At 43.0% G+C, this 72089-nt stretch overlaps 1 protein-coding gene across 3 annotated transcripts; it reads right to left on the reverse strand.

Moving 5' to 3' along the window:
- Positions 1 to 13780: 13780 nt before the first annotated feature.
- LOC147427657 (cyclic phosphodiesterase-like) lies at positions 13781 to 54311 on the reverse strand. Of its 3 annotated transcripts, XM_086496435.1 has the most exons (5): positions 53898 to 54311; positions 16660 to 16707; positions 16200 to 16257; positions 15799 to 15879; positions 13979 to 14117 (listed from the first exon to the last, which is right to left on the reverse strand). In XM_086496435.1, exons 1-4 carry the CDS (start codon positions 54198 to 54200, stop codon positions 15809 to 15811), a joined length of 480 nt encoding a protein of 159 aa, XP_086352561.1. In that variant the 5' UTR covers positions 54201 to 54311; the 3' UTR covers positions 13979 to 14117; positions 15799 to 15808. The 3 variants fall into 3 exon arrangements, with proteins under 3 accessions (XP_086352559.1, XP_086352560.1, XP_086352561.1); XM_086496433.1 differs by lacking the exon at positions 15799 to 15879 and having other exon boundaries at positions 13781 to 14117; positions 53898 to 54309; XM_086496434.1 differs by lacking the exons at positions 15799 to 15879; positions 16660 to 16707 and having other exon boundaries at positions 13781 to 14117; positions 53898 to 54302.
- Positions 54312 to 72089: the final 17778 nt, after the last annotated feature.

Below are 72089 nucleotides of genomic sequence, written 5' to 3' on the forward strand. Positions count from 1 at the left end.
TAGTCCAAGAGAGAAATTTAATATAATCCCTAGATTCTCAAAGAGACCCTTCCAAAAATTGGTCATTCTAAGATCTCTATCCGACACTATGAAAATTTGAGATCTAAAGAGGGTTTTCGTTTGATGTGCCTTAATAGTCTTTTTGACAGGCATAGAGTGTGTTTTCTTGCTAAGCCTGTTGAACTGAAACAATCCAAGTTGACTTCCTCGGTAAAATTTTGACTTTTGGCATACCACGCATTTTCTAACATACTCTTGTATATTTACTTTTCATGGTAGCCCAACAGAAATACATTTCTACTCCTCAAAGAGTAGAGTATGGAATCCCTCTTTGCCTCACATAAGGAGAAGCATGGGATTCATACCTGACTTTCTTATGGTATGGGTGAGTAACACATAGCCTATTGTTGTTTAAAAGATAACCATCCTCCAAGGTGAATAGTTCTTCTTTCTTCCCTAATGCAAAGGCTATAATTACTTAAAGTCTCGATCAGTAGCATACTCACCTATCATAAAAGATAGATCATTGTGAGTTGCTATTGACACCACATTTACCCTTGGCCATTGTGAAAGTGCATCGGCCACATTTTCCAATTAAGGGAGTAATTGAGATGTCTTGTTCCTTGGAATCTCCATTGGATTTCAATGCATGTCCCATCTCATGGGCTTGTATGCCTAGCTTGGTGGCCAACTTTGTGGATATGAAGTTGTGATTTGAACCAGGGTCAAACAAAATAAAGGCATCATGCTCTCACACCTTTCCACAAGCATAGGAAAGGACAAATCCTTGGCAATGAGCATCCTCTTTTGGAGCTTCAACCATAGAGGCTATAGGCAGCTCATTGTGCACATTTTTTTGGGGGAAAACACGATGGGCATGTCCTTGCTCCACGCACTTGAAACACCGATTATCTTTACGACAACTCTCTAGCTCCTCAGAAGAAAGTCAATTCTTGCCTTTGTAGACTCCTTCTTGTTAAACATTCATGTCAACCAAAAAAAAATCTTTATTCGCCTAGAAATTGAAAAACTAGACAACACCATAAGAAAACCAAAAAACACTACCATATGTACAATGTCTTACACTTGCTTCCTATTGCCACCAGTCCTCAAGTGGGTTGCTCCACCCTCTGTGTAGTCTATCCTCCTAGATCAAACACTTGGCTTTGTTCTCTTCCATCCATGTTTATCAATCTCGAACAGTACTTCACCCATGCACGTAGCCATCCATGCACACAATAAGCCCATAGCACTTTGCCAGCTCTCCGAGCATCACCTTGCATCTTCAATACATGTGGCTCTACCTGCACACCATTTGATCCAACAAACATGTCGAACCCTCCCTCCCAACCATGTAAAGTGGAGCTCCTCTCAAAGGAACCCCGTATCAGGCGGGTAGCATATTGCACTATTGCACTTACTTTTCAACCATGAATTGCATGCCTCTTTTTGAAATCTTGGACACAACCTAGGAATCTCCCATCCTCTTCCATAGAGCATACTTGCTACATTGGTTCCACCATTGGCTCCATGCTCTCCTTCATCCTTTCCCCGAACTCAATGCCAACAGCATCCAACCCTTCTTCATCGATCAGCCCTTCAAGATCAACCAATACTTCCGGTTTGTCAACTTCATCTGTCCACTCTTTTGCTTCATCCTCTACCAAAGAAGATAGAGAATTATCCTCTACCACAATATCCTAGTCTCCTTCCAATGCCAAACTTGCTTTACCTTTCATAGCAGAACTCCGTACTTGCTGCACCACTGTAGCACACTCCATAGAAACTTTCACAAGCACAACCATCAACATGGCACCACATAGCATTTTTACCTACATATCCACTTTTGTAGGCCAGTCTTCCCCCACTTGGAATTCATCAAGCATATTGGTTTGCACTTTCTCCTGCTCCTCAAACTCTTTCACATCTTCATCCACATGCAGAAGATCAAATTCCTCATACCTTAAGTGGGACACATCGGTTTTCCATGTCGTATCGGCATCCATAGAACTGCTATCATCCATTTCCACCTTCTCTTCTCTTCCATCTCAAGATTGGATATTTCCTCTATCTTCACAACTTCAAACTCATCCGCAAAGCGTACTCTTTGATCTTTAGCACACTTTAATGGATTTTTCTTGACCATATACAAGTGGAAAACCTCGGTTCCTCTTGCAACCGAAACTTCCCTTTGCACCAACCTTGGCTTCATTTCCACCACTTCAACCTGTCTAGGCACCATAGCATTTGACAGATTGTGCTTAGCCTTCTGGTTCTTCAAAATCTTCTTGGTTCGGCCTCTTGCCAAATTTACTGCTTCAACATACGTCACCGGCCCATCCACTTCGACTTTATCTCTAACCTCCACAGACAGGCAATCCAAAAATTTTCTCGATTTCAAAAAATTAACACTTTGTCTAGCAGTTACCTCCACCATTAGTTGTCTCCAAAGGTCTTCGAATTCGCATTTAAAGGCTCAAAAATCTCCATCCAAGCTTTGCTTTACACTATCTAGCTTCCGCTTTATATCATGCAGCTGCACGTCCGATACATAATGTCCTGGAAAAGCGACTTCCAAGGTCATCCAGTCTAGCCTTTTCTTCATCAAGTAAGTCGTGGTACCATCTTTTAGCTTTACAGCGGACCAAGACCGGAACAACTTGAACCGCGCCTTCTTCTCTTGACAATATGCTCTCTAGCACAAATAGACCATAGTCCTGCACCGAGGTTTCCACATCTTCAATCCCATTGAAAATAGAAAAACTTGACCAAGAAATCTTTCATTGCACCTGCTCTTCAAAACTCGCACTTCATCAACTCTGAAACCACAACTCTGCCTTCAAATAAGAGCAATCAGCATACTTCTCAGTAGGGGCACCAGAAGATAGAAATGGGGAAAGGGGAACACACTCAACACATAAAACAATTGCCTCTCTATAACCCAGGGTTTCCACAACACCCCCATCCACTAGAAAACACCACCAAAACATCACACCTCTACATACAGATCACTGTCTCCACCCATACCAACACACAAATACACCTCGCACAATCTACTGACAGCATGCCTCACCAATTTTGTCTCTGCCCTGCAAGTTGGTGCTTAAGGATCCAATTGAAAAGCCATAAAGTCCAGCATGTAGATGCAATTCCCGTCTTCAATCCATATCAATCCCGATGCTTTTCAACTTTGTCGAGCCCACAAATGACGCATCCCAAATTGGTAAAAAATCATATACTACTACATCGCCATTTTCAAACTTCAATATTTTGCTGATCCAGACTCCGTTTGACATGCCATCAATTCCTATGGCCTTTACTCGCCGCATAATTCATATACAAACCCTGGCGAGGCTCCAAAAACCTCAGATGGCACATTGGCTGAGGTGACCAAACCAACACGAAACTGGTCCCCTTTGAAACTTGAACTATCAATATCTTGGCAACCACAGCTCTGATTGACAATCTGAAAAGGCCGACATGCTCCACATGAGATGATCTTCACATCTATCTGTTGAAACCAACTTTAACCACATGTCTCCACTGCCCTACCACTTCAACTTTAAATTGACATATCTCTCATCGTATAGCTCCGTATGATGAGCCGTCTGGACCAGCTTGTAGACCATATTGAGGGCCACCTATGGCACTCCCATTCCTGCACTTTTAAACTTTCAACCATGCACTTGTGAGACAGGCACCATAATAGAGCATTCTAGCCCTGAAGACCACATATATCATACATAACCGCTGCTCCTTGCCTGCTCATGACTTTCTAGCTGCTCAATCACTTTGGCAAGCCCCTGAGAGCTTGTACCAGCTTGCTTTGCACTCTTTGTAGCACGGACCAGCTTTGGCTAAACCTGCGTGTATGATGCACCACTGGGTAATGATAAACATACATCTCTTGCACCCTCTATGTCACACGCTCAACCATCACCAAGTCACATGCAACCAAGTCTCCCACTAGAAAAACTAGTAAACCACTCATGGCATGTTGTCATGTGGAAAGTATCATCTCCATCTAGTAACTAATATGGAGAAAGCGTGCTTTCCATAGACATCTCTACAAGAGGTATACTTGAGGCAATTGTGACATCACTGTCACTAGCATATAACAACACTATAACTCCCTCTCTAACATGTTTCAGAGTTGCATGTGCATCTCGTATACATCTGTGATGTTGTCTCATGCGTCTAAAGCAATGTCGTCAAATGTATCCTATGTGACCACAATGCCAACATCTCAAGTGTTGACATGAACGAGTTTGTTGTCTTTCATAAGTCGTCATTTAGAAATCTCACACATATCAACTACCATAAGTGAAGTTATGGCTCTACAACATGTATAAGGGAAATGTGCATAAACCAATGCCAAAGATAAGTTTACCAATCCTGAATTGAAACGAGCTCCTTGCGGGGAGAAAATGCTCTCAAAAAGCAGCTCACCAACATTCGCAATGCTCAAGCGTGTCAACGCATAAAATCCCCCACAATAGTGTAACCACACTGTGCTCTGCAATTGTCACATTGATGCAAGTCTCAATTTCCAAATGTACCTGGAACTCAACCACTTCCGACTACCTGTAACTTGTAGTGATCACACATATCAAGTACCATAAGTGAAGTTATGGCTCTATAGCTTGTACAAGGGCAATGTGCATAAACCAATGCCGAAGAGAAGTACACCAAACCTGAACTGAAATGAGCTCCCTGCGAGGAGAAAATTCTCTCAAAAAGAGCTCACCAACATTCGCAATGCTCAAGCGCATCAATGCATAAAATCACCGTAACCACATTGTGCTCTCCAATTGTCACATTGATGCAAGTCTCAATTGCCAAATGTACACCTGGAACTCAACCACTACCAAAGCTCAAATCCGGTTACCTGTAACTTGTAGCCAAATAAGCATACATCTCATATGCACTCCTATGAATGTGGGTACATAAATACCTATGTGTGTCCAAAAACCGTATGCTTGCCAATTAAAGTGTATGGAAATCAAGCCAAAACTATGGCAAGAAATCTAGGGAAAATCAGGCAGAGTCTCCCCTGTAAACCAAGGAGCAAAATTTAAACCATAAACTGCATGCAAGATGCCAAAGTGGGAGTAAACCTAGACCACTATAGTCTCCAAAAGAGGACTCAAAACCATAACTACTCAATGCCAATGAGTAGAAATTCCAAAATGGCTCCACAATGTGACATACAATGGCATTTCGCACTCAACGTACATCAACGGAGTGAGCGCTCATAAACGAGCGCCGAAGTAGGTGCAAAATGGAAAATTGATCGATGTGGAAACAATGCTCTCAAGAGAGCTTACCGACACTCAAAAAAGCTCGCTAAAATGCATGTGCAATCGGTATCAACCATGCGCCATAACCATATGCAAATCCATCTATAAAGACCATGAACCAAATCCCTAAATCACTGCCAAAGTGTCCTCTAAAACATGTGAAAGAAGCTCCACTTGTAGTGCCAATGCCGACAACTTCACCTCGCAAAATAGGTGCAAACCGAAAAACTGATCAATGCAAAAACAATCCTCTAAGAGAGCTCACCGGCACTCAAAAGTGCTTGCCAAAATGCATATGCAATGGGCATCAACTATGCGTCATAACCATACGCAAATCCATCCACAAAGACCATAAACCGAAGCATGAAATCACTACCAAAGTAACCTATGAAACCTGTGAAACTTGTGAAAGAAGCTCCACCTATAGTGCCAATGTCAATTACTTCACCTCGATCGAAAATGGGTATACGCCATTAGCTAAATCCACCCGTTTCTTCTTTATCGAAATCTATACAAAAAACCTTAAATTTCAAGCTCAACATGAGCTGCAATTGCATCTTCAGCCTCAAAATTTATGCACCTAACTTCAAGCACCTACTATGCTTCCAAAAGTGCATCAAACTCGCACACTGTGCAAAAACAAAAAACCTGAAATTTCCTACATATAGTCAGTCTGAGCTGAATATCAGCAAAACGGTGAGGAATTTGGAAAAAGTTTCTTATACAAAGTTGTAGACCGCGTCGAAATAGACAGGGAGTGAGAGCAAATTTTTTATATTTTCAATCTATAGGAGAAATGCTTTTTTGGAAATAGTGCTATTGAACACAATTTCTAGAGCAACAACTTCACCTACACACTATCTTCCATATTGTCTTATGAGCTTCCACAATATCATACATCACTCTCAGCTAATCTCACAAGATCCCATTGCGTTCTCACAAAGCTTCCAAGCTTTCTTGATCTCTCCACCGTGGAGAGCGAGCAAGCTATTGCCTCGAAGCTCTCGACACCGCCATGCTCTCCGCGATCACCAAGTTGTAGCTCTGATATCAATTGAAGAGTGTGAAAATACGGTGCATTTGCGAGAGAGAGAGAGAGAGAGAGAGAGAGAGAGAGAGAGAGAACATAGGATGTGTGTGGAGCAACTCATCACAATGTGCAAGAGAGAGCACCTTATTCTTCTATATAGTAAAGAATAAAGTGTATACAAGTAATGGACGATCAGACTCCTCTGACATGTGTGGTCGCGGTAAGAGGCACACAGCCTTTACCCCAACACATCAGGTGATCAGTTCATCACCATGCCAAAAGCATCTACGTACATAAACATGAAGATGACATTCCAATTTGGCTAACGCAAAATTGTCTCGATGTTGAAAGCTACTTTTAGAGAATGGAAAGTTGCTTCACATTCGGACGACCATACAAACTTAACTCCATTTTGGGCCAATTCATATAATGGAATAGTAGTCGTTGAACATGTGAATAAACCTTCGATAAAAATTTACATAACCCAAAAATTAACTAAGTTAAGATACATGTGTTGGTGCTTTGACCTCCTTGCTCACTTTCTCCGATTTGAGTGAGTTTTCGTGAGTGTCAGTAGGTTGACAAATACTTTGGGAAGTCTTGCAAAGCTGGATGTGCTCAGAATTTTGATTCGAGCTCATTTCAATCTCCGTTTCCACCACAATGAGTACTATGTAGGCAATTTTGTCCTTTTGTGAAACAACAAAGGAGTGAAAGACTCAAAAGAATCACTGCTTCAAGTGTGGGGGGCAATTCTTATGAATCCCAAGCATGCAAAGAAGGATACCCAAATCTCCAACAGTATATTCTCTTTTGAAGCTAAGAAGGATTAGTCACTCTTATGTCATGGATGGAAAAAAGTATGTGACCAAGAATCCCTAATTTTTTTAAATCTTGGCTATTCTCACAATTTCATTTCATATGAGGTCACTACAAAGTTGGTAGTCCACACAAGTGAGTGGAATACCTCAACATCTTTAGATGTAAACTATGGTACAATTACAAATTTTAACTACTTTGAGAGCCATAAAAAACAAACCTAAATCCATATACCATGATGCTCAAGGTCCATCATGGAAAGTTGAGTCCATAAGCTCCAATGGGTTTTGCAAATTGTACTATTAGCCAGAAAATCAATTCCGTATGCTCCGCCAACAAAACTCAGCCATATTTGTGGAAACATACATGCTAGACACAAAAGAACTCAACATACGCTGCCATGTCGTGGCACAAACATAATGTCAAATTAAAAGTTCCACTCATTTTTTATGTGTCTTGATGTACAAGAGCAAATACTACAATGTACATGGTGTGATATGTGTGAAGGCGGCTTTCATGGTTCTTATCGTGTACATATCTTACTAGGGAGTCATGGCCTTTGATATGGAACCATTGGGTACTTTATCACTTTGGCCAATGCCTACGTTGGTTTTAGAATGTGAACATGTCAATTGTATCATGGTTGTCATAATCCGTCTTGCCTAGAAAGTCTGATGTAGACGATCACGATCGATGTAGCTCACATGTGCAACTGTCAATGTGTCCACTAATAATGACAATTGAAAAAATGACGTTTGGCATACAATTTGAGCTGAAGGGAGTTTTCCATAAATTTAGGGAATTTTCTTAGCTCATTGGGCCTTTTTGGGTGAAAAATGGACAAAAAAGGTCATAATCTAGCCAAACATTACCCATTTAGGGTAAAATATGGCTCAAAATGCCACATTAGTGACAATGCCGTCATTCTGAGAAAGGGGGGCACTTTCACCCCCTTTCAGAGGGGATACTCAGGGTTTTTCTATGGTGCCCTAGTCCGATCACGCTCTACTTCTACCTTGTTTTTGAGTGTGAAGGTACCAATTACAGATTTCTCTCTTCAAATAAATATGTGGGCTTATCTATGGAGGTGCTTCAATTTCCATGAGATTATTTTGACGAAGAACTGAGAGATGAAGCTAGGGTTTCCCATAAGGCAACCTTGTGCATGAGATGGTCTACCAAGAGATAAATTTCTCGCTTTCTTTGTCGAGGGACATTGTGAATGATATACTTGGGCCTACAATAACTATTTGCCTCCACCTCTATCACATTGCCAAACCTCTTGTGACGTTTGGCTAATGTTACAGTGTCCCCCCTCAATTTAAGCATCCTTGGGAGGCAATAGTAGGCGGTATGCGTAATCGTCAAAGATGTGTCCAAAGGTCATGACAAGTGAAGCACATGTAAGAGCAAATGTGCCAAATGCAAAAAGATCAAGCCAAAAGTGTGCTCATCATAGTTGTTGAGAATCCAAGCCAACTGCAACCGCCATTCCCTATGGGAGTTGTAAATAAGAAAAACAAGGTTAAAAGAGTTGGCACTTCTGATTGCACAAGTGTATCCTAATGAGGAGAGGCCTATTAATAGTGCTAACACAAGCAAGAACCCAACTAGAGAGCTAGCCTTTAATCTACAATCTAAAATTGTTTTATGTTCAAGGTGTTATGGTCCACGTGTGTAAGAAAGTCGTACACTAAACTTTGACAAAAGATCTAGAAAGACTTAAAGCTAGTTGGACAAAAACTTTGACATTTTGCACGTTGTGCTGTGGTATACCATCTAGCTAGGATTTTTTCAGAGAAGCCTAGAGACTTGCAAATAGATGAAACGAAGAAGATGAAAAAGATTTCATTGTACTATCTCAAAGTGATTCCCTTTCTAAATCTATTAGAGACTTAATGTGAATTAATTTTTTTGAGAATCATGACAAGAGCCCCATTTATGATAGTTACAAATCCCTTTAGTGCCCCTAGCTAAGGAGTCAGTGTCATAGTGCTATAACTTAAGTCACAAAAGACAAAAAGATAAAAAGTACACAAAAGTGCAAGATCCAAATTTTAAAAAAGGGTTAAAGAAAACCATGATTGCATTAACACCTCAAAACTACGAAGTCTAGAGTCGAAAATGTCAAATTGCATATTAATTATCAAATTTTCCACAAGCAGCTCTAGCTTCAGCAAGGACCCAAATCCTCAAGTATGAAATGAGGAGCAAACTAGTATTGCTTGGTAGCATTGCTATGGAAATTGTTGGGAACATTAAAATGGGATGTAGTGTAGAGAGATGGACACTTTAACAAAAATTGAGGTAAGGTTAAATAGACATGAAATTGAAGGCATAATAATGACCAATTAGAAATTTAAGAATAATGCACAATTTAGAAGCAAACGACCACATCAGCAATTTTTGAGAGGACACTAATTTAAGTGAGGCATGTGAAAAAGATCATAGTTTTGATTTGTTTTAAAGAATTGGCTAATTCAAAAAAGAGAAAGCATTGACAAAGTGTAAATTGAAATGCACTGGAGACTTGGAAATTATGGGTTTCGTCCAAGTGGGTAACGCGGAGGATATTGTTTATGCTAAGCATCATGAGAACAATGTGAATCCTTAAATTTTTCATCATGCAATCAGGCAAAGAGTGAAAATGCAAAGCATATAGTGCCCCTCTCACAAAAGTGCCATGCATAAGTATGGTTGAGATTTGGCACTATGCCTTCCCAAAAATTAGAAGTAACAGCATCCATGCCTTGCCTCGTAGTCTTGTTGTGATGTCCGAGCAAACACATACACATGGAGGTCTAGACACACATTAGCAACCTTGCAGTCTTGTCAAATCTTCATGTGGCACACATTCTAGGGTCCCAAACCCCCCTTTAAGGGGCCCCTCTCTATTGCTAGAGAGGTATTTGCTTTAGATTGCACAAATGTTGATACAATGGATATAGATGCTAAGATGCTCATGGGATCTTGCGGAATGCTTGGATCTACAAGGCTAAGGGCTGACAATTGGAGATGCTAGAGCTGATTTGACTTGGTTTTGAAATCTAACGATGAGGCTATGATTGAAATCTACAATTGATGACGATAAAAGGCTGAATGCTGAAAACGCTAAGCTGATTTGATCCAATGGGGTAGATGTGCTAGTGCCAGGGCTACTAATGCAAAAAACGTTGATGCTAATAGTGAAAGACATTGAAGGCTGAAGGTGTTTGTGCAATAAGCCAAGGCTAAATGGGTCCTGCAAAAACGCCAAGACACTTGGGAGCTACTAGGGCACTTTGTGCCCCGAGGTGATCGGCACTAGACTTGCAATTGGGACCCAAGGGCTACTTATATAGCGTTGGAAAGCTAGGTCGAGCAGAAATAAGGCCAAAGGCCACCCCGACTTAATAAGAGATAGCTAAATGTCACTTATTACTAAGAAAGTTATTAATATGAGGTGCTTTGTATGCGGTACTACCTAGGTCAGATACTCTAATACTAGATGGGAACACTCTCCAGTGCCTACACCTAGCAGACACCGGCGATGCTCTTGTGCAAACATAGGGTATGCAACTAAGGTAAAGTGTATGGACATACACATCCTACGTACAGGTTCACAATTCCTAGGTTGTCCTAAACCCTAGAAGTAGGAGTTATAGCTTGTGCATGTTGGATGTGCACGCAACATCCCCTCCTTTTTATGGTGAGATATTAGTATGGCTTCCTTGCAGTCTGCGAACAACTCAAGATAATCTGTGAAGAAATCTTCCTCGGCCCACATTGCCTTATGGGTTCCTCAATCTCCTTGAACTTCAAAAAATACCGTCGTGTTTATTTCTGAGTTGTGGCAAAAATGATGCAGTAAAATCTGCTCCGGCTCCATCACTTCAGCTCCATCTATAATCTCTCTTTACTAAAATCTCCTTTGGTGAATACCCCTAAAACAACTTATCAAGAAACATGGAAAACATTGTGAATTGACTATTAGACAACCGCAATTTCATAGACATATCATTGATCTTTTTAATACTAGTTTGGTACCACAACAGGGCACTTAAGTGTCCTTTTTTTACAAATTTAGATTAAATGCTACTTGTATTAGACGGTGTATTTAAGAAAACCCTCTTGATATGCTTAAATATGTTAGCTAGAGGGTCTTTGAAAAATATAACCTTGCATTTTAGAAGCTATCATGATCAAGAAATATACTCATCGAGTGGACCCCCATAAGACTGTGATTGATGCTTTAAAGAAATCGACTTTATAAGCTCAAGAAAAAATGAAGCGACCTTGTAGAAAATTGTACACAAGTTTCTACAATTGTGCTATAGATAATTGCAAGTTTTATGTGCAAAAAGATTTACTTGAGAGTATATAAATTGATGGGAAGTTCTACGTGTTTGATATGGCCATTTCAAGCATATCGTTGTATGCATAGAAAAAATATGTTTTTATGTGTTTTTGAGTTTTAGAAAGTGATACATTGCTTACCCTCTACAATGAGGACTCAATGTGGCAAGTAGAAGTGCTTTGGTAAGAAACAATGTTTGGATCATTTCAAATATTCAAAATTGCGCATGCAAAAATTTTGATATTTTAATTCTTGAGACATAAGTAATCAAAACCTCAAATAATTTCAAACTTTCCACACATATCAACTAAAGGTATCAAAGTGCATGGTATGAATAAAATGGGATACCTAAAACCTTAAGTTTCAATGTTATTGTGAAGGACTCGAGATTTTCAAGAGTTTTTGCACAATCAAAATTTCAAGATAAGGTGTAAGCGACAAGATTTAAGTAAGTTAGGGAGCCGAAAAAATACCTAATTTCTTGGTTGTAACATATAAAGTCATTTGATGTTGTCAAATTGCACTAGAATAGTCCCAATTTCATGAGAGGACCTTCGAAAGGCCAAAGTTATAGTCTTAGTCAGCACGTGCTAAAGTATGAAATTATGTTTATAGCTTGCAATTAAATTTGAAATTCCTAGCACGTGCTAAAGTATGAAATTATGTTTTTAGCTTGCAATTAAATTTGAAACTATTCCTTGAAGCTCATTCCATTATTTTGTAACACCAAGTACTAGCACTCGGCTTTTAAAAACAATAAAAACCTCACCTCTACAAAAAGATATAAGAATTTTATTATTATTTTGGCAAAACAACTTGAAATTTTATAGAAAATTACAACTTAGAAATTATCACAATTCTCTCCATAGGGCTTATATTTTGACATGGAGAAAAATCCAATGTTTTCTTTCCCTCATAAACCAACCTATGGTCTAGAAGCAAGGTGTAAAAAACTTATTTCTAGCTTGACAACTAAATAACCAAAACTTCGTAGGAAAACAGGACATTGTAGTGTCCAATTACAGAACTAGTGTTAATAACTAGAAATGGACCATACAACCTAAAAGACAACTTTGGACACTTCTTTCCTACTTGCTTAAGACGATGCTACATCATTCTAAGATACACTCAATCCCCTTCCTTGATAGTAACATCTTGACGATGCTTGTTAGCTTGTCGTGACTACGATTCTTGAGCCTTGCTTAGCCAAAGCTTCATACTCTCTGTAATCCCATCCAACGACGACTGGCTCTCAACATTGGCATCGGCATTTTTTGCATCAATAGCCTTGGTGCTAGCAAATCTACCCCTCCAGATTAGATTTGTTGAGCATTCCCAACGTTCACACTTCCATCGTCATCGATTGCAAATTTCAGCCATAGACTCGCCGTCAAATTGCAGAGCCAAGTCAATCAACCCTATTGTTTCTAGTTTTCAGCCCTTAGCTTCGCAAATCCAAGCATCCCACAAGATCCAATCAACATCTTAGCATCTAGATCCATTATATCAACATTTGTGCATATTAAAGCAAATACCTCTCTTGCAATAGATAGGGGGGCCTTGGAAGGGAGTTTGGGACCCCATGTGGTGTTAGGCTTCTTCCTCTCTCTATCGCTCATAGAACCTTCACTCACACTATCTCTCTCTTCTCCCTCTAGTCTATCGCGCATCTCTCCATGAAATAAAAGGAACTAGAGCAGACACTCAACACTTATCTAGAGTTATCACCTTAAATCACTTCCGTTGCACATTACAACCTAGGATGTCAAAATTGAAATGCCCAAATGGCATCTTTGCAACAGATGAAGCTTGAACTTTGGCCTCCCACCCTTGAGCCTTGGGTCTTGGCCCATGGGCCATGTGACAATAGTGGCCCAAACTCGCCCAAATTAACAGCCGGCCAATCAATTATGAAGATGGGACGCCTAATGGACATTCGTACAGGATTGGGCGGGTCGAATGCTACCCACCCGTTGGACGTGGGCAGCCCCGCTCTTTAGTACTTAAACTACTTTGGTTCCACTATAGGCAGTACTATGCATGCAATTTTGTCCTGTGTGTAGGTTTTCGAGATTTGGACATTTCATGTTTGCCATATGGTGAAAAGTAATAGTAATCACACACAAGCCTTGGAACAATCAAGAAAAATATATCGGCCCAACACATCCACTTGTAGAAATGATAAATGACACACAAAGTTGCCTCAGAACGAGGGAAAATGAGATAAAAGATTACAATGCGACGAAGAGCAAACATCGACATATCCAAAGTTCCAATGCTAGCTTAAGTAAAGAGTTTAGCCAGGTGCAAAATTATTTTCTTGTTACTACTGACCAGTAATTACATCCATACCTCAACTCTTCATCAGATCGAAGCAAGTTAGGCATGTATTATTTGATACACTTAAGACGAGTAGTCTTCAAAGCTTATCCTTCCAATGGAAACTCAGCAACCTTCTTCCATGAAGTCAAAGCCTTATCATTAATATCAGTACTATACAAAGATAAGGATGAGACAAGGAACTCTGTCTCACAGAGTTGAGATCCATAATTCTCTTCAACTAGAAGCCTAGCTTTCTCTTTGTCGTCCGCAGTTAGATCAGCATACAGCAGGCTCATATGTGGCATGTACACTGCAAAACACAGCAGAATAAAGGTCTCAACTAGCTTTGCCCCATAAATTGACAGAAAGACACTCAAAAGCAACTAACTAGAACTAAGAACTCTGATTTTTCAGCATTTTCTTGCACTTTCAAGTTGCCATAGCCATAATGAGCCTTAAGGGGTCTCTTCTCATTATTCCACACCACTTTTCTCTCTATGTATGGCTGGCTTTCATTAAAACAGTTCATCTTGCTGAATTCTGTGCCTTAAGTTTAACGTGTCGATTGTTATGTTATGACACTCCCAGCCCGTCGTGTTTGGGTTTAACCACGATGTGTTTGGGGTCTACAGACATAGGCGAACTCATTTCGGATCTCACCCCTTCAATCATCCTACCAAAATATCTTAGAAACTGGAAAGTATTTTGAAGCACGAAGACACGCACGTGTGCTGTTTGAATACAGCACGTATGAGCATACCCCATGCATTATAGGGAAGGAGAGAGCACAGAAATTTGTGTGCTTCCAGCATGAGAGAAATTATGTTCTTAAGTTGTTAAGAGCTTTTACTTAGAAGCCATCAGTTAAAAAGACATAAGTACAACTTCCAATTGAAACTCTAATGCAAGTGTGTCTTTGATGCTTGAAACTGCAGGACCTTGTCTATCTAAAGCATATGTTTGTACTTGCATCTTGAGTACTGTATAGATGTGAATTGGAACTCTGCTATGTGGACAAACATGAGTGAGTACCGTACAAATGTGGAAGAGCTTTATGTATTCATGTTTATGTGAATGCATCTGTGGTATTGGCATGGCATTCTATAGCATCTGTGACGCATTTATTTGACTTTAGAGCATCAAAATTTCCGGCTTGGATAAGATAGACTGGATACGTAGCATCTAAACATCTACGAGAAATCGATGAGATCTAGATGTGATGACTGAGAAGATCACTGTTCTGGAATATCGACAAGCTTACTAGATAGAATTTGATTGTGGAATTCAATTTTGTGTGGATGCATGCTGGAGAATGTCTAAAGTCTAGTGGGGATGGTCATTGGCATGTATGCATGAAGTCGGTGTTTGCTCATGAAACGGATTGGTATTTGCAAGTGTAATTGAGGGCAATTACCTTTTTCTCAAACGGGCGCGGGGCTGTTTTGGGGGGGGGGGGGGGGGGGGGGGGGGGGGGGGGGGCAGGGTACACACACACACAACCATAAATGCTACTCACTAGCCCACCCTAAACCCAACAAAACTTGGCATCAAGGGATGCATTTCTAAACCTGAGTGTATGGTATAATGATTAAGGTGAAGACCGACTTGCGTCGCTAAATAGTACATGTTTGATACATGGTTGAATAATCTTTTACGTCATTGAGATCCGGTACGATTGTTGAGATAAAGACTCATAGTCACTCACTAAATGCTTAAATACCTATCTGACATATGGTTACATATTCTTTTGGATGTTTGAGTATCTGCTTTGATTAACCGGCTGAAATCTTGTCTGAACATGTTTGATCCTGTTTAAACTTGCTTGGACTTATCAAGATCTGTTTAACATATTTAAGGCCCACTTGCATTATTAAGTGGTTTAATTTAATCTATAGCAGTCCAGACCGACTTTGTCCCGTTACGTCCCGTATCACACAATTGATGACCCGCACTCGACGATTTTAAGACCTAGAATGTATGATAGCCCTCACCATCGTTAATCTATACACACGAGAGCAGCCCCCCGCTTTGGCAATTTGTACTGGCAGAAACCAGCAAATCTCTTTCATGTTCTGTTTAGCAAAGGATAGGATGCATAAGCAGAGAGCTAGACTAAGTTCATGAATCAATACAAGTCACACCAAACTTTGAGAGACATGGACATCTTTCATTTACTCCCCTCCCCCCCCCCCCCCCCCCCCCCCCCCCCCGGGCCCCCTTTTGACAGATGCACACGCATAATCCATTTCTTTGCATAGTAGATGGTCATTTGGTCGGTTTATGTTTGAAAATTTCCTTTCAACACTTGCAACAAGCAAGGGATTCTCTTCAAACCCATTACACAATTTGCAAGAACTTAAAATGCGCACAAAAATATAGCATTAGAAATTACCTTGATTCGACTGTTGAGTTTCAAAAACGCCTTGCACCAACTTATTTGCCTGAAGTACCTATGAAATTCAAACATATGCGCAGTAAATACAATGAAAAGAAGGGGAAGAAAACAGGAAAAGTAAGGCATCAGTAACATAAGAATGCTTAATGCCATGAGGGCTAGCACTGTGATCTTCAATCCTTCTTGCGGCACAAAATTGAGGCCCACATTTGACATGGAAATCATAACTTTAACAAAAGAACCGGCTGTCATCAATGAAGAGGCCTAGTGTCGATGCTTGCTGTTTCCAATTATGACACGCACGTGAATTTTCATGGACAAGAGGAGGCTTGACAAGCTGACTAAACTTATATCTTGTGCTTCTGTACTGAATTCGCTCCACAAATACCGATTTTTTTCATGTTTTCAAAACTTGCATCAAAATGCTGTGTCCTTTAATAAATGGCCTAAAAGTCACCTTGCCGGACACAATGTGTGCACTGCCAAGATCCACGCATAGGAGAACCTGATGAGGCAAGGCTCAGACACAAGGAAGCCCTTTCTCAGTATCACACGTTACAAATTTCTCTTCAGGCATAGTCCTGAAGATTATAATCCTCTTCAAGAAGCTGTGCATCAAGAGAAAATTAGAATCAACAGTTTTTTCAGATGCCAATCAAACGTCAAACGCAAATGGGTTTGATAGTATGAAACGAGTTTAATTCGGACCCATAGGACATTTCAAACATGACCCTAATTTTACGGCCTTTCAGAAACATGAATTCAAATCAGCACTGAAATAGAGCATTTGCAAGCAAGTTGCATTTTCATGATATTGCAACAACATGCACTAGAATGAATAGTGAATGAATGATCAATGCAAAAGACCCAACTTTTTAAATCCAATTAGGGAGAAATTTGAAACCCTATTTCAAAGTCCAAACTTTTCAAACCTTTTCAAACATCGGACGACAGTTTGCATGCAACTATTATTTCATTCCAATCATCCTTAACGTAGCGTATTTTATGTGACGTCTGTCTATTTTGAGCCCATATACTTCAGTCATTTTCACGAATTTTGCTTATTGATGTGGTTATTTTAACATGTAAGGCAACCCCATGTGACAAGTGCTATGGCTACGCTTTGTATCCAGCCAATAATTGGTGAAATCTCAAGCTTTGTATCCTAGCCACATGGACAAACTACAGCGGAATTGAAATGATGAAGATCTAATTTTACACTTCCACAATCCTTCACTTCTTTCCTTGCGTTAGTGATTCCTTTTAGCTTGAATGATGGTTCCTTTTACCTTTCCCTGGGGGAGGGAATGAGAGAGTGCGGTAGAGATGGGAAGAGGGAGAGAGCAAGATAGTGGAGGAGAATGACACCCAATAGGGTCCCAACCAACCCTCTCAAGGGGTCCCCCACACCGTTGCCAATGTGGTATTTGCTTTAGATTGCGTAGATGGAATGTACACAATGGAATACCTCAAGTGCCGACTCTACTGACTCGAATGATGACTGTCACCGCGGTAACTCCTCAAGATGAGGCACCTTCGGGCCTGATTTGATGCACCTTTGGATCCTCCTCGATGTGGACTTGCAGATGGTCACCAAGGGGCTGATTTGCACTCCCGACGTGAGAGGAATGAAGGGCTCAAAAACGCAGATCTCGAGGAGGCCGACGATGGACAGCAATGGAGCACTCAATGCCGGCGAGGGAATGGCCGAGGGGAGGCTCAATGGGCTGCCGAAGTATCGGACCGCAACGAGAAACATGCGCACGCAATTCCAAGCCCTGTTCCGGCAACGGAACAGGCTGAAAGCTGAAAACGCTTGCTGATTCTGCTGGACTTTGCTAGTGCTAGCACTAGATCTGCAAACGCCAGCCTGCTTGCTCCTAAAACACTGGCTGGACTACAGGCTGAAAACGCTAGCAATAGAGTTTGCACTAGAGTTTGCAAAACGCTGGCTGAACTTAGCACTAGCTCAATCTGAGAGAAAGCGCTGGCTGGATGGGTCCCTTTATAAAGCTGAAAATTGGCTTATTAATTTCCTTAGGCTTAGGTAGGGCAATGATCAATCCGTACACCCAACAAATAAATCATAAAAATGATTTATTAAAAAGTTAGGCCCGGGGGGGGGGGGGGGGGGGGGCAGTTTGGGTGAAACTTTCACCCAGGAATTAGATCGACGCGGGGAATGGCTCATTGGATTCCTCTTACCTGTAACTACAACGCATTTACAAACCATTTATGCAAGAGGGTTCCAAAATTGGAAAACCTAATCTAATGGACTTGTCCGAACATGCATGTCTTGTGAACACGCTCACAAAATTGCCGGTACTAATCCTCCTAGTATTCTAGACACTCCTATCTAGGAAGAAGGGGAAAACTGGCTCTAGAAGTCGATGAAGCATGTCCACATGGCACACAAAGCCATATGCACGTGACAAGTCGGTTCCAGTTTCTCCCCAGAGACAAATGTTAGGGAATGAGGGCTATTTTGAGGCTGTGCTTGCCAAAGTGAGGTCGTTTTCTCATGTCAGGATGTGTTTAGCTTAGGGTTTTGGCTTTGTTCCATAGCTATTAGGCTCCTGCAAACTCGGAGAATTTTTCCCGGCCTTGCCTGATTTTTTTCCAAAGCACTGCAGGCCATCCGGTGCCTGTCTTGCTATTTTTCCCATTTATGAGATCATGGGGGCTGGTGGACAGTTGGCCAACCAACACCTCTAGGGCTATATATGCACGGCACGGACAGTTCCGACAGTTCGTCGTCCTCTAGTTCTAGTGAGGATGAGAAAAGGCGAAAGAAGAGGAGAAAAAGCGAGAAAGCAAGGAAAGAAGAATTCTGAAAAAGTCTAGAAGGCATGGGAGGCCATCTAGCTGTCTAGAGGAGGAAAGCTCGTCCTCTTCTAAGAGTGACCAAATGAGCAAGAAAACCAAGAAGTTCAACGAAAGGGGTCAAGCCGTCATGTTTGAGACGTTTTCGGGTTACTAGGACACCCATCGAGCCCTTGAGTTTATACAACAGTTGACGTCGCCTTCTCTGGAGGTCGGTTGTCGGAGCACTCCAAGGTGCGAAGGGTAGCATCTTACTTGAAAGAAAATGCACAGACATGGTGGTCTACTCTATTGCTACGCAAAGAAGCACTTGCGACGTGGGTAGATTCAAGAAAATTTTCACGTCAAACGAATATGAAAGAGATGTCATCACGGCTTGGCATCAACTGAGAATGACTAAGAAAGATACATTGAATGACTATTGCCAGAGGTTTTGGGATACTTATTTGCCAGTCTCTTCGTTTCGAAAGATTACTTTGAGGGACCAAATTGAGCGGTTTTGCTGTGGTTTGCCAAAAGAGATATGAGAGTATTGTCTACAACAGAAGTCTGACTTATGGGACATGCTAAGCAAGGATTCGGAATGCATGCCGGCTCATTGACTTATCCTACGGACAGGATGGTATCCACCTCACCAGGACAAGAGTCTTCTAGTGAAAAAAATGAATCAAGGAAACTAGATGACAGCTCATCACAATATTCCGAAGCAGTAAGAGAATCGGATGGTAGCGCATCCGAGGGTTCCGACGCACTGGATTAGATGATAGTGCGTCTTAAGATTTTGATGATTGAGACTAACGTGCCAATGGAAAGAGGAGGCTAGTGAGGCTACCCATAGATCCCATGGCACAAGGAAAGAAAGTAGAGGAAATTAACTGGTAGATCAGAGAATTTCCCAAATCCAGATTGAGGTGCTAAGGACAAGAGGCCAGAAGGGCTACCAATATGTCAAAGGGCACAAGGAAAGAATTGAAAGGTAGGCTAGGTCCACCGGAGAATTCGGTCAAGGGTACCTTCTGGCCCTCGATGATGCAAAGTGGATGGAGGAGGAGAACCTCGCAATTTCTCTTCAGAGAGAGCTCTACCTTGAATCTTTTGGGCTATTAGCAATGTCTATGCCAAAAGTTACCGATGAATAAGCAGGTAGAATCTCGTGTGGTGTGGACTACACAAGAGGGGAGCCACTCGACTCCTTTGTCACAGATTGCCTAGATTGAATAAAGTCACTGATCTCTCTTTGAGATTTTAGAATGCTGACGAGCTGACAATATTTTGCGGAATGACTTTATGAATTGTGTCCACTGAATTGGAAATTACCTTGATTGAACTGAAAACATGTGCTCTTTCATGTGTGTATTGTTAGAGACATTTAGAGAAAGATGAAATGTCTACAGCATTTTGTCTGATAAATAATTAGAACTTAGTACATCTACACATCCGTCAAAGATAAGTAAGATATGAATGTGATGGCCAAGTGAATGAAGAATGAATGTGACTTGAACTTAGTGCATATAAACATCTGTTAGAGATCAGTGAGATCTAGATGTGATGCCTAAGTGTATGTGAAGTGGATGAGATTCTAGTACATCAAGATGTCTATCTGGATGAGATGACCGGATATTGTTGTGAGTGCATCAAGAGTTTTGGAAGGATAAGAAGGATGCGCAGTGATCTAAGTGCATCAAGAGTTCTAGACGGAATGAGATGGCTAGATTGAATGATTGAAACACGATGTCCACTATGAACTAAGTGCGTGATTTTGTGAATTGCATGCTATGTGGATGTATTGTCTTGTGGGGATGGTCATGGGCATGGTTTGCTTGGTTGAAATGTAAAATGAAAGGATATGAATCTGATATAACGAGATTTAGTAGATCAGAACATCCGTGAAAGGTCAACATGGTCTCGATGTGATTGCTAAATGGTTACAATGATCAAGATTTGTATTTGAGACCCTTGACAGAAATGTGATTGATCAATGACTGATGTCTTTGTAGAAGTGTTAGATTGGTGGAGTGTAACAAACTGGGACACTCCAAGTCAAGAATCAATCGCGACAGCACTAAATAACCACTTCAAAACAATTAACAGATCACAATAGATTTACGCTCGCCCGGCGGAGTTCCGTGCCTAGAGATATTGGCCCCAAAGACTGGCGCCCCTTTCGGTATTTCTTTATTTATTAAAATCAATGTAAGAGTACAAAGAGTGGTTAGGGTTTCACTTTCAGACTCTACGTCTAGATGCTCTGAGAAGTGAAGGCCCAAGCCACTTATTTAAAGGTTTACAAGGGATGCCAAAAGCAAAGCCCCAAAAGCTTGAAAGCAAAAGCTCTTTTCCCTCTCTCATAGAGAAGTTCTGAAAGCAAAAGCAACTGCTCTCTCTCTCTCTCTCACACAGAGTCAATGACTGAAAGCAAAAGCATCTCCTCTCTCTCTCTTTCTCATTGCGTAGAGAAAGCATCAGAAACTTGCGTCGCCTAGAAAAGCAGCCCGCAAATCCTGCCGCAAATCACAGAAATCCGTACCAACTGCTGCCACGTGGCATCCCGGCAGAAATTAGGGTTTGCTGCAAATTAGGGTTTGCTACAAATTAGGGTTTTTGGCAGATTTTAGGGTTTGCAGGAATTTTAGGGTTTCAGCCAGAAATTAGGGTTTCTGTCGTCGCCACGTCATCACTGTGACATACCCCCCTCTTGAAAGCATTGTAATCGACCGCGATTATGCCTGCAAAACCGACAAAAGCCATAAACCGTCTTAGCAGACACTGACTGTTAGTACCTACGTACTAGGAATACACATCTAGCACATGTACCAAATTGACACTCACATCACAGGACATCACATGACATTCAACATTCATTCGGATCTTAGAGCATGATTTATCGGCAATGTAGCTAGCAATCATATCTAGGTCCAATCGGGACCTCATCGATGTCCGATTGACTAACCCCTATTGCAACCATGTCTATTCGAGATCAATCGGACCAAAATGATGCAGTCATTTCGTCTATCAGTTCCTGCACTTAAAAGAAGTCAAGAACAAATCAGTATCATAATCAAGAATTCCATTTCATAAAGTCATCCAGCAGAACACTGTCAGCTCTCAATATCCCTGAAGCTCAAAGAGACATCAGTGACTTTAGTATCAAAATCAAGGCATCTGTTGACAAAGCAACGGAGCGACTCCCCTCTTGTGCATCCCACTGCACCAGATCTTCGGCCAAGCTGAATTCTGGGTTCCGTTTGGAATAGACTATGCTAAACCAAAAGCATCGAGGTAAAGTTTCACAATCTGAGGAGTATCTGCTAGGTCCTCCTCCTCCATCCACTTCGCATCTAGTGCGGGATAATTCTTGAACTTAACCAAGAATCGCCTTCGGACTTTACCTTTAGTCTTCGTATCTTTATGTGCCAAAATCTGTTCAGGAACAAGGATCTCCTCGTTTTCTTCCACTTCGGGTTGCTCATCAGGCTCCCCATCATCAGGCACATCACCTTTAAAAGGTTTCAAGACACTCACATGAAATGCATTGTGAATCCTCCATGTATCTGGCAGTTTCAATCAGAAGGAGACATCATTTATCTTTTCAGTAATCTGGAAAGGTCCGTAGTATAGCATACTAAGCTTTGGAAAAAGCCTCTTCTTTCCCTTTTTCTTTCGTAGGCGTGCCTTCTCAAAACGTAAGAGCACCCAATCATCCTCCTTCAATTTCATGTCGCGACGATGGCGATCCGCTGCCTTTTTCTGTCGTTCTTGAGACTTCTGCAAAGTCTCGCGAACCTTGGCAAAAGCCGTATCCAAATCTCGCATATATTCATCCGCTTCAAAGATCTTATCTTTCGTGCTCAGGAAGGGTGGAACCTTCGCAGCACCTTCAACAATCTCAAATGGCGCCTTCCCCGTCGAAGAGTGTATCGTGTTATTGTAGGCAAATTCCACCAAAGGTAAGTATCTTTCCCATTGAGTCTTCTGATCTGAGATATAAGACTTCAATAAATCTAGAACCAATGAATTGGCAATCTCAGACTGCCCGTCAGTCTGCGGGTGGAACGATGACAAGAACTGCAACCGCGTGCCAATGTTCTCCCAAATTGCCTTCCAAAACAAACTCGTAAATCTGGGGTCTCTGTTGGAGACAATCGTCTCCGGCATGCCATGTAATCTGAAGATCTGGGCCACAAACAGTCTCGCTAAGTGATCCAGCTTGACTGTTTTCTTCACTGGAATGAAATGAGCCTGTTTGCTAAATCTGTCAATAACAGTCCAGATACCATCGTGACCACTCTGTGTCCTCGGGAGATCAAAAATGAAATCCATCGCAATACTTTCCCAGGGGCGGGTGGGTATGGGTAAAGGCTGTAACAATCCCTGTGCCTTATGCCTGTCAAACTTGACCTTCTGGCATACTAAGCAACTGCGCACAAACTCTTCCACATCCTTTTTGAGTCTCGGCCAAAAGAAGTATCTCTCTACCCCTTTCATGGTGGTAGCAATGCCGCGTTGACCCGTAAAAGGTGGACAATGGCATTCAGTCATAACCTTTTCCCTCAACGGCTGTGTAACGCACAACATAGTCTTTTTCATCAAGTAGCCTTCCCGAAGGGAGCATCCAACTATTGTCTCCCCATCCCGTATCCGTGTGAAAATATCTGCAAAATCTGTATCTATGGCATACTGATCGACCATATCCTCGAAGCTCCTATGATGTATCGCGGAAATAGCCAGAACCAACGGCTTCCGAGACAAAGCATCTGCCACCACATTCTTTTGTCCCTGCACATGGACAATCTGGAAGTGAAACTGTGAGAAGATGTTCGCCCACCGCATCTGCTTTTCCGAAAGCTGCTTCTGTGACAAGAAGTAGCGCAAACTCTGATGGTCTTTAAAGACAGTAAAATCCGCTCCGAGTAGGTAATGCCGCCACTGAGTAAGAGCATGGACAACCGCCAAAAGCTCTTTCTCATATATCTGTGCTGTCAACTCCGGCCTAGAGAACAATCGGCTCTCGTAAGCAATGACATGGCCTTCTTGCATGAAGACCGCACCCAGACTACGACCACAAGCATCACAATATACTTCAAATGAATTCTGCAAGTCCGGCAAAGTCAAAACCGGTCCCGTAGTCAATTTCGCTTTCAATGTCTGAAAGGCAGTCACGTATGTGGATTCCCAGGAGAAAGGGACTCCTTTCTGTATCAAGATATGCAAAGGGGAAGCAACCTCTGCAAGCTTTCGAATGAACTGTAGTACGAACAGTCCAAAGAAGCTTCCAACTTCATGGACATTCTTTAAATCGGGCCAATCACGGATAGTGTCTATCTTGGCCGGATCCATTTGCACTCCTGCTGCTGAGACAAAGTGTCCCAAAAAGTGTATCTCTGAAGCAGATGATCTCTGTGTTCTGCCTCATTCTTGGAGAAAACAATGATATCATCAAAGAAAGTGCCAACAAATAGCCTATACTCTCGAAAAATCCTTTCCATCATCCGGTTTAAATGTCGCAGGAGCATTGGTTAAGCCAAAAGGCATCACCAAAAAAACTCAAATAACCCAAAAGTCGTCCGAAAGACTGTCCAGTAGACGTCTCCCGGCGCGATTCGGATCTGATGATATCCACTCTTCAAGTCAATCCTGCTAAAGCACGAGGATCCCTGTAACCTATCGAGTATATCATCGATCCTAGGAATCGGAAATCTATTCTTGATGGTGATTTTGTTGAGAGCGCTATAATCGATGCTCATTCTCCAAGATCCGTCTTTCTTCAAATCCAGCAACAGTGGAGAGCAATACGGTGAAGTACTATGCTAGACAATACCCTGTTTCAAGAGGTCTTTCACTGGGTTCATAATCTTTTCATTCTGTACTCGGCTCACACGGTTCGGTGGCCGGTTCGATGGCATGCTTCCAGGTATCAGGTCAATGGTCTGATCTTCAGGCCCTCTGAAAAACAATCGGCATGAGAGTGGAGAAAAAATCTTGGCGTTCTTTGGGTCAGGTCAAAACATATTCAACCTTTATCCATCATTCAGTTCTCTCCCAAAAGAATGAGTAAAGAAACTGAAGTTCATCAAGTACAATCTCTAAGCCCTTCATTTATCAAAGTCGCTTTCTCAGCCCGATAGTCAACCACGGCGTAGTTCTTGTGGTACCAAGGGATCCTGAGTAGAACGTCACTCGCGTGCCCTGAACACCTCTGTCATTGCAAACGAAGTTTGCCAATGCTCGGTGTAATGGCAACATCCCATCCGGGTGCCAGTCGAACTACCTCCGCCCGTGGCGTCAGTCTGTCGGGCGTAATTCCAAATCGAGCCGCCAATTCCAAGTGAAAAGAAGTTGGCCTTGGCTCCTTCAAAAGAGCTTCTTGATCCTTCACTTTGCCCCAAAAGCGGCAAAGTTTGTACTTTCATTCATTAGATTCGGTGCAGGTCCCACGCCATGTCGTACCAGTTCTGCTTTTCTATCTGCCTTTTCTGCCACGTTCCTCAGCTGCTCTCGAACTCTCAAGCTTGTTGTCGTCTTTATCATTCTGTTCTTTCTGTGCCTTTTTAGGGCACTTCGCGGAGATATGTCCATGTTCCCCGCATCCAAAGCACTTCCCCTCTCTGATGAAGCGAGCTCTCTCCTCAGGAGTAAGCTTGGGTCGTGCATCCTTTTTTCTCTGGGTTGCTCTTTTTCTTTCTACTTTCATTCCCAGAAGTCTGTTCGGCTCGTTGTGTTATGGCCTCATCTGTGGGGTAAGTCAGACTACCAGAGTGAATGGCAAAGCCCCGCTTCGCATGACTCATCACCTCCTGAATAGAAGCTGACTTCTGCTCCAAGCAATGATCTCGGATTTCTGTAGGTAGACCCAAGGTGAACCGCTCAATCTGTTCTCTAAACGTGATCTTCTTGAATGAAGAGGTGCGTAAAAAAGAGCTCCAGAATCTTTCACAATAAGCACTGATTGTATCTTTCTTGGTCATCCGAAGATGGTTCCAAGCAGCTCGTATATCTCGTTCATATTCTTGCGTCAACCAAGAAGAAATAAAAAGCTTTTTGAATTTCAGTCATTTAACCGGCGCAGTCTTGTTTAAAAGAAGCGTGGACCACCAAGTACGAGCATTCGCCTTTCGGTAAGAGGTAGCTCTCCGAATCTTGGAGTGCTTTGAATAGCGTCCTCCCGCGAAAGCAATGTCAAACTATTGTATAAACGACAAAGCCTTTGAAGCATTTGAGTATTCTGAAAAGGTATCAAACTTGATCGAGTGGCCACCTTCCTTAAACTCTCTGACGTTGTTGCTTTTATCTTCGAGAAAGTCATACTGGTTGGCTTTGTAAAAGTTCTTCTTGTTCGCATAGAAGTTTCCATCATCAGAATCTGAGCTGTCTGTAGACGAGTGAGTCCTCAATAGAACTGTCACGCTCTGGGCGAGATTTAGCCTTCTTTGCCTTTTTCTTACCCTTTCCGAAGCTTTGTTTCTTGCTTCGCTTTTTACCTTTTCTGTCTTCTTCGCTCCAATCTGAAGAGCTAGAAGAACTGTCAGAAGAAGAAGAAGAAGAAGAACTGGATACTCCTTCAAATTGAACACGCTTCTTCTGTTTCTTTGCCTTAGCAAAAGTTGACTGACGACCCAAATATCCCGGGAAGTCAGTACTTTTCTTCTGCTTTTTGCTGTGCTTTTTGGCTTTCATTTGCGCGTCAAAAAGCTGGGCAATCCGTGCATCAACCACCTCTTCTAATTCCTTCTTTGAATATTTCTTGTGAGCAGAAGGTTTCTTGAGAGTGGGTGTAGTGGTTTTCTGCCACTGCTCATACACTTCTTGAAAAGAAGTCTCGCTCATATATTTTGCAAATTTTGGGTCCTTCGCAAAATTGAGCATCATCTTCGTTGCATCGCCGATCAACTGGCAACGCTCCATCTCTCGCCGCTCCGCCTGCGTAGGCCGAGGCGGGCCATACTCTCTGCCTGAATCTTCGTTGTGATCCTTGCCCGCATCTCCAGATGCGGAGGGAGTCGATTGATCCTTGCGTGAAGCCATAGGTGCTGCCAAAAAAATATGGGGATCGGATTTCCCGTAGAAGAGAAATCGGCCGTGCTCTGATCACCATTGTAACAAACTTGGACACTCCAAGTCAAGAATCAATCGCGACAGCATCAAATAACCACTTCAAAACAATTCACAGATCACAATAATTACACTGGCCCGACGGAGTTCCGTGCCTAGAGATATTGGCCCCAAAGACTGGCGTCCCTTTCGGTATTTCTTTATTTATTAAAATCAATGTTAAGAGTACAAAGAGTGGTTAGGGTTTCACTCTCAGACTCTGCGTCCAGATGCTCTGAGAAGTGAAGGCCCAAGCCACTTATTTAAAGGTTTATAAGGGATACCAAAAGCAGAGCCCCAAAAGCTTGAAAGCAAAAGCTCTTTTCCCTCTCTCACAGAGAGCTTCTAAAAGCAAAAGCAACTGCTCCCTCTCTCTCACAGAGAGTCAATGACTGAAAGCAAAAGCATCTCCTCTCTCTCTCTTTCTCATTGTGTAGAGAAAGCATCAGAAACTTGCATCGCCCAGAAAAGCAACCCACAAATCCCACCACAAATCACGGAAATCCGTACCAACTGCTGCCACGTGGCATCTCAGTAGAAATTAGGGTTTGCTGCAAATTAGGGTTTCAGCAAGAAATTAGGGTTTCTGGCAGATTTTAGGGTTTGCAGCAATTTTAGGGTTTCAGCCAGAAATTAGGGTTTTTGCTGTCCGCCACGTCATCACTTTGTGACATGGAGTCTGGTGCATGAGTACATAGAGTCAGTGTCTCCTAAAGAAAGTTTCTGTCGTTTGACTGTTTTTGCAGGCGTGATCGAGGGCGATTACAATTCTTTCAAGAGGGGGGAATGTCACAAAGTGATGACATGGCATGACCGACTGGAAGAGAAATGGCCACCTAGACCATAGAAACTCAAAAACTAAGCCTGAAAAACTTTCGAGCACCGGACAAGGGGCCTAACCCTAAAAATCCCAAAGCTTGAACTTTGAGGTGGATTTCCATAAAATGCGCTGACGTGCTAACGTGGCCTACTGTACAAACGATGATGTGGCATGACAGAACGGAATTTTCACGTTTTGCATTGTTGGTGCCACGTGGCAGGCTGTACAAATTTTCGCAAATTACGATGGTTAGCTTTTGAGAGCCGATACTTTTAGAAAGAAGTGCTTTTGGACAAATTGCTTTTGGGGCTCTACTTTTAGGCAACCCTTGTATTGTTAATAAAGAACCCTTGGGGCCTCACTCTACAGAGCATCTGGACGTAGAATCTGAGAGCAGAGGACCCTCCGGAGTTGTACTTTGTTGTGAGCAATAATAAAGAAATACCAAAAGGAAGCCAATCTTTGGGGCCATTGCATTTGGGAACTCCCCCATGCCGTGTCGACTCTCCCTCCCTCCCCCCCCCCCCCCCCCCCCAAAGTTCAGTGATTTTGCAGTTTTTGTTTGAGTATTGCTATTGATTTCTCGCTTGGAGTGTCCAAGCTTGTAACACCATCTCATGTTAGTCTTCCTTCTCTCTCTCCTTCACTCACAGAACCTTCACTCAAAGTATCATTCTCTTCTCTCTCTAGTCTATTGCATATTTCTATCGTGAAGTACAAGAAACCTTGAATATGCACTGAGTATTGCTATTGATTTCTCGCTTGGAGTGTCCAAGCTTGTAACACCATCTCATGTTAGTCTTCCTTCTCTCTCTCCTTCACTCACAGAACCTTCACTCAAAGTATCATTCTCCTCTCTCTAGTCTATTGCATATTTCTATCATGGAGTAAAAGAAACCTTGAATATGCACTGAGAACTCATCCCGAGTTATCACCATAAATCACTTCCGTTGCACGTTACATTGGTATCAGAGCTTTGTAGCAGTGTCCGATATCATCACTCAAGAAAAGAACCTAAAGAACCCCGAACTTATTAGCTACACCGACCCTTAGTCCATCGTACATTAGGCGCGCTCCCGTCTTCATCTCTCTGTCTTAAGGGCCATTAAGCCATAGAGAACCACAGGAAACCTTTTGCTTGTTTGAGATTACATGTAACCCAAGAGCACTTGGGCGTGTCGATCTCTCTCAACGCAAGGCCGCTAAGGGGTGCACCTGTAACAAACTTGGACACCCCAAGTCTGGAATCTTGCACGATACACAAGAGAGAATCACTTTATAACACTTCACACTTAATTTACAGTTCAATTGAGTCGACATGGCCCGACGTAGTTCCGTGCCCAGAGAGATTGGCCCCAAAGATTGGCGCCCCTTTCGGTATTTCTTTTTGTATTAATGCTTGAGCAAAGTACAATTGCCCGCAGGTCTTCTCTGCTCACCGGCTCGTCTGCTCTTGTGAGCCAAAGAGAGCCCAGGGGACTTATTTGAAGGCCCTTGGCCATGAAGAGCCTTCAAACTCAAAAGCTTATAGCTCCCAAAAGCACCAGCGCTAAAGCAGCCAGTGCATTATGCAGAATTTCGTACGGCTTGCCACATCAACATAGCCGGCGTGTTTTGTGAAAATCCGTACGGCCAACCACGTCAGCACTTCAACGCGAATTGTGGATTTTCATACAACCAGCAGTCTTTCGTTTTCTTTTTAAGTTCACTAGTTGTACCTAGGGCCCTGTCGGCAGGTGCCCTATAAGTTGGGACATTTTATGGACATGCCACGTCATCAGTTTGTGACATATCCCCCTCTTGAAAGAGTTGTAATCGCCCTCGATTACGCCTACGGAACAGACAGAGGCCATAAACCAGTTCAGTAGACATTGATTCTAAGTACTGACGCACTAGACAAACACAAATCTAGCACTTGCACAAAGGCGACTCGATCTCATATCAATCATATAAAAATTGATTCCAGATCTAAGACCATGATTCCTGGCAACGTATTTAGCAATCGCATCTAGATCCATCCCGGACCTCACCGATGTCGGATTAGCTAATTCTTATTGCGATCATGTCTATTGATTCTCAAGACCAAAATGATGCAGCCATTTTGTCTTTCAATCCTACACTCAAACCAAATCACATTAGACAGTACACATCAATCAGATTCAAGTTCGGGAATTCCCATTTTCAATTTCCTTATTCATAAAGTCGTACAACAGAATACCGTCAACATTGCAATATCCCTGAAATCCAAAGGGAAATCTGTGACAAAGGAGCAAAGTGACTCCCCTCTCGTGCAGTCTCGTTTGCACCAAATTCAACTGTGCTAATCTGCGGGATCTTTTGGAATAGTGGCAGCTAAGCCGAAAGCCTCAAGGTAAAATTCCAAAATATGAGGAGTATCTTCTAGGTCCTCCTCCTCAATCCACTTCCCTTCCAATGCCAAACAGTTCTTTTCACTAAAAACCGCCAAATCACTTTACCTTTTTCTTGTATCTAGAAAGGGCCATAATACCTCATGCTAAGCTTTGGAAAAAGCCACTCCTTTCCCTTCCGTTTCCTTAGGCGTGCCTTCTCAAACGGTAAAAGCACCTAATCATCTTCCTTTAACTTCAAGTCGCGTCTATGACGATCTATTGCTTTCTTGTGCCGTGCTTGAGACTTCTTAGAGCCTCGGGAACCTTGGCAAAAGCAATATATATACCTAGATGAATAAGGATAAGCCTAGATTCACCCTTAAAGGAAAGTGCAAGGTATAGCCCCATGGTAGTCACCCACAAGACAATATAACCATCAGCTCCATCATGCATAGTATTGACTAAATACCACGACATCCCCACTAACGTCGTCAGTGCCCAATAGTGGGTGTAGAACTAGGTACTAACATATGCTCCCAAACACAACACACCCCACACGCACACACACATGAGCATACATCAATACAAAGTTCAACATACTGAGTTTCTGTCATGACTCCGGAGATCAAGGGCAGACTCAACCATAATGAAGCCTAGCACTAAAAGAAGCATTAAATCGAAAAAATTAGCACAAAAATGAGGTAGTTGATAGGGCATACACACCACAAAAGATAGAAAGAATTAGCACAAAATCAAATGGTCGTAACTCGGACGAAAACTTCACAATGTGAAGTCTGCATGTCCGCTATACGACTAAAAAATATACCTAGATGAATCCAGGATAAGCCTAGATTCACCCTTAAAGAATGTCCAAATCCCTTGTATACTAATCGGCTTCAAAGATCTTATCCTTGGTGCTAAAAAATGGAGGTACCTTAGCACCTTCGATTCCTACAAATGGCGCCTTCCTCGTCGTAGATATTTAAACGTGCACGTGCATGCTCACACACAATGGAGAAGAAGAGAAGAGGATAAGAGACATGAGAAGGAGCACCTTGAAGTTGGGTGTTATACCTTCCTGATGTACACAAAAAATCATGTTCAAAGACACAAGCAATTAATCAAATTATGAGGCCTAGACTATATTGTAGGCAAATTCCACCAAAGGCAAATATTTTTCCCATTGAGTCTTCTGATCAGAGATGTTAAGACTTCAATAAATCCAAAACCACTGAATTGGCTATCTCAAATTTCCCATCTGTTTGCGGGTGGAATGATGATAAGAACTGCAACCGCGTGCCAATGTTCTCCCAAATTGCCTTCCAAAACAAACTCTTAAATTGGGGATCTCTATCTGAGACTATCCCCACTTTGAGTCTTGGGGAGATCAAAGATAAAATCCATAGCAATGCTTTCCCAAGGGCGGGTGGGAATGGGTAAAGGCTGTAGAAGTCCCTGTGTCTTATGCCTAGCAAACTTGACCTTTTGGCATACTAAACAACTGCGAACAATCCTTTTTAAGACTCGGCCATTAGAAGTAACATTCCACACACTTCAAGGTGGTATCTATGCTGCAATGGCCTGTAAAAGGTGGACAATGGCACTCTGTCAAGACCTTTTTCCTCAAAGGTTGTGTAGCACACAACATCGTTTTCCACATCAAATAGCCGTCCCGTATGGAATAGCATGAAATTGTCTCCCCATTCTGTATCCGGGTAAAAATGTCACCAAAGTCCGGATCTGTGGCGTACTGGTCAACCATATCCTCGAAGCTTCTGTGATGAGCCGCGGAAATAGCCAGAACCAAGGGTTTTCAAGACAATGCATTCGCCACTAAATTCATCTGTCCTTGACCATGGACAATCTGGAAGTAAAACTGTGACAGGATGTTAGCCCATCGCATCTGCTTTTCCGAAAGCTGCTTCTGTGACAAGAAGTAGCATAAACTCTGGTGATTTGTAAAGACTGTGAAATCGGCTCCGAGTAAATAGTGCCGCCACTGTGTAAGAGCATGGGTCACTCGCAATAGCTCTTTCTCATATATCTGTGCTACCAACTCTCGCCGTGAAAACATCCTGCTTTCGTAAGCAATGACATGGCCTTCTTGCATCATAATTGCTCCCACACTATGACCACAAGCATCACAATAAACTTCGAATAGCTTTTGCAAGTCGGGCAAAGCCAACACTGGTCCAGTAGTCAATTTCTCTTTGAGCGTCTGAAAAGCAGTCACCTATGTCGGTCCCCACGTGAAAGGAACTCCTTTTTGAGTCAGTAAATGCAAAGGTGAAGTTATCTCTGCAAACTTCCGAATAAACCGCCGATACTAAGAGCACAAGCCCAAAAAGCTTCGAACTTTATGAACATTCTTTAGTTCAGGCCAATCGCGGATAGTCTCAATTTTGGCTAGGTCCATCTGCACTCAAACGATGTGCCCCAAGAAATGTATCTTCGGTAAGAAAAACTCGCTCTTTTTGGCATTGATAACCAATCTATGCTTCTGCAATGCCTGAAAAACCTGTAGCAGATGATGTACGTGCTTTGCTTCATTCTTGGAGAAAACTATAATGTCATCAAAGAAGTGCCCACAAAAGATCGATACTCTCGAAAAATCCTATCCATCATTCGATTAAATATTGTTGGAGCATTTGTAAGTCCAAAAGGCATCACTAGATATTCGAATAAACCAAAAGTTGTCCAAAAAGCTGTCTTGTAGACATCCCCCGGAGCAATTCGGATCTAATGATATCCACTTTTCAAATCAATTGTGTTGAAACAAGAGGATCCCTGAAGTCTATCGAGAATATCATCGATCCTTGGGATAGGGAATCGGTTTTTGACGGTGATTTTATTGAGAGCTCTTTCTTCAATGCACATTCTCCAAGATCCATCTTTCTTTAGTACTAGCCAAACCGGAGAATAGTAAGGTGATGTGCTAGGTTGGATGAGACCCTTTTCGAGAAGTTCTTTTACTTGGTTCATTATTTCTTCATTTTGTGCTCGCCTCACTCGATGGGGTGGCTGGGTCGCTGGTGTACTTCCACGAATCAAATCAATCGTATGGTTCTCTGGACGAGGTGGAGATAACTCGCCTGATAGACCTTCAGAGAAGCAATCATCTTGTGTGTGCAGAAATTCTTGTCGTTCCTTATCCAATTCAAACATATTGGTTGTTGTTCATCATTCAATTCTTTCAAGTAGATCGAGTAAACGAAAAGACTAGATTTCATTAATTTGGAAATGGCCCAAGCCAATACAATAGGGACGGATTCGCCCTCCAATTTTACATCGAGCACGATTTTCTTGCCCTTCTCATTCGTCAAAGTCGCTTTCTTAGCCCGATAGTCAACCACGGCGTTGTTCTTGTGGTACCAAGGGATTCCTAGGAGAACCCTTCCAAAGGCATGATGTAAAAGTCCTCGTGCCCTAAATACCCTTGGCAATGCAAACGAAGTTTGCCAATGACAAGTGTAATGGCAACATCCCGTCCAAGATCTCGTACTTTGCCCCATGCGTGGCAAAGTTTTGTGCTTTCATCCACCTGCTTTGGGTCGGTCCCCATACAATCTAGTACCAGTCTTGCTTTCATCTTTCCTTTTCTGCCACGTTCTTCAGCCGCTCTAGAACTCTTTGGCCTATCTTTTGATTGTCCTCGTCGTGCCTTTTTAGGGGACCTTGCAAAGATGTGTCCTTGTTCTCTGCAATCAAAACACTTCCCCTCTTTGAGGTATGATCTCTGTTCCTCGATCAATCGAGATCGTGCCTCCTTTTTCTGAAACTTCCTTTTTCTTCTATTATCGTTTATCGAATTCTGTTCGGTCCTTGGTGTCGAAACTTGATCAGTGGGGTAAGTCATGTTACCCGAATGCATAGCAAATCCCCGCTTAGCATGTCCCATCAATTGTTGTATGGACTCGGACTTCTGCTCAAGGCAGTAATCTCGAATCTCTTTGGTAAGTCCACAGCAAAACCGCTCGATTTGCTACTTATAAGTGACCTTCTTAAAAGAAGAGGCCGATAGAAAAGCATCCCAAAATCTCTCACAATAAGCATCCAAAGTGTCAACCTTGGTCATCCGAAAATGGTTCCAAGCGGTCATCACATCTCATTCCTACTCTTAAGTCAGCCAAGAGGAAATAAAGAGCCATTTGAACTTTAACCACTTAGTCGGAGCTTATTTCCTTAAAAGAAGAGTGGATCACCACATTCGTGCATTTCCTTTCAAGAATGATGCAGCCCTCTTGATTTTTGAAGTGCTCTGAATAGCGTCCTCCAGAGAATGCTATATCAAACTGTTGAATAAAGGCTAAAGCCTTGGGAGCATCTCGAAATCCTGAAAAGAATTCAAACTTTTCTGACTATCCGCCCTTGTTAAATTTCTTGGTCTTTTTGCCCTTGTCCTTGAGAAAATCATATTGGTTGGCTCCGTATAAATGTTTCTTCTTTAAATAGAACATGTGGTCATCGGAGTCCGAACCCTCAGAGGAGGATGAATCCTCATCAAAACTGTCAGAAATATGTCAAGATTTGAGGTGTAACAGACTTGGACACTCCAAGTCAAGAATCAACCGCGACAGCACCAAATAACCACTTCAAAACAATTCACAGATCACAATAGATTTGCACTGGCCCGGCGGAGTTCCGTGCCTAGAGATATTGGCCCCAAAGACTGGCTCCCCTTTCGGTATTTCTTTTTGTATTAATCAATCATCAAAGTACAAGAGAGCGGTTAGGGTTTCACTCTCAGACTCTGCATCCAGATGCTCTGAGAAGTGAGGTCCTCACCACTAATTTAAAGGTTACAAGGGATGCCCAAAAGCTTGAAAGCAAAAGCAGATTCTCTCTCTCTCTCAATGAGAGTCAGTAAAAAGCAAGTTCTCTTTTTCTCTTTCTTTCTCCCAAATCAAAGCGAAAAGCTGAGACTTGCATCGCTCAAAATTTCCCAAAAAATAATAATAATAATAATTAATATTCCGCCTCCGCGATTTCCGGAAATTAGGGTTTCTGGCAAAAATTAGGGTTTCTGCTGTCCGCCACGTCATCACTTTGTGACATAGCCCCCTCTTGAAAGCATTGTAATCGACCGCGATTACGCCTGCAAAACCGACAAAAGCCATAAACCGTCTTAGCAGACACTGACTGTTAGTACTTACGTACTAGGACACACATCTAGCACATGTACAAAATCGACAATCACATCACACGACATCACAGGACATCACATGACATTCAACATTCATTCGGATCTTAGACCATGATTTATCGGCAATGTAGCTAGCAATCACATCTAGGTCCAATCGGGACCTCATCGATGTCCGATTGACTAACCCCTATTGCAACAATGTCTATTCGAGATCAATCAGACCAAAATGCTGCAGTCACTTCGTCTGTCAGTTCCTGCACTCAAAAGAAGTCAAGAACAAATCAGTATCATTATGAGGAATTCCATTTCATAAAGTCATCCAGTAGAATACTGTCAGCTCTCAGTATCCCTGAAGCTCAAAGAGACATCAGTGACTTTAGTATCAAAATCGAGGCATCTGTTGACAAAGGAGCGGAGTAACTCCCCTCTTGTGCATCCCACTGCACCAGATCTTCGGCCAAGCTGAGTTTCTGGGTTCCGTTTGGAGTAGACTATGCTAAACCAAAGCATCGAGGTAAAGTTTCACAATCCGAGGAGTATCTGCTAGGTCCTCCTCCTCCATCCACTTCGCATCCAACCAACCAAGAACCGCCTTCGGACTTTACCTTTCTTCGTATCCGTATGTGCCAAAATCTGTTCAAGAACAAGGGTCTCCTCGTTTTCTTCCACTGCGGGTTGCTCATCAAGCTCCCCATCATCAGGCACATCACCCTCAACAGGTTTCAAGAGACTCACATGCAATGCATTATGAATCCTCCAAGTATCTGGCAGTTTCAATCGGAAGGAGACATCATTTATCTTTTCAGTAATCTGGAAAGGTCCGTAGTATCGCATACTAAGCTTTGGAAAAAGCCTCTCCTTTCCCTTTTTCTTTCGTATTTCGTAGGTGTGCCTTCTCAAAAGTAAGAGCACCCAATCATCCTCCTTCAATTTCAAGTCGCGACGATGGCGATCCGCTGCCTTTTTCTGTCGTTCTTGAGACTCCTGCAAAGTCTCGCGAACCTTGGCAAAAGCCGTATCCAAATCTCGCGAATATTCATCCGCTTCCAATATCTAATCTTTCGTGCTCAGGAAGGATGGAACCTTCACAGCACTTTCAACAATCTCACATGGCATCTTCCCCGTCAAAGAGTGTATCGTGTTACTGTAGGCAAATTCCACCAAAGATAGGTTCTTTTTCCATTGAGTCTTCTGATCCGAGATACAAGACTTCAATAAATCTAAAATCACTGAATTGGCAATCTCAAATTGCCCGTCAGGCTGCAAGTGGAACGATGACGAGAACTGCAACTGCCTGCCAATGTTCTCCCAAATTGCCTTCCAAAACAAACTCCTAAATCTGGGGTCTCTGTCGGAGACAATCGTCTCAGACGTGCCATGTAATCGGAAAATCATCGTGATCTTTCTATGTTCTCGGGACATCAAAAATGAAATCCATTGCAATACTTTCCCAGGGGTGGGTAGGTATGGGTAAAGGCTGTAACAATCCCTGTGCCTTATGCCTGCCAAACTTGACCTTCTGGCATACGAAGCAACTGCGCACAAACTCTTCCACATCCTTTTTGAGTCTCGGCCCAAAGAAGTATCTCTCTACCCCCTTCATGGTGGTAGCAATGCCGCGGTGACCCATAAAAGGTGGACAGTGGCATTCAGTCATAACCTTATCCCTCAACGGCTGTGTAACGCACAACATAGTCTTTTTCATCAAGTAGCCTTCCCGAAGGGAGTATCCAGCTACTGTCTCCCCATTTCGTATCCGTGTGAAAATATCTGCAAAATCTGTACCTGTGGCATACTGATCGACCATATCCTCGAAGCTCCTATGATGTATCGCGGGTTTCCGAGACAAAGCATCTACCACCACATTCTTCTGTCCCTGCACATGGACAATCTGGAAGTGGAACTGTGACAAGATGTTCGCCCACCGTATCTGCTTTTCCGAAAGCTGCTTTTGTGACAAGAAGTAGCGCAAACTCTGATAGTCTGTAAAGACAATAAAATCCGCTCCGAGTAGGTAATGCCGCCACTGAGTAAGAGCATGGATAACCGCCAAAAGCTCTTTCTCATAGATCTGTGTTGTCATCTCCGGCCTAGAGAACAAACGGTTCTCGTAAGCTATGACATGGCCTTCTTGCATCAAGACCGCACCCAAACTACGACCACAGCATCACAATATACTTCAAATGACTTCTGCAAGTCCGGCAAAGTCAAAATAGGTCCCGTAGTCAATTTCTCTTTCAATGTCCGAAAGGCAATCACCTATGTGGGTCCCTACGAAAAAGGTACTCCTTTCTGTGTCAAGGTATGCAAAGGGGAAGCAACCTCTGCAAACTTTCGTATGAACCGCTTGTAGTACGAACACAGTCCCAAGAAGCTTCTAACTTCATGGACATTCCTCAAATCGGGCCAATCACGGATAGTCTCTATCTTGGCCGGGTCCATTTGCACTCCTGCTGCTGACACAATGTGTCCCAAAAAGTGTATCTCTGGTAGGAAAAAATCACTTTTCTTTGCATTAATCACTAACGTGTGATCTCGTAATGCCTGAAAGACTTGAAGCAGATGATCTCTGTGTTCTGCCTCATTCTTGGAGAAAACAATGATGTCGTCAAAAAAAGTGCCAACAAATAGCCTGTACTCTCGAAAAATCCTGTCCATCATCCGGTTAAATGTCGCAGGAGCATTGGTTAAGCCAAAAGGCATCACCAAAAACTCAAATAACCCAAAAGTCATCCGAAAAGCTGTCTTGTAGACATCTCCTGGTGCTATCCTGATCTGATGATATCCACTCTTCAAGTCAATCCTGCTAAAGCACGATGATCCCTGTAACCTGTCAAGTATATCATCCATCCTAGGAATCGAAAATCTGTTCTTGATGGTGATTTGTTGAGAGCTCTATAATCGATGCACATTCTCCAAGATCCGTCTTTCTGTCAAAACCAACAACACAGGAGAGCAATACGGTGAAGTACTAGGCTGGACAAGACTCTTTTCCAAGAGGTCTTTCACTGGGCTCATAATCTTTTCATTCTGTACTCGGCTCACACGGTAAGGTGGCCGATTCGGTGGCGTGCTTCCAGATATCAGATCAATGGTTTGATCATTGATCTTCACGCCCTCTGAAAAGCAATCGGCATGAGTGTGGAGAAAAATCTTGGCGTTCTTTTGATCAGGTCAAAACACATTCAACCTTTATCCATCGATCAGTTCTCTCCCAAAAGAATGAGTAAGAAACTGAAGTTTATCAAGTACAATCTCTAAGCCCTTCATTTATCAAAGTCGCTTTCTCGGCCCGGTAGTCAACCACGGCGTAATTCTTGTGGTACCAAGGGATCCTGAGTAGAACGTCACTCACGTGCCCTAAACACCTCTGTCATTGCAAACAAAGTTTGCCAATGCTCGGTGTAATGGCAACATCCCATCCGAGTGCCAGTCGAACCACCACCGCCTGTGGCGTCAATCTGTCGGGCGTATTTCCAAATCGAGTTGCCAATTCCAAGTGAGAAGAAGTTGGCCTTGGCTCCTTCAAAAGAGCTTCTTGATCCTTCACTTTGCCCCAAAAGCGGCAAAGTTTGTACTTTCATTCATTAGATTCGGTACAGGTCCCACGCCATGTGGCACCAGTTCTGCTTTTCTATCTGCCTTTTCTGCCACATTCCTCAGCTACTCTCGAACTCTCAGGCCCGTCGTCGTTCTTATCATTCTGTTCTTTCTGTGCCTTTTTAGGGCACTTCGCGGAGATATGTCCATGTTCCCCGCATCCAAAGCACTTCCCCTCTCTGATGAAGCGAGCTCTCTCCTCAAGAGTAAGCTTGGGTCGTGCATCATTTTTCTCTTGGTTGCTCTTTTTTCTTTCTACTTTCATTCCCAGAAGTCTGTTCGGCTCGTTGTGTCATGGCCTCATGTGTGGGGTAGGTCAGACTGCCAGAGTGAATGGCAAAGCCCCGCTTCGCATGACTCATCAACTCCTGAATAGAAGCTGACTTCTGTTCCAAGCAGTGATCTCGGATCTCTGTAGGTAGACCCAAGCTAAACCGTACAATCTGTTCTCTGAACAAGATCTTCTTGAATGAAGTGGCGGGTAGAAAGAGCTCCAGAATCTTTCACAACAAGCATTGATTGTATCTTTCTTGGTCATCCGAAGATGGTTCCAAGCAGCTCGTACATCTCGTTCATATTCTTGCGTCAACCAAGAAGAAATAAAAAGCTTCTTAAATTTCAACCATTTAACTGGCGCAGTCTTGTTTAAAAGAAGCGTGGACCACCAAGTACGAGCATTCCCCTTAAAGTAAGAGGCAGCTCTCCGAATCTTGGAGTGCTCTGAATAGCATCCTCCCGCGAAAGCAATGTCAAACTGCTGTATAAAAGACAAAGCCTTCGAAGCATCTGAGTATCCTGAAACTTGATCGAGTGGCCACCTTCCTTAAACTCTCGGACTTTCTTGCTTTTATCTTTGAGAAAGTCATACTGGTTGGCTTTGTAAAAATTCTTCTTGTTCGCATAAAACTTTCCGTCATCGGAATCTGAGCTATCTGTAGACGAGTCCTCAATAGAACTGTCAGTCTCTGGGCGAGATGTAGCCTTCTTTGCCTTTTTCTTGCCTTTCCGAAGCTTTGTTTCTTGCTTCTCTTTTTTACCTTTTCTGTCTTCTTCGCTCGAATCTAAAGAGCTAGAAGAACTGTCAGAAGAAGAAGAAGAACTGGGTACTCCTTCAAATCGAACACGCTTCTTCTGTTTCTTTGCCTTGTCAAAAGTCGACTGACAACCCAAATAACCCTGGAAAGTCAGTGCTTTTCTTCTGCTTTTTGCCGTACTTTTTGGCTTTCTTTTGCGCGTCAAAAAGCTGAGCAATCCGTGCATCAACCACGTTCTCCAGTTCCTTCTCCGTATATTTTCTTGGAGGCAGAAGGTTTATTGAGAGCGGGTTTCGGGAGTGGTGTTGTGGTTCTTTGCCACTCCATCTGTACCTCTTCCAAAGAGGTCTGGTTCATATATTTTGCCATCTTCGGGTCCTTGGCAAAATTGAGCATCATCTTTGTTGCATCGTCGATCAACTGGCGACGCTCCATCTCTCGCCGCTCCGCCTGAGTAGGCCAAGGCGGGCCATACTCTGTCTGAATCTTCGTTGTGATCCCAACCCGCATCTCCAGATGCAGAGGGAGTCGACTGATCATTGCCTGAAGCCATAGGTGCCGCGGAAAAAAATTCTTTGGCTTCATGCGGTTGTTCAGCATCCGGTGCTAAGAGGGGGTGTTAGATTTACACCACTCTGCTGCTTCACACAAGTCTAGAGCACTTCCTTGTACGGCTAGTGCCTCCGGGCTGGCCACCCTAGCATAGGTTGTACCTTGTCCGGAGGCCCAAGTTTGGGGCCGCCGGCCGCCCACTAAGGTTGGGCTCCCACCTTGGGCACTCATATAAATAGGGCCGGGGGGTACACATTTCATTATCATCTGGCACTGTACAGGTCTTGTAGTTGATGGTAGTCATGGGGGGCTTGTAACAAACTGCTGACGTGTCAAAGCCTAAAGAATGGAGCCAACTTACAGATGTGGCCGAGGGGCCTAAACCCTAATTTCTATTGGAAACCCTAACTGCTGAAACCCTAATCCTAAAACCTGCAAACCCTAATTTTGGAAACCAACCCTAAAACCTACAAATCCTAATTCTAGAAACGCTAACCCTAAAACTGCAGAAACCCTAACCCTAAGGGCACCAAGCGGATTTCCGTGATTTACGTTGGCTCATGACGTGGCAGGCTGTACGGATTTCCGTGATTTACGCCGACAGCTTTTGGCATTGCGTTTTGGACCAGATGCTTTTAAGTTTCAAGGCTTTTCACTGTAATTGCTTTTTAGGCCAAGGGCCTTTGAATATGAGGTTAGGGCTCATTCTCTGGCATGCTTCCTGGCGAAGGTGCAGAGTCTCGAGTACCGGCTTGTACTGTGTTGATGCAATATAAAGAAATACCGAAAGGGACGCCAAGGTTTGGGGCCAATAATCTCTGGGGTGGAATTCCGCCACTCCGTGACGCTTGTCGCCTCTCTCTATTTCAGTTCAGTTGTTATTTGAAGTGCTTAAAGTTGTTTAGTCTGTTCTTTTCTATTGGCACATGGTGCCCGTCTTGTGACAGGGCTGACCGCCCCCTCCTCTCACACCTTGTGTTTGTGCCTCTCTTTCTCTCTCTCTTCTCCTCACGCTTCCGCACACGCGCACTCACATGGTATCTGTCGCCAACACATGGTATCGGCAGCTTCAGGCTCTCGATGATCCAAGGGCGCATCTCCGCATCAGGCTTTCTACCCAAGGGATCAAAAACAGCCAGCGTTTTTGTAAAAGGAAAACAGATCTGCCAACGTTTTTGCATGCACCAAGCAAGCGATAGAAATCTGCGTTTTTCTGTCGCGAGAGAACCTCCTCAACTTGCGTTTTTGCATTTACACCTAGCGTTTTTGCAACAGGCTGCTAGCGCTACCTTTCTGGACAATTATGTCGCCCGGAAACCCTCAGATCCACTTGCGTTTTTGGACAGTAGCGTTTTTACACCTTGGTGTGTTTTTGGACAGCTGCTGCGTTTTTGTAGCAGAGGGGGCAGAGCTCAACTTTGCTCCACCAAATCTTGCCTACAACACACGGCCTTGCATCCGGTACATTGCCAGTCAAAATCCTCTTCAGATTTACTGTTTTCAGCCATAAACACCTGCTGTTTTTTCTCTGTTTTCAGCCCACCCAGGGTTGCTACATTGATTCCCCACCCTCCCTACACCCTCTGCACCGCTCCGGACCCTACCGAGAGCGTACGAGCACGCTGAAAATAGCTGGATAGCAGCGTTTTCATCAACTCGCAGTTGCGTTTTTGGGTGGACAGCAGCCACATGGTTTGCATATTTTACAGAGAATGAAGTTACCTCCTACCACGACACCATTGGGTGGTCCATGCAGTCTCTCAATGACTGCTGCAATACACGGTATCTTCGACATCGGCTTGATCATCAACGGGCATATGATCGTTGGGAGATCCATTCATTCCAACCTTTCTTCGGCCGTTGCACACTCCAGAGGGGGTGGTGATTTGTGGTTTGCTATGGACACATCTATGCACTCATCAGAGGAGTTCACACAAGATATTGGCCATGCGCATGGCATAAGTGTCACGTGACACATCCAACTGTCACAAAGTGATGACGTGGCGGACAGCAGAAACCCTAATTTCTGCCAGAAACCCTAAAATTCCTGCAAACCCTAATTTTTGCCAAAAACCCTAAATTCCGGAAATCGCGGAGGCGGATCATTAAAAATTTTATTTTATTTTTTTTTCGGAAAATGATGAGCGACGCGAATTTTGCTTTTGCTTTTTTTTTATAAAAAAAAAAGAGAAAAGACTCTCTAAGAGAGAGAGAGAACTGATGCTTTTGATTTTAAAAGCTTTTGGGGCTCTGCTTTTGGGCATCCCTTGTAACCTTTAAATTAGTGGTGAGGGCCTCACTTCTCAGGGCATCTGGACGCAGAGTCTGAGAGTGAAACCCTAACCGCTCTCTTGTACTTTGACGATTGATTAATACAAAAAGAAATACCGAAAGGGGCGCCAGTCTTTGGGGCCAATATCTCTAGGCACGGAACTCCGCCGGGCCAGTGCAAATCTATTGTGATCTGTGAATTGTTTTGAAGTGGTTATTTGGTGCTGTCGTGGTTGATTCTTGACTTGGAGTGTCCAAGTTTGTTACAGTGGTATCAGAGCACGGCCGATTTCTCTTCTACGGGAAATCCGATCCCCGAATTTTTTTTTCCGCGGCACCTATGGCTTCAAGCAATGATCAGTCGACTCCCTCTGCATCTGGAGATGCGGGCTGGGATCACAACGAAGATTCAGACAAAGAGTATGGCCCGCCTTGGCCTACTTAGGCGGAGCGGCGAGAGATAGAGCGTCGCCAGTTGATCGGCGATGCAACAAAGATGATGCTCAATTTTGCCAAGGACCCGAAGATGGCAAAATATATGAACCAGACCTCTTTGGAAGAGGTACAGATGAAGTGGCAGAGAACCACAACACCACTCCCGAAACCCGCTCTCAAGAAACCTTCTACCTCCAAGAAATATACGGAGAAGGAACTGGAGAACGTGGTTGATGCACGGATTGCTCAGCTTTTCGACGTGCAAAAGAAAGGCAAAAAGCACGGCAAAAAGCACGGCAAAAAGCAGAACAAAGGTACTGACTTCCCGGGATATTTGGGTCGTCAGTCGACATTCGACAAAGCAAAGAAACGGAAGAAGCGTGTTCGATTTGAAGGAGTACCCAGTTCTTCTTCTTCTTCTTCTGACAGTTCTTCTAGCTCCTCGGATTAGAGCGAAGAAGACAGAAAAAAAGCAAAAAGCGAAGCAAGACACAAAGCTTCGGAACGGGCAAGAAAAAGGCAAAGAAGGCTACATATCGCCCAGAGACTGACAGTTCTACTGAGGACTCGTCTACAGACAGCTCAGATTCCGATGACGGAAAGTTTTATGCGAACAAGAAGAATTTTTACAAAGCCAACCAGTATGACTTTCTCGAAGATAACAGCAAGAAAGTCCGAGAGTTTAAGGAAGGTGGCCACTCGATCAAGTTTGATACTTTTCAGGATACTCAGATGCTTCGAAGGCTTTGTCTCTTATACAGCAGTTTGACATCGCTTTCGCGGGAGGACGCTATTCAGAGCACTCCAAGATTCGGAGAGCTGCCTCTTACTCTGAGGGGAATGCTCGTACTTGATGGTCCACGCTTCTATTAAGCAAGACTGTGCCAGTTACATGGCTGAAATTCAAGAGGCTTTTTATTTCTTCTTGGTTGACTCAAGAGTTTGAGCGAGATATACGAGCTGCTTGGAACCATCTCCGGATGACCAAGAGCGATACTGTGAATTCTTATTGTGAAAGATTCTGGAGCTCTTTTCTACCCGCCTCTTCATTCAAGAAGATCTCATTCAGAGAACAGATTGAGCAGTTTACCTTGGGTCTACCTACAGAGATCCGAGATCACTGCTTGGAACAGAAGTCAGCTTCTATTCAGGAGTTGATGAGTCATGCGAATCGGGGCTTTGCCATTCACTCTGGCAGTCTGACCTACCCCACAGATGAGGCCATGACACAACGAGCCGAACAGACTTCTGGGAATGAAAGTAGAATGAAAAAGAGCAACCCAGAGAAAAAAAAAAGGATGCACGACCCAAGCTTACTCCTGAGGAGAGAGCTCGCTTCATCAGAGAGGGAAAGTGCTTTGGATGCGGGAAACATGGACATATTTCCGCAAAGTGCCCTGATAAGGCACAGAAAGAACAGAATGATAAAGACGACGACAGGTCTGAGAGTTCGAGAGCAGCTGAGGAATGTGGCAGAAAAGGCAGATAGAAAAGCAGAACTGGTACCACATGGCGTGGGACTTGCACCGAATCAAATGAATGAAAGTACAAACTTTGCCGTTTTTTTTTGGGGCAAAGTGAAGGATCAAGAAGCTCTTTTGAAGGAGCCAAGGCCAACTTCTTTTCACTTGGAATTGGCGGCTCGATTTGGAACTGCGCCCGACAGACTGACGCCACTGGCGGAGGTAGTTCGACTGGCACCCGGATGGGATGTTGCCATTACACCGAGCATTGGCAAACTTCGTTTGCAATGACAGGGGTGTTCAGGGCACGTGAGTGACGTTCTACTCGGGATCCCTTGGTACCACAAGAACTACGCCGTGGTTGACTACCGGGCCGAGAAAGCGACTTTGATAAATGAAGGGCTTAGAGATTGTACTTGATGAACTTCAGTTTTCTTACTCATTCTTTTGGGAGAACTGAACCATGGATAAAAGTTGAATATGTTTTGACCTGAAGAAAAGAACGCCAAGATTTTTTTTCTCCACGCTCATGCCGATTGCTTTTGAGAGGGCCTGAAGACCATACCATTGATCTGATATCTGGAAGCACACCACCGAATCGGCCACCTTATCGTGTGAGCCGAGTACAGAATGAAAAGATTATGAACTCAGTGAAAGACCTCTTGGAAAAGAGTCTTGTCCAGCCTAGTACTTCACCGTATTGCTCTCCAGTGTTGTTGGTTTTGAAGAAAGACGGATCTTGGAGAATGTGCATCGATTATAGCACTCTCAACGAAATCACCATCAAGAACAGATTTCCGATTCCTAGGATCGATGATATACTCGACAGGTTACAGGGATCCTCGTGCTTTAGCAGGATTGACTTGAAGAGTGGATATCATCAGATCAGGATAGCGCCAGGAGATGTCTACAAGACAGCTTTTCGGACGACTTTTGGGTTATTTGAGTTTTTGGTGATGCCTTTTGGCTTAACCAATGCTCCTACGACATTTAACCGGATGATGGACAGGATTTTTCGAGAGTACAGGCTATTTGTTGGCACTTTCTTTGACGACATCATTGTTTTCTAGAAGAATGAGGCAGAACACAGAGATCATCTGCTTCAAGTCTTTTAGGCATTACGAGATCACACGCTAGTGATTAATGCAAAGAAAAGTGAATTTTTTCCTACCATGGATACACTTTTTGGGACACATTGTGTCAGCAACACAACAGGAGTGCAAATGGACCCGGCCAAGATAGAGACTATCCGTGATTGGCCCGATTTGAGGAATGTCCATGAAGTTAGAAGCTTCTTGGGACTATGTTCATACTACAGGCGGTTCATACGAAAGTTTGCAGAGGTTGCTTCCCCTTTGCATATCTTGACACAGAAAGGAGTACCTTTTTCGTGGGGACCCACAGAGGTGACTGCCTTTCAGACATTGAAAGAGAAATTGACTACGGGACCTATTTTGACTTTGTCGGACTTGCAGAAGTCATTCGAAGTATATTGTGATGCTTGTGGTCGTAGTCTGGGTGCGGTCTTGATGCAAGAAGGCCATGTCATAGCTTACGAGAGCCGTTTGTTCTCTAGGCCGGAGATGACAGCACAGATTTATGAGAAAGAGCTTTTGGCGGTTATCCATGCTCTTACTCAGTGGCGGCATTACCTACTCGGAGCGGATTTTATTGTCTTTACAGACCATCAGAGTTTGCGCTACTTCTTGTCACAGAAGCAGCTTTCGGAAAAGCAGATGCGGTGGGCGAACATCTTGTCACAGTTTCACTTCCAGATTGTCCATGTGCAGGGACAGAAGAATGTGGTGGCAGATGCTTTGTCTCGGAAACCGTTGGTGCTGGCTATTTCCGCGATACATCATAGGAGCTTCGAGGATATGGTCGATCAGTGTGCCGCAGATACAGATTTTGCAGATATTTTCACACGGATACGAGATGGGGAGACAGTAGCTGGATACTCCCTTCGGGAAGGCTACTTGATGAAAAAGACTATGTTGTGCGTTACACAGCCGTTGAGGGAAAAGGTTATGACTGATTGCCACTGTCCACCTTTTACGGGTCACCGCAGCATTGCTACCACCATGAAAGGGGTAGAGAGAGATTTCTTTTGGCGGAGACTGAAGAAGGATGTGGAAGAGTTTGTGCGCAGTTGCTTGGTATGCTAGAAGGTCAAGTTTGACAGGCATAAGGCACAGGGATTGTTACAGCCTTTACCCATACCCACCCACCCGCCCCTGGCAAAATATTGAAATGGATTTCATTTTTTTTTATCTCCCGAGAATACAGAATGATCACGATGATTTTCCGATTACATGGCACGTCTGAGACGATTCTCTTCGACATAGACCCCAGATTTATGAGTTGGTTTTGGAAGGCAATTTGGGAGAACATTGGCACGTAGTTGCAGTTCTCATCATCGTTCCACTTGCAGACTGACGGGCAATTTGAGATTGCCAATTCAGTGATTTTAGATTTATTGAAGTCTTGTATCTCGCATCAGAAGACTCAATGGGAAAAGAACTTACCTTTGGTGGAATTTGCCTACAATAACACGATACACTCTTCGACGGGGAAGACGCCATGAGAGATTGTTGAAACTGCTGCGAAGGTTCCATCCTTCCTGAGCACGAAAGATTAGAAATTTGAAGCGGATGAATATTCGCGAGATTTGGATACGGCTTTTGCCAAGGTTCACGAGACTTTACAGAAGTCTCAAGAACGACAGAAAAAGGCAGCGGATCGCCATCGTCGCGACTGGAAACTGAAGGAGGATGATTGGGTGCTCTTACTTTTGAGAAGGCACGCCTAAGAAAGAAACAGGGAAAGGAGAGGCTTTTTCCAAAGCTTAGTATGTGATACTACGGACCTTTCCAGATTACTGACAAGATAAATGATGTCTCCTTCCGATTGAAACTGCCAGATACTTGGAGGATTCACAGTGCATTGCATGTGAGTCTCTTGAAACCTGTTAAGGGTGATGTGCCTGATGATGGGGAGCCTGATGAGCAACCCGAAGTGGAAGAAAACGAGGAGATCCTTGTTCCTGAACAGATTTTGGCACATAATGATACGAAGAAAGGTAAAGTCCGAAGGCGGTTCTTGGTTAAGTTCAAGAACTTTCCTGCATTTGATGCGAAGTGGATGGAGGAGGAGGACCTAGCAGATACTCCTCGGATTGTGAAACTTTACCTCGATGTTTTGGTTTAGCATAGTCTACTCCAAACGGAACCCAGAAACTCAGCTTGGCCGAAGATCTGGTGCAGTGGGATGCACAAGAGGGGAGTCGCTCCACTCCTTTGTCAACAGATGCCTCGATTTTGATACTAAAGTCACTGATGTCTCTTTGAGCTTCAGGGATACTGAGAGCTGACAGTATTCTGCTGGATGACTTTATGAAATGGAATTCCTGATAATGATACTGATTTGTTCTTGACTTCTTGTGAGTGCAGGAACTGATGCCGAAATGACTGCAGCATTTTGGTCTGATTGATCTCGAATAGACATGGTTGCAATAGGGGTTAGTCAATCGGACATCGATGAGGTCCCGATTGGACCTAGATGTGATTGCTAGCTACATTGCCGATAAATCATGGTCTAAGATCCGAATGAATGTTGAATGTCATGTGATGTCCTGTGATGTCTGGTGATGTCCTGTGATGTCGTGTGATGTGACTGTCGATTTTGTACATGTGCTAGATGTGTGTTCCTAGTACGTAGGTACTAACAGTCAGTGTCTGCTAAGACGGTTTATGGCTTTTGTCGGTTTTGCAAGCGTAATCGCGGTCGATTACAATGCTTTCAAGAGGGGGGTATGTCACAAAGTGATGACGTGGCGGACAGCAGAAACCCTAATTTCTGCCAAAAACCCTAAAATTCCTGCAAACCCTAATTTTTGCCAAAAACCCTAAATTCCGGAAATCGCGGAGGCGGATCATTAAAAAATTTTTTTTTTTTTTTTTTTTTTTTTTGGAAAATGATGAGCGACGCGAATTTTGCTTTTGCTTTTTTTTATAAAAAAAAAAGAGAAAAGACTCTCTAAGAGAGAGAGAGAACTGATGCTTTTGATTTTAAAAGCTTTTGGGGCTCTGCTTTTGGGCATCCCTTGTAACCTTTAAATTAGTGGTGAGGGCCTCACTTCTCAGGGCATCTGGACGCAGAGTCTGAGAGTGAAACCCTAACCGCTCTCTTGTACTTTGACGATTGATTAATACAAAAAGAAATACCGAAAGGGGCGCCAGTCTTTGGGGCCAATATCTCTAGGCACGGAACTCCGCCGGGCCAGTGCAAATCTATTGTGATCTGTGAATTGTTTTGAAGTGGTTATTTGGTGCTGTCGCGGTTGATTCTTGACTTGGAGTGTCCAAGTTTGTTACACCAACCCTATGTCTCCGTGGACAAGCTACACCATAATAGGGTTTCCATCAAGTCCAGTCAGTCTAGATTAGAAGTGATCTGGCACTTTTGTGAGTCTATTCGTAGACCGTGCATGCCCAGTCACTTAGCATAGATGCATATCGTCTGGTTGCACACAGCATGATCATCAGTATTCCCATCAGAATCCATTAGAATCAGTTAGGGGATTTTTCCAGTGCATTTAGCCTATTTTTCCTATTTTTGACATTTTTCACTTATTAATTTAAGTGACTTCCCAACAAAAGTAGGTAGGGCAATTTTGCTAAGAAAATATTAAGCAACCCAAAGTTGGCACTATTTGGCAGAAGAGGCAGCAAGAGCACCTTGCTCAACAGGAAACTTCTCAGCAGAACCCAAGGACTTCTAGCGTTTTTGCTTCACAACAGCTTGGCTGGCGTTTTTGGACAAGACCACCGCAAATCAGCCAGCGTTTTGCTCTTGCAGATCCTTGGCGACAAGACCACAGCAGATCAGCCTAGCGTTTTTGCATTTGCAGAACCATGGCGACAAAAAGACCAATTTCAGCCCCTAGCGTTTTTGGTTGCAGATCAGCCCCGGCGTTTTGCACCTTCATCGCGACGGAAAGTCAAGTACCATTAGCGTTTTCAGTTTTCAGCACTTAGAGATCGCAGATCAAGTCCCAAACCTCGCAGATCTCACCTTCCCGCAGCAATTTCTTGCCGCACGGTCAGTTTCCGCAAGGTTTACAGTTTTCCTCTTTCTCTCGAATCCTTTGATGAACTTGCATCTGGTCTCCTTAGTTCGTCGGAACCCTCTAATTCGCTAGAATCCTGTGATGAGCTATCACCTTGTCCCGTTGATTCATTCTCTTCAATGGAAGACTCTTGCCTTTTTGATACTATTCTGCCCGTCGCATAAGTCAATAAGCAAGCATGCATTCCAATTCGTTGATTAGTCATGTCCCATGGAGTCCGACTTCTGGTTTAAAGCATAGTCTTGAATCTCTTTAGCAAATCATAGCAAAACCGCTCAATCTGGTCTTTCAAAAATATCTTCGACAAGTATCCCAAATTCTCTGGCAGTGGTCAGAGAATGTATCTTTCTCATTCATTTTCAAGTGATGACAAGGCACGATGACATCTCTTGCATATTCATCGTTCTTTTCAAGTAAGATGCCGCCTTTCGCTCCCGGGAATGTTCTGAGAACCACACTCTAGAGAAGGCGACGCCAAACTGTTGTTCAACTCAAGGGCTCGATGGGTGTCCTGGCCTGACTCCCTTCCTTGAACTCCTTGGTTTTCTTGTTGATATGGTCATTGTCAAAAGAGGACGACCTCTCCTCCTCTAAACAGCTAGATAGCCTTACATGCCTTCTAGACTTTGTTTCAAAAATCTTATTCAAAAGAATCTTGTTTTAGGTGCTTAGAAATTGAAGAAGCTTCTTAGCACCCTCGAACACTTCAAATGGCATCTGTTCCGTGTGTCGTTGTAGGCAAACTCCACCAAGGGCAAATACTTTTCCCGTGTAGTCTTTTGATCCAAAGAAGAAGACTTCAACAAATTCAAAACCATTGAATTGGCTATTTCCAAATTGCCCATCTGTCTGCGGGTGGAACGAGGATGAGAACTGCAACCACGTGCCAATGTTCTCCCAGATTGCCGTCCAAAGTAGATCGGGGATCTTTGTCCGAAACAATGGACTCAGAGATGCCATATATTCGAACAGTTTTGCCAAAGGATCGGGCTTAACAGTCTTCTTTACTGCAGAGCAATGAGCCTGCTTACTGAATCTGTTGATGACCGTCGAAAGGCCATCATGCCCACTCTGTGTCTTTGGGAGATCAAAGATGAAATCCATTACAATACTTTCCGAGGGGCGGGTGGGAATGGGTAAAGGCTGTAGTAATCCCTGTGCCTTATGCCTGTCAAATTTGACCTTCTGGCATACTAAACAATTGCGAACAAAGTCGTCCACACCCTTCTTGAGTCCCGGCCAAAAGAAGTAACGCTCCACACCTTTCAAGGTGGTGTCGATGCCGCAGTGACCCAAAAAAGGTGGACAATGGCACTCAGATCAGAACCTTTTCCCTCAACGGCTGTGAACATCGTTTTCTTCATCAAGTAGCCAACTCATATGGAATATCCCGCTACTACCTCCCCATTCTGTATTCAAGTGAATACATTCCAAAAATCCGGATTCTGTGGCGTACTGATCAACCATATCCTCGAAGCTTCTATGATGAATCGCGAAAATAGCCAAGACTAGGGGCTTCCGAGACAAAGCATCTGCCACCAAGTTTTTATGTCCCTGAACATGGACAAGAAATTGTGACAAGATGTTAGCCCACCGCATCTTCTTTTCCGAAAGCTACTTCTCTGACAAGAAGTAGCGTCAAATCCGATAATCAGTTAAGACCGTAAAATCGGGTCCAAGTAGGTAATATCGCCAATGAGTAAAAGAATGGATCGCTGCCAAAAGCTCTTTCTCATAAATCTGTGTTGTCAATTCTGGCCTTGAAAACGATCTGCTTTCATAGGCAATCACATGGCCTTCTTGAATTAAGACTGCACCTAGACTACGACCACAAGCATCACAATACACTTCGAATGGCTTTTGCCGGCAAAGTCAATATTGGTCCAGTAGTCAATTTTTTCTTTTAAGTGTCTGAAAGGTAGTCACCTCTGTCGATCCCCATGAGAAAGGGACTCCTTTCTGAGTCAAAATGTGCAAAGGGGAAGCCACCTCTGCAAACTTTCAAATGAACCACCGGTAGTAAGAACACAAGCCCAAGAAGCTTCTAACTTCATGAACATTCTTCAAGTCAAGACAGTGTCATTTTGATCTATCTGATGAGACGATGTGTCCCAAGAAATGTATCTCAAGCAGGAAAAACTCGCTCTTTTTCACATGTATAAGCAATTTATGCTTCCTCAGTATCGGAAAAGCCACAAATGATTGGTATTCTCTAAAAATCCATAAAAGTCGTCCTAAAAGCTGTCTTGTAGACGTCTCGAGGAGCAATTCACATCTGATGATAATCACTTCTTCATATCAATTCGGCAAGTAGAATTCTAAAGTCTGTCGTTCTCTTATCGGCGTAAAATGCAAAAAAATGTGTATTAAGTATGTCACACAATGTTGCCCTTCCAAACCCAAAAGGGCAATAAGCTCAATTGAAGGATTATGATGGCGTCTGGATGCACCCCAAAAGGCGCCCCTGTATGTACTGCCCCAAGTAGACCTGCCTATATATTGCAAGAGGATTGACCGCCATGCCTCACGTCTGCCAGCTTGCTTCGCCACAAATTCGATGACTTGAGCCCACGACCTCTGGGTTCAACACTCCAAATTTAGTGGGCTATACCACTAGGCTATCGTGGGTTTCTTGTGGGGAAGAGCAAGAGGTAAAGCTTTAAGCTCGGCTTCGCAAAGATTCCCCCCTTCACACACCTAAATATAGAGATATGATTCTCTTTTAGTCAAGTGAGCTAATTGGATCCATATTAAGGGCTTCACGGTTTGTTAGATAGCTTGTGCAAAAGGCTTTGAGCTCATAGAAACAATGAAAATCAATTGTTTTGGAGGGGAGATAAATTATTGATGCGAGATATAGAAAATTGTGTAAAAAAACAAGCAAATGGGAGTGCTAAAGGATTCTGAATGTAATCCTATTGATTATCTTACATAATCTCAAACAATAAGCTAATAGAGACTGGAAAAATCCAACTCAATGGAATAATTTGTATTGACATAAAGAATTAATCAAATATTACTTATTTATAGGGAGGGATGCTTCAATCCCTAATCATCCAAAGAAGGGTGTGCCTCATAGGTCTTCCTTAGAACTTGCCCAAGCAATGGCGACTCAGGAATTGATTAGAAGAGTAATTAACTTATTATGCTTAATAACTGAGAAGCAAGAGCCTCTTCAACCTTTGATACCACTTATTCGCTATGGTGGATAGACCTAGGTGGCATTCATCACTTAAATGGAGATTAGAGACTTATTACATATTTAATCAACACATGTTTGGAGATCTTCTATACGAAGAGCGCTATTGCCATATTCTAGCAAGATTCACGAATGCCCCTTATACATCATGCCTAAGATGACGTGGGAAAAAATTTCAACTGCAGCGAGAGATTTTTAAATTAGTAAAACATGTGAGCCCTTTTAAATACCAAATAGGTTGATAGATTTTCCTTGATGCACGTAAGTATTTCACATGTGACCCTTTTAAAGGGCCAAACAGATTCTAAAAAGGTTCACAGATTTACTTGGGAAAGTGATACCCGTAAATATTTGCTAACAAGTTTGATTTCATATCGTGGAATGTGAATAATGGGTTTCAATCATGATTGTCGTTATCGGACTAAGGAGACTACTCTTAGGGCCTAAGTATACCCCTGATGATTGATAAAGTGCCACAAGTACCTTGAGGGAAAGGTGAAGAGAGAAAGTGGATCACACCATTCCACATGGTACCGGAGGCATGGACAGCTTGAATGACCTAAGGCAATTGCTTGTTGTATCATAATGATCAAAAGAGAGCATAGAGCTCGTACTCCAAAACCATTCCTTGATGGGATGTACAAAAGTATTGAAGAATGGAAACATGAAAAATAACGGCATAACACTGAAACATGGAGATATGTGAAAAGCAATGCACCACGTATATGTTCCCTAAATGGGAGCTCTATCAAAAATGAGATGTGCAAGAGGACACATGAATATCTTACCTCATGAGAGGGATCAACCAGCATATAGACACACTGGTAAAATGTGTTGCCACAGGAAGGGCGTGTGAGCCGGCAGGTAAACGGCGGAAGGCTTCGACAAGCGGCACGGAGGGAGAGGGAGGCCTGTTCAAGAGAGAGTTTCTGGGTGCCGACCCCAAGCACAGTGACGTGAGGCTCGAAAGCGGGAGCTTGGAAAAGGGTTCGAAGGTGCAACATAGCGGGACGCAGCCCGGGAGGCTCCTCTACAGAAGAGGGCTGCGCCCACACGGAGCACCATCCAAGCTCGTCACCTTTTCCTTCCATCGTCGACCTGCTGCGACTATGCGATTGAGATATTTGATCGGGAGGTTAGACGAGATTCGAGTTACCAGTGCGCCGAAACGTCACTCACTCGCAGTGCTCGAAAGAAACTTTTTTGCAAAAACTTACATTAGAGAAGATAAAGAATAATCCATGTTTTGGTGTGATGGTGGATGAGTCTTCCATTTTTTATTTTATTTTTTTGCAATACTCACATTATATTTAGAGTATTCAGACCAAAAAATTTACATGCCCAACCATGCTCATACTAAGGCAAGGTATCTACATCTGCGGAGGAGTCCATAAACCATACATTACATCATTTTACATTGAAGCCTGAGAAACCAATACAAGCATAACATAAGGCCAAGCATAAACATGACAGGAGTCACCACTGTCACTCCTCTCACATCAAACCAAAAGTGCCCAAAATGTGCAGCAGAACATAAAACATATAAAAACATAAAGACCAACAAGTACTTTGGAACTCCTCACCCATGAGACCATGACATAGACAAAGATCCTCCCCTCCACAAGACATAAAACAATATCTCTCTTGCTTGGAAGAAGGATGTATGCCTTGTAATGCGTTTTATGGAATTATTTGCACCAATGAAAGCACCACCAAAGGTAATTTTGACATTGTTTGAGTTGAAACGTGTTAACTTGTGGTGTATCTTGGTTCTATTAGATGACATCTATCTCATGTTATTTTTGGTGGGATGGCTCCCATGTTCGCTAGTGGATTCTCTTTTCGATTATGGTGGTTCGGCTCGTCTTGTGGAGCTTGTTATTTTTTGAGTTGTATGATGGTGATGGTCTTGTGATCTTTGTGATGCCATGGCTTGGTTAGAGCATGGCTTCTGCAGTATTTTTTTGGATTTGATAATATATCTACCACTCACATTTGTGAGTTCTTCAAAAAAAAAAATTGCATCATTTTATGGTAATGTAAAAATTGTTGGTGATGTGTGCTTTCCTACTATTATTGTTAGGGAAGCTTTCAAGGTCGAATTTAGAAAAATCAAATGCCAAGCCGGCATTGATCTTTCAAAAATGACTCTTGTTGAAGTGGCTAGTTTGCTTGCAAACAATGTGACTTGGAGAGATATCTATCCTATCTATAATAGAGGAGGAGATTTAGGTGGCCATGTGGAACTCTTGGATGAGTCCGGTGAGTGTGTGTGTGTGTGTGTGTGTGTGTGTGTGTGTGTGTGTGTGTGTGTGTGTGAGAGAGAGAGAGAGAGACAGAGAGAGAGAGAGAAATATTCCCTCCGATTGACAGAGGAGGGAGCGAGGGGGAGAGTGGAGTCGTATTTCGTAATAAAGTGGGATAGGCTTTCGAATTTATGTGAAGACCGCCTTCGTTAGTTTGCACAAGAACTGCTTAATCAAGTTGAACAGACCTTTTCCAATCGAATAGAGCTTTGCGAGTTGCACACAGGCAGAGAACTCCTACGATTTGCATCACAGGAAGGAAAAAAGGGGGGAGAGAGAGAGAGAGAGAGAGGGCTGAAGCTTCGTGGACAGAGATGAAGCTTCGTGAACTGTCAACCTCCGCCACAACTGGCCCACTACGCAGGTAAGCTACGTGCTCTCTACACGCCCGCCACTTCATGCCAGGAGAGAGAGGGAGAAAGATTGACTCTGCTTGCCAGCCTGCGGCAACAAGAGTGGCAGTGGGCTTCCATGCTTTACACTGAATGGCCATGATGCAGTCTATTCTCGAGGGATGGTGCCATGCTCTTCATGCCAAGCTCTCCACACTGCCCATGCTCTTCATGCGCTCACCTCCGCTCTCACCTTTCCATCATTTGGACCTCATTGCGGTTCATGCCAATTTTTTATACTGCTTCACATTGAGAGAGAGAGAGAGAGAGAGAGAGAGAGAGAGAGAGAGAGAAAGAGAGAGAGAGACTTCGGCGCTACTGCATGTTGTTGTGGTTGTTTCATACACGCACGCGCACGCGCGCACACACACACACACACACACACAGGGGGGGGGGAGAGAGAGAGAGAGAGAGAGAGAGAGAGAGAGAGAGAGAGAGAGAGAGAGAGAGAGAGAGAGAGAGAGAGAGAGAGAACTTGCTGGGCTCGCATAACTAACGTGCATATTTGTGAATGCATGGCACAAAACCAAGCTTTGTCAAACTTAGAGACAATGCTTCAACACTATGGAAGGAGTCTGTCAGATTATTCTGGAATGCCCCAAGTGGATTGCACATTGCAAATCGTGAGTGAGCATGGAGTTCTTGCTGAAGAGTTAATGTATAACATAGAGGAACAAAGAGGATTGTCTACTCATATGGAATCATCTTTGAATGTTGGACAGAGGGAAGCTTACAATCAGGTTTTACAAGCCATTGACATGGACAGTGGGACTGTGTTCTTCTTAATTGGGCCAGGTGGAACAGGAAAGACTTATCTTTATAATGCCTTGCTCTCTCGGATACGTGGAGAGTCCAAAGTTTCTTTGGCATGTGCATCATCTGGTATTGCAGCACAACTTCTCAGCAATGGAAGGACCGAACAATCTAGATTCAAGATTCCTATTGATATAACTTATGAGTCAACATGCAACGTTAAAGTAAATTGCCAACTTGTTGAGCTATTGCAAATGACTTCATTGATCATATGGGATGAAGCTCCCATGACTCACAACACGCCTTTGAGGCTCTTGATAAGACACTAAGAGATGTCATGCAAAATAGCATGTTGTTTGGCGGAAAGGTTTTCCTCCTTGGTGGTGATTTTAGACAGATCTTACATTTTGTGCGCAAAGGAGGGAGGGCAGACATTGTTGATGCATCTTTGTGCCACTCATACATTTGGAGAAGTATAAAAATGTTGCATCTAACAGAGAACATGCGAGTGGTCAATTGTTTCAATAATGTTATTGAAAGATAATTTGTGCAATGGACACTTGATATTGTCAACGACGATGTTTGTGATGGGGGCCTAAATGATAATGTGGCTTTGCCGGCCTACATGATGCTACCACAAAATAGTTTGCAAAAACTTATTGCTTGAATATATGGAGATCTTGAAACACTCTCTTGCCATGCAACCTTTTTCAAAGATAGAGCAATTTTGGCACCACGCAACAAGGAGGTGGATGCCATAAACAATTTGCCATTGCAGCAATTTCTTGGTACTTATAAAGAATATGTCAGCGCAGACTTAGTGTGTGAATCACACTGTGATAGCATTTTATTCACAAGTGAGTTTGTAAATAGTTTAGATATTGGGGGAGGTTTTCCACCACATGTTTTTCGATTGAAACAAAATATTCCATTTATGTTGCTTTGCAATTTGGATCCACAAAGTGATCTTTGTAATGGGACAGGCTTGATTTGTAAGCAATTTCACAACAAAGTGGTTGAAGCAGAAATCATTATAGGGTCACATGTAGGGAATGCAGTGTTCATTCCAAGGATTGATTTTCTCATAGGAGCTAGAGAAGGCCTCCCTTTTGAGTTGAAAAGTCAGCCAATTTTCCCTAAGATGTGCTTTTGGGATGACAATCAACAAGGCGCAAGGCCAAACGTTGGGAGTGCTTGGATTGTATCTTCCAACAATGGTCAATTGTATGCACAATGTCTCGCGTGTGAGATCCTCTTCTTCCATCAAGGTTGTGGTCAGTGATGGTCACTCAACAAGTGTTAGCATACATAGTACTGGTGTGAATATAAGCATAGTGTCCAACACAACACCCCACTTACTCCATGCATTGGTTGTATCCACGTTCCCATGGTGTAAACCAAAAGCGTCTTGTGAGTAACTAGGGTGCTTGGCTATAGCCCAAATTTACTTGATGGCTTAGATATGTCGATCAAGAGTAAGGTCTAGGAGGAGGACCTTACATAGATTAACAAATATCCCTTTTCTAGCCATTTTTTGCCCTAATGTAAAGAGCATAGGCAAGCACAATGACCACTCGTAACCTGTAGGTTACATAAGCAATGTAACTTGTCAAAGAAAAGAAAACAACATGTTACACAATCTGCTCACTTTAAGAGAAATAAAATATCCATAATGACGTCAAAATTTAAAAGTGAGATGATAGCGAAAAGAAATGATAGAAGATTTGAAGTCCATAGGCGTCACTAGTTAGTAGTTCGTCAGTTGTTGTCATTATTAGCATGCTTTAAGAACCCAACCATGGTGTCACGAAAGCTAGCGAACAAATCCAAGCGCTTGTTTTCTAGCGCCACTTGTCGGCTGGAGTTATCTTTCAAGTGGTTAAGCAAAGCTCGACCAATGTCCGCCATTTGTGCCAATGACTCCTCAACCTTTGGAGTAGACCGCTTGCAGCTGGTGTTGTTGTGGCTTGACTTTTGATTTGGGAGGTTTTAGAGTCTTCTTCCCCTAACAACTCACTCTTGTTAGTATTTTGTTGAGTGGTAGAGGAGGCATGGCTAACACACTTCATAGAGGCTCTATCATAGTAGTATTCATCTACCACATCATACCATTTACATGTGTGTTTTCTATTGTCGCCAAATGTGGCATTGTGCGCTTTATCCGGCCTATATTGGCCAAGTACAGAGCCCCACTTCTTCTGGCATGCTTTGCTATCTTTTATCAAACTCATGGTATGTGGAGACCAACGTGCAACCAATTTTGCCCATAGATTGACCCCTTGCTTTTGAGGATTGTTAAATTCCTCGTACATACCCCCCCTCACATGGATAAGCTAGTCGACCCAAAAGTCCCTCCATTTGTCCTTGGATTTTTGGATGTTCTCCTCATCATCTTCGAGCTCCAGATCACCCTTGTTCTCAGACATTCTTGAATTTTCCATGGTTAATTAAGGCTTCATGTGGGCCAAGAAGAATAAAACCTCTAGGAACTTCGAAAATCTATCGAGCGACTCTTAAACTCAAGACTTGGTATGGGGAGGGAGTGAGATCAGTGTGCACATGGAACAAATAGCTTCAACACATAAGGCAGGTCAAGAAATTCCAGTCATCTTGGGCTCAACCTCTGCTTCACCAGCAATCTTGAGCACATAACGATAGTCGCTCATATTTCTAGCCTCTTTTCACCTGTTTGTTTGAGCACATCAAGCTGTTGCTGCTGCTTTTCATGTTATAAAGCTCGCCAGAGTATTTGTTGGCCGACTGGCTGTGAAAACCAGGTCTTGATTTTTCTGGCTTGCTCGCCAGCCCTTGTGAACCAAACATGGGTGTCCACCTTAGCACACGTCCCTGAAATTGTCTGGCTAACTGGCCGACTCCTCTTATGTGCTCGCAGTAAGAGTCGGTCCAATCGTTCTTTTGGAGTGACCATCCATTAGCGAACGGGACTACGCACACATGCTATCCGTTCAAGCTTGTGAAGGTATTGACATCGTCAACTTGCTGCAACCTATAAGGTCCTGTCCCGCCAATTGAATCAGAGGCGTTCTCATTGAAAGAAGTTTGGGAGGCTGAGAGAATTGGAACGAACGAAGAACGTTTTGCTAGGGTAAAGGAGCCAATACAGTACAATCTAAGGAGTGCAAAGCCACGCGAGCTCAACCCTGGGTGGATTCGACACCTAAGAGGAGCAAAAGGTGCGTAGAGGTGAGCACTCAACAATAGAATCAGTGCCTCCTCCAGTAGTTCAAGATAGCGTTCGTCTGATAAAGAAGCTTGCAATTCCATGCAAAAAAGAAGTTCTGAAGCATTTGAGACAACCGAGCCCCAATAATGGGATGATTTTTAGCAAATCACAAGCGGACACGTCAATGAGATTCCTAGCATATTCCAATTTTTCTCCTCTGCATTGGGGGGTGGGTCCGGAGGGAGAGAGAGAGAGAGAGAGAGAGAGAGAGAGAAGGGGACACACACACACACTACCCTAGCTACCATGGACCATTTTTTTGATCGAAGAAAGGGAAAATTTGCTTTTGAGGGTTGAAAATGCTACCTAGACTATTTATAAACTGGACGCGCAAGGTCGAGGTCGAGGTCGAGAGAAAGGCTTTGCTGTTGCACAGCTATGTGGTGGAAAGATGTGGTAAGCGAAGAACAGGAGGCAATCATCGCAAGCGGGAAAAAAAGGTCATCGAAAAGAGCACATCTGATGAGTAAGCTGGAGCATATCGGAATCTACGAAGCGCATTGGGACTCAAACTATGACCTCTACTACCAACAAGCCCGCAACTCCTTATTGTCAGCTAGGTATCCATCTACACACAACTCCTTGCACCCATCATTGATTCGGCCTGTTGTCCATAATCCTCCTATGCATCATGTTTGCAATACATCTACAGCTTGCTTCTTTCCAGACGACCTTCTCTTGATGATCTTTGCCAAACTACCCTTGGTAGCCATAGTCAAGCTCTGCATGCTCAATCATTCTTGGCGTAGGACTCGCTCGAGCAAAGAGTTTCTCTGAACATGGGATCAATGCAACAAGCAAAAAGAAGTGGAAGAACGTTGGCTTGTGATGGGAATGCATGCATCTGGTAGCTCCAACACTTTTTCCAAGAAATTTGTGGTTTATAGTACATCGAACCTTCGAGATCATCCATTCACCTTGCCCCTCTCTCCCCACCTCTGTCTGCTTCTTGGGTGTGATGGCGAGAATGTGCGCTTTTTGTCAACAATTGGAACTTTGTTTCCCCTTCCGGTTTCCTCTTGGCTCGTGATGGTCCTCTTTTATGCGCCATCATCAAACAGCAATATACTTGCAAGAGACACCGACAGTCGGCCGAGGTTCCCTACTCTCATCAATGTATTTGTTCTCGTGGCATGTACTCCTATCCTAAACAAGGCAAGCTCTTTTGTGAGAGAATCATTGTATTTAATCCTCTCACAGGTGATTCTAAGATTTTGCCAAAACCCTCAAAAAACTTCTGGAGCAACCGCAATTCTCTCACTATGCTGTTTGACGAGTCCTCAATGTCCTATAAAGTAATTCTTGGCCTCTTCCACTTGACACATGCTGTGGTCCATGACTCTCTCATAAATTCCTGGGAAGAGTTGCCACTCCCGGGTACAAATCGGTTTGGATACTGGGACCCTACTATTCACAAACATGAATTGTCCTCTGATATGCAAAATGCGGATCTGTTCTGTATAGTGCCGTTGCTAGATGATAACAAGCTCCAACCTTTTATTTGTCGCTTCAACATACGTTCTCAAAAATAGAGCTGTGTCAGGTTGCCTGCCCAGCTGCTACGCACACTTGCTTGGAGAGGTCGTCCATTGATGCGTGATAGAGAGATGCTCAAGAATGACATAAAAATGATAAAGAAACGTTGCAAGGTAATGAGAGTGAATGATTGTGTTGTCCTCGTCTCTCAGCTGAGGAACAAAGAGCATTATTGCCCAACGTTGCAAGGGTTCGAGGTGTTTCAATTGGAGAAGTCATCTGACAATTGGGTGCGAGTGGCAAGGACTCCTCCATAATTATGGAAAAATCCAACCAATTCACATCTCTTATCACTATTGGAAAATTTCGCGTGAGGATTGTGCCATTTTCGATGAAAACATAGGAAACAATCGTTGGTTGGCTAGACGCAATGACCTGTGATCCATGCAAACCTCCGCTAGTGAAGAACTATGTGAGTTAAGCGATGAAGATCAGAATCTAGCTGATGACAAGTGGCAGAGTGATCCGGACTCATTATACATGCAAGTCACTACGGAAAATGATTACGATGGTCGAGGGGCAACATAGACGTGGGTAGACTCCAATTACCATGATGGAGAAATTGCTGGTGGGGAATTTCTTTATGGTGAAGTTACTTTCACAAGTGTGGGAAGTCTCGTATGCATGACTTGTATGGATCATGTAGACCAATATGTAGCTGGGGACTTGGGTTCCAAATTTGAAGGAAGATGTCGACTTCCTCTTGCTTATGATCTTGATAAAAATACATGGCAACTTCTGCCCGCCAACCAGAAAGTAAACTTTATGGGTCTCTTTTCATTCAAGCCTTCAGTGATGTCTCAGATGTGAAGTCATATTGCTAGAACAATTTCAAATATGCAGTCATGATGCAGAGATGTGGATGGATTCTGGTTGCGAGGTTTGGGTAGTTGTAATGGAAAGCTGTGAGGACTTCTCAAGCCAAGTGAACGAGAGGCGTTCTCATTGTAAGAACTTTGGGAGGGCAAAGAACTAAAGGTCGGACCTTTAGTTCAAGCACTCTTTAAAACTTTTGGCACTATGTTGTATTCCTCATCTGCATTTCATCCGCAGTCCGATGGTCAAACTAAGATCGACAATCAATTAGCCTCACCACACCCTGAAAAGCCAATCTGATATGATAGCCATGATGGCCAATCTCTACAATGTGAAACCCCTGTGTCTCATGCTGCACAACAATCAGGTATCCAAAGTCATGGTCAAAAAATGCCCGTTAACCTTGAAAAAAAAATTTGAGTGGATGTGCTGGATGAGTTTCAAATGAACTACCTATGCGTGCATGTATCACTTGCTCAAAGTAGAGAAATTGAGAAGATCCTAGGTGAGTTTGCACGCATAGATCCCTTATTTGAGATGGGGGCAGTGCTTGTGAACTAGTGTTGAGGGCAAGGAGGTGCGATGTGGTGGATGAGAGATGGAATTCAATAATTCGTTCCACAAGAAAGGCATTGCCCAAGGTAGCCAAAATCCCCCATCCCTACCCATAGGGCACGCCAAGTGGTCAATCTCGTGTCTTCACCAATGAGAGTCCAAGCAACATCAATCAGGTTGAGGCAGCTGAGCTAAAGCGGCTTGCTTTTATAACTTTCGAGTACAATGGTGTGTAAAGCCTCATCTTCCCATCTCTTATTGGCGGCTACGGTGGGTAGATTGTAGTGGCATTCCTAACTTAAACATTGTGCAGATTATTGAACTAATGCACACTTAATCAACACACATGCACCAAGAGAGAGAGTAAACACAAAGTAAAGCTTGATTATTGAACTAAATGAAACACTACATAATAACACCTTTTAGTAAAATTAGCAATGGTAGTACAAAGTGTAGTACAAATGCATAGGTCCTAGAACACCCCCAATTCAGCCCTACAAAGTAGGATTCAACTCTAAAAGGTAGGGAGCTCATATTCCACTCAACTCATGTGGACTCATATACACATCACATGTCCTATAGTACACTTAGGACTAGGCACATAACTACATGCTGATGGGAATGCAAGAGTAAAAATGTTACTCACCAAGAGGCATACAACATAGGCCAAAGCCTACATAAGCTGACAATCCTCCCCTTAAGATTTGGACTATGATAAGTTAAATAATAAAAAGAGCACACTCCAATCCAAGAGCAAAAGTGCATCCCCAATCCAAGAGACATGAAACATCTCTAATCCAAGAGACACTCCAATCCAAGAGCAAAAGTGCATCTCCAATCCAAGAGATGTGAAACATCTCTAATCCATGAGACATGAAATGTCTCTAATCCAAGAGACACTCCAATCCAAGAGCAAAAGTGCATCCCCAATCCAAGAGACATGAAACATCTCTAATCCAAGAGACACTCCAATCCAAGAGCAAAAGTGCATCTCCAATCCAAGAGACGTGAAACATCTCTAATCCACGAGACATGAAACATCTCTAATCCAAGAGACGATCTACAAGACATGCATGGGAAGCTTCTCAAGCACCTTCCTCATTAAGTATGACAAGTACCTCAAGTACCTTAGTCATGAAGCATGACAAGCACCTTAGGTGGAGTTCCCACCTCAAGCTCCGCCCTAGCTTGCCTAAGGTTGCCTAAGGTCAAAGGCAAGTTTAGGTCGGGTTCCCACCTCAAGCTTAGCCCTAGCTTACCTTTCCAAAAATTAGTGGTCATTCTAGGATCTTTATCTGACACGATGGATGTTGGAAATCCATGGTGTTTGAAAATCTGGGATATGAAGAGAGTTGTCATTTGGTGTGCCTTAATAGTCTTCTTTACAGGGATAAAGTGTGCTTGCTTGCTGAACCTGTCGATTATTGTCCATATTCCCGTATTCCCATGGATAGACTTGGGTAATACAAAGATAAAATCCATGGATATACTCTCCCATGGTGAATTAGGAATTGGCAATGGCTAGAGTAATCCAGGTTGCTTCCCTCTATCATACTTGGTCTTTTGGCATACCACACATTTTGAAACATACTCTTGTATTTCCACTTTCATGGTAGGCCAATAAAAGTACGTCTCTACTCCTCGAAGGGTAGGTTGAATTCCTCTATGCCCGCATACGGAGGAGCATGGGATTCATACATGACTTTCTCACGAAGGGAGTGGGTAACACATTGCCTATTGCCATGGAGAAGGTAACCATCCTGCAAGGTAAATGGTTCCTCTTTCTTCCCCAAAGCAAGGGCTGGCATTATGTCTTTAAAGTCAATGTCAGTAGCATACTCATCTATCATAGAAGATAGATCATTGTGAGTTTCTATTGACACATCATTAACTTTTGGTCATCATGAAAGTGCATCAGCCACTTGATTGTGCTTACTAGCAATGTGAGCAATGTGGAAATTAAATTGTGAAAGAAAATTTGCCCACCTCATTTGTTTGTTGGAAATTTTTGTTTGCGTCATGAAGTACTTGAGACTTTGATGGTCTGTTTGTAAAATGAATGGAGTCCCCAATAGATAGTGCTTCCATGTGTCTAGGGCATGTAGAACAGCTAACAACTCTTTCTCATAAATGCCTAAGACCCGTTCATCCGTGTTGAGCCTTTGGCTCTCATATGCTATGGCATACCCTTCTTGAAGCAAGACTGCTCCAAGGCAAACACCACAAGCATCACATTGGACCTCAAATGGCTTTGAGAGCTCCGGAAGCATAAGGACTAGTTGGGAGGTAAGCTTCTCTTTGAGCTTGTCAAAATCACTTTGCTCCTTAGCAGTCCATGAATACTTAACGTTTTTCTTTGTTAAGTCATGTAATGGTCCTGCTATTTGAGAGAATTTTGCTATGAAGCGTCTACAGTATGCACACATACCAATAAAGCTTCTTAGCTCATGTAGATTCCTTGGATTAGGCCATGATTTTATTACCTCCAACTTTGACGTATCCATATGGATACGATCTCGAGAGATAATATGACCTAAGTATTGAATCTCTTGAAGGAAAAATTTGCTTTTCTTTTGATTGAGAAAAAGCTTATTCTCCCTTGATGCTTGAAAAATCACTTGGAGATGTTGCTTGTGTTCCTCCAAGGAATTGGAGTAGATGATGTTATCATCAAAGAACACTCCAATGAATTTGCGGTAGGGTCTAAAAATTTTCTCCATCAATAGATTGAATGTAGCTGGTGCATTAGTCAAGCCAAAAGGCATGACTAGATATTCATAAAGGCCAAACGTTGTACGAAACGCAGTCTTTAGGATGTCTTCATTCACTATCCTTATTTGATGGTAGCCACTTTTAAGGTCAATCTTACTGAAGTAGGTAGAGCCTTGTAGTTTATCAAACAGATCTTCTACCCGAGGTACGGGAAATTTGTTTTTGATAGTGCGCGATAGTCCACACACATGCGGTATGTACCATCTTTCTTTTGCACTAAAAGGACTGGAGAACAAAAGGGAGAGGAGCTAGGCCTCACTATCCCTTTGTCTACCAATTCTTGTACTTGCCTCATGATCTCCTCTTGTTGAGCTTGTGAAACTCGATAGGGAGGTTTGTTAGGTGGTGAGCTTCCTGATAGGAGTTCAATTCGATGGTCATCATCCCCTTGTTTTGGAGGTGAGTCCATAGGGATATCATCAATGAACACATCTTGGAATCCTTTTAGAAAGTTAGACAAGTCTAACTCTTCTTGGTTCCTACCATTCACCTTTGATGAAACATTAGGACCTTTTAGGGACTCTTTGCCAAAAATCATGTACGCAGAAACTGAGCTTTTCATTGATTTATCAAGGGCGAGAGGATTTACAAGTGCTATAGTACGACCAGACTTATTAGCATCTATATACATATTCTTTCCCCTGAGCACACGACCTCTGGGGTCAACACTTCAAATTTTGTTGGCTATACCACTAGCCCATCGTGGGTTTCTTGTGGGGAAGAGCAAGAGGTAAAGCTTTCTTTGAAAAGATTCCCCCCTTCACACACCTAAATATAGAGATGTGGTTCTCTTTTAGTCAAGTGGGCTAATTGGATCCAAATTAGGGGCTTCACGGTTTGTTAGATAGCTTGTGCAAAAGGCTTTGAGCTCATAGAAATAATGAAAAATCAATTGTTTTGGAGGGGAGATAAATTCTTGATGCGAGATATAGAAAATTGTATAAAAAACAAGCAAATGGGAGTCTAAAGGATTCTAAATGTAATCCTATTAATTATCTTACATAATTTCAAACAATAAGCTAATAGAGACTAGAAAAATCCAACTCAATGGACTAATTTGTATTGAATTAAAGAATTATGTAAAGATTACTTATTTATAGGGAAGGATGCTTCAATCCCTAATCATCCAAAGAAGGGTGTGTCTCATAGGTCTTCCTTAGAACTTGCCCAAGCATTGGCGACTCGATAATTAATTAGAAGAGTAATTGACTTATTATACTTAATAACTAAGAGGCAAGATCCTCTTCAACCTTTGATACCACGTATTGGCTATGGTGGATAGACCTAGGTGGCGTTCATCACTTAAATGAGATTAGAGACTTAAAACATATTTAATCAACACACGTTTGGACATCCTCTCTAAGGACAACGCTATTGCCATATTCTAGCAAGATTCACGAATGCCCCTTATAAATTGTGCCCAAGATGATGTGGGAAAAAATTTCAGCTACAGTGAGAGAGTTTTAAATTAGTAAAACATGTGAGCCCTTTTAACCACCAAATAGATCTCTAAAAGGTTGATAGATTTTCCTTGATGGCTATAAGTATTTCACATGTGACCCTTTTAAAGGGCCAAACAGATTCTAAAAAGGTTCACAGATTTACCTGGGAAGGTGATACCCGTAAATATTTCCTAACAAGTTTGATTTCATATCGTCAAATGTGAATAATGTGTTTCAATCATGATTGCCGTTATTGGACTAAGGAGACTAGTCTTAGGGCCTAAGTATACCTCTGGTAATTGATAAAGTGCCACAAGTACCTCGAGGGAAAGGTGAAGAGCGAAAGTGGATCGCACCATTCCACATGGTACGAGAGGCATGGGCAGCTTGAATGACCTAAGGCAATGGCTTGTTGTATTGTAATGATGAAAAGCGAGCATAGAGATCGTACTCCAAAACCATTCCTTGATGGGCTATAAAAAAGTATTGAAGAATGGAAACAAAATCACGACATAACACTGAAACATGGAGATAGGTGAAAAGCAATGTACCACGTATATGTTCCCTAAATGGGAGGTCTATTGAAAACGAGATGTGCAAGAGGACACATGAATATACTACCTCGTGAGAGGGATCGACCAGCATATAGATACACTCGTAAAATGTGTTGCCACAAGAAGGGCGTGTGAGCCATCAGGTAAATGGGGGAAGGCTTTGACAAGCGGCATGGAGGGAGAGGGAGGCCTGTTCAAGAGAGAGTTTCTCGGTGCCAAACCCCAAGCACAGTGACATGAGGCTCGAAAGCGGGAGCTTGGAAAAGGGTTCGAAGGTGCAACATAGCGAGACACGGCCCGGGAGGCTCCTCTGCAAAAGAGGGCTACACCCACACGGAGTACCATCCAAGCTCATCACCTTTTCCTTCCATCATCGACCTGCTACGATTATGCGATTGAGATATTTGATCGGGAGGTTAGACGAGTTACCAGTGCGCCAAAATGTCACTCACTCGCAATGCTCGAAAGCAACTTTTTTCCAAGAACTTACATTAGAGAAACTAGTATGATAAGATATAGTTACAGGAGAGAGAATGAACCAAACTGAGCGTCCCCTCCTCCAATGAGGAAGCTCCTTATATTGAGTACTAGAAAGGTTACATGCCAAGAACACCAGAAGTGTCCTCCCACACTAGGTGGTCGGACACATGACCTACACCACCACACCACAGTATGTCCCTAAGATTTTAAGAAAATTGTTAATATAGCAAATCTAAGATGATGCCTTATCAAAAGCAAACACTGCTAATTAAAAGTGTTTTTGCCACGCCAACAAGCTAGGGAAAGGGAGAGGAAGTGCAAGAGGGAGGGAGAGAGCATGGCATGAAGTTGATCAGCAGGGCGCGAAGGTGGAGGAGGGCCTGGGAAGGGGTTGAAATAAATTTTTTATAGAACGGAAGGTGTGATATGGAATCACCAAAAGCGGTTGGCTGAGCTGGTTAGATTCGGGATTTGTTGGTCCGGCTCGTCAGAGTTCGAATCTAAAAACCGACTATTAATTTTGCTGCTCTGTGTGCGCCAAGCGAGGAAATGAATTACAATCTTGGATCTCAAAAGATTCCTGAACAATATAATATTATCAAACCCACACTTATGCTGGCCAGAAATCACAAAGAAACTAATATGCCTTGATTGCCAAGTTTTGGAGGAGGTAGAACGTGCTAGCGAAGGTCGTGCAGGGCATGAAGTTGGCGAATGCAAGAGGTAGTCATTGTTGGTGTCCAGAGGTACCGAAACACATTTTGAACCACATATTGAAGGAGGGCAAAGGATGTTAGCGAAGGTAGTGAACTCCAGGAAGAAGGAGAAGGTTGGAGGAAGATGAGGAATTTTTTGATGTTGTGCATGAATGAATCGTCATGTGTACAGTGGAGAAGTTATTGAAAAGTAGTAGCAAGGAATACTATCAATTTGTGTCTAAGGCAAGCTACACTATTGGTATCTATATAAGTTTCTTGGAAAATGTATAAGTTGCTGCTACATGGTATGTTTCTTATTTGGTGATTTTTGAGAGAAGTATTAGACATGGAAGAGAGAGTTTTTCTTACCGAAGATACATTCCTTGGGACACATCATCTTAGCAACAAGAGTACAGATGGACCCGGTCAAAATTGAGACTATCCGTGATTGGCCTGACTTAAAGAATGTTTATGAAGTTCAAATCTTTTTGGGCTTGTGTTCTTATTATCGGCAGTTCATTTGGAAGTTTGCATAGATAGTCCCTTTCTCATGGGAACCGATTGCTTTTCAGACACTTTAATAAAAAATATTGGATCAATGTTGGCTTTGCTAGATTTGCAAAATCCGTTCGAAGTTTATTGTGATTCTTGTGGTCGTAGTCTGGGAGCGTTCTTGATGCAAGAAGGCCATGTGATTGCTTATAAAATCAGTATGTTGCCATGGCCAAAATTAGTAGCACAGATCTATGAGAAAGAGCTATTGCAGTGATCCATGCTCTTACATAGCGACGATACTATTTACTCGGAGCCGATTTCACAGTTTCTACATATCATCAGAGTCTACGCTACTTCTTATCACAGAAGCAGCTTTCGGAAAAGAAAATGCGATGGGCTAACATCTTGTCACAGTTTCATTTCCAAATTTTCCATGTTTACGGACATACAAATTTAGTGGTAGATGCATTATGTTGAAAGCCCTTAGTTCTTGCTATTTTCGTGATTCATCACATAAGCTTTGAGGATATGGTTGACCGGTACACCACCGAACCACCGATCCTGACTTTGCGGACATTTTTACTCGGATATAGACAGTTTCATGGGATTCCATATGGGATGGCTACTTGATGAAGAAAACGATGTTGTGTGTTACATAGCCTTTGAGGGAAAAGGTCTTGGCAAAGTGCGGGTCATCGCGGCATTGATACCACCTTGAAGGGTGTGGAGCGGTACTTCTATTGGCCAAGACTCAAAAAGGATGTGGACGACTTTGTTCGCCGTTGTTTAGTGTGCCAAAAAGTCAAGTTAGATAGGCATAAGGCACAGGACTGCTACAACCTTTATCCATTCCCACCCGCCCCTGGGAAAGCATTGTTATGAATTTCAACTTTGATCTCTCGAAGACTCAAAGTGGACACGATGGCATTTGGACTATCTTTCATAAATTTAGCATGCAATCTCGCATCATTTCCGTAAAGAAAACAGTCTAGCCTAATCATTTGGCGAGATTGTTCATTGCTCAGATATTTCAATCACATGGCATGCTTGAGACCATAGTCTCCAACAGAGATCCCCAATTCACAAGTTTTTTTTGGAAGGCTATTTGGGAGGCACGCGGTTGCAGTTCTCATCATCATTCTACCCGGATAGCCAATTCAGTGGTTCTGGATTTATTGAAGGCTTATATCTATGATCAGAAGACTCAATGGAAAAAATTTGCCCTTGGTGGAATTTGCCTACAATAACACGGTACACTCCTTGACGGGAAAGGCACCATTTGAGGCAATTGAAGGTGCTAAGAAGGTCCCTCCCTTTCTAAGCACTAAAGACAAGATTTTTTAAGCCGATCAATACACAAGGGACTTGGACACTGCTTTTGTTAAGGTTTGCAAGGCTTTAGAGAAGTCTCAATCACGGCAAAAGAAGGCATTAGATCGACATATCGACATGACTTGAAGTTGAAGGAAGATGATTGGGTGCTCTTACATTTTAAGAAGGCACGCCTAAGGAAACAAAAGGGAAAGGAGCGACTTTTTCAAAAGCTTAGCATGAGGTATTATGGCCCTTTCCAGATTAAAGAAAAGATAAATGATGTATCCTTCAGACTCAAGTTGCCAGATACTTGGAAGATTCACAATGCAGAGTGTGTAAAAGAGAGAGAAGGAGAGAAGGGGGAAGGGGATGGTGATAGTAGACACAGGTTGTGCTTGTGGAGCATTAGAGAGTTAACCTCTCTTCTCCTTATTCTTCTTTATAACCAAAGAATAAGGAGTGTCTAAAAGAGAGAGAAGAAGAGAAGGGGAAGGGGATGGTGATAGTAGACACAGGTTGTCCTTGTGGAGCAGTAGAGAGTTAACCTCTCATCTCCTTATTCTTCTTTATAACCAAAGAATACAATGTGATGGGCAAGCATCTAGCCATGGCCGGTCATGGGGTCTGAAACCCAAACCCAACAATCTGCCACTTGAAGGCCAACGTGTCTTCAAGTGGCTAAAGAATGTAGGAGCTACTATGTACAAACGTAAAAAAACGTGAAGCATGACCCTAGCTTCACCCTACGCCCATCATCTCTATGCAATGTGCGAACCACTATGAGGCTAGGCTCTTTGTTAGAGCATCCGTTGGGTTTTTATCCGTGTGAACTTTGACTAACTCAATGCGTTTGCTAGCAAAAATATATCGTACCACATGATACCTAACCTCTATGTGTTTCACCTTGGGGCGGAACACGGGGTTCTTTGCTAAGGCAATCGCACTCTGACTATCACAATGTAGCACTGGAGTCTGGTGTATACCAAAGTCTCCCACTAACGAGATAACCACCCAGCTTTCTTACTGGAACTAGAAACTACAACATATTGTGCCTCAGTGGTGGAAGAAGAAGTGCAATTTAGGATACATAATCTCCAAGAAACAGCCGCTCCAGCAAACAAGAAAATTTAACCAGATGTGGATCGCCTAGTGTCCACACAACCTGCATAATTCGAGTCAGTGTATCCAAATATGGATGCATCATTGTTCCCAAAGCAAAGCACTTGCTAGTTAAGTCCTTAATGTATCTCAAGATGTGCTTCACTACTTTCCATTGCTTTCTGCCTGGATTTGCCATTAACCTGCTGGCCACTCCCACTGCATATGCAATGTCTGGCCGTGTGCTAACCATGGTGAGCATGAGACTGCCAACTGCCAAGGAATACGGCACCTTTTCCATCTCTGCCATTTCAGTATCCAATTTGGGAAAATCTTGCTTGTTAAGTTTTTTGTATGTTGCCATCGGGGTACTCAATGCTTTCCCCCCTTGCATATTAAAATGCCTCTTCCCACTTGACGCTATCGTCCATTTGAATAGCCTCTTTGTAGCAAGTGGGTTCACCGCAATCAATGACTAGCAAGTAGTCTAATCCTGGTTCAAAATGCTCAGGTGCACAAGATGTA

The sequence above is a fragment of the Adiantum capillus-veneris genome, chromosome 23, assembly GCF_014529385.1.
Source record: "Adiantum capillus-veneris isolate H3 chromosome 23, ASM1452938v2, whole genome shotgun sequence".
Taxonomy (NCBI): Eukaryota; Viridiplantae; Streptophyta; class Polypodiopsida; order Polypodiales; family Pteridaceae; genus Adiantum; species Adiantum capillus-veneris.

What these genes read in the sequence shown, in the direction of transcription:
- LOC147427657 (XM_086496433.1), bottom strand. Translation starts at nt 54,200, where the DNA reads ATGGAAGGAAAAGGTGACGAGCTTGGATGGTGCTCCGTGTGGGCGCAG. An exon ending in TGGTTGATCCCTCTCATGAG is followed by an intron (nt 16,708 to 53,897) that starts GTAAGATATTCA and finishes TTGCCTCATCAG; the next exon opens with GTTCTCCTATGCGTGGATCT. An exon ending in AACTCAACAGTCGAATCAAG is followed by an intron (nt 14,118 to 16,199) that starts GTAATTTCTAAT and finishes TGTGTTTTGCAG; the next exon opens with TGTACATGCCACATATGAGC.